The sequence below is a fragment of the Ammospiza caudacuta genome, chromosome 3 (genome assembly GCF_027887145.1).
Source record: "Ammospiza caudacuta isolate bAmmCau1 chromosome 3, bAmmCau1.pri, whole genome shotgun sequence".
NCBI lineage: Eukaryota > Metazoa > Chordata > Aves > Passeriformes > Passerellidae > Ammospiza > Ammospiza caudacuta.
The window spans coordinates 61,503,759-61,574,913 of NC_080595.1; the positions used below are offsets into that span (position 1 = coordinate 61,503,759).

General features: G+C 42.9%; 3 protein-coding genes across 4 annotated transcripts; 1 reads left to right on the plus strand and 2 right to left on the minus strand.

Moving 5' to 3' along the window:
- Positions 1-5,010: 5,010 nt before the first annotated feature.
- On the plus strand, positions 5,011-36,140 carry SLC2A12 (solute carrier family 2 member 12). The gene is made up of 5 exons (XM_058802373.1): positions 5,011-5,224; positions 12,648-13,964; positions 31,106-31,228; positions 33,415-33,547; positions 35,203-36,140. The coding sequence occupies exons 1-5, from the start codon at positions 5,110-5,112 to the stop codon at positions 35,297-35,299; spliced, it is 1,785 nt and encodes a 594-aa protein (XP_058658356.1). The 5' UTR covers positions 5,011-5,109; the 3' UTR covers positions 35,300-36,140.
- A 4,797-nt stretch (positions 36,141-40,937) lies between these two features.
- Positions 40,938-55,191, minus strand: TBPL1 (TATA-box binding protein like 1). Of its 2 annotated transcripts, none has more exons than XM_058801366.1 (7): positions 55,011-55,191; positions 49,156-49,342; positions 48,458-48,540; positions 47,491-47,554; positions 45,669-45,772; positions 45,475-45,569; positions 40,938-42,565 (listed from the first exon to the last, which is right to left on the minus strand). In XM_058801366.1, the coding sequence occupies exons 2-7, from the start codon at positions 49,288-49,290 to the stop codon at positions 42,495-42,497; spliced, it is 552 nt and encodes a 183-aa protein (XP_058657349.1). In that variant the 5' UTR covers positions 49,291-49,342; positions 55,011-55,191; the 3' UTR covers positions 40,938-42,494. The 2 variants fall into 2 exon arrangements, with proteins under 2 accessions (XP_058657349.1, XP_058657350.1); XM_058801367.1 differs by lacking the exon at positions 55,011-55,191 and adding an exon at positions 54,408-54,437.
- Positions 55,192-65,178: 9,987 nt separating this feature from the next.
- TCF21 (transcription factor 21) lies at positions 65,179-67,958 on the minus strand. The gene is made up of 2 exons (XM_058802525.1): positions 67,389-67,958; positions 65,179-65,806 (listed from the first exon to the last, which is right to left on the minus strand). Exons 1-2 carry the CDS (start codon positions 67,836-67,838, stop codon positions 65,717-65,719), a joined length of 540 nt encoding a protein of 179 aa, XP_058658508.1. The 5' UTR covers positions 67,839-67,958; the 3' UTR covers positions 65,179-65,716.
- Positions 67,959-71,155: the final 3,197 nt, after the last annotated feature.

Sequence of the window (71,155 nt, forward strand, 5' to 3'; positions counted from 1 at the left end):
GCTGCTGTTTCTATGATTCGTTAAAAAAGAAAATGTAAATATAAAATATTTGAAGCAAACAGGAAAGAACAGTGTGTGATGACAAACAGTGGGCATGTTATTCAGCAAGAAAGTACAAGTGGCCCCTTTGGATTACTCAGAAGCTAAAAGATCTTTCTTTTTACTTGTTGAAAAGGCTACACAGCCATGAATGTGAAAACCTGACCTAAAATTTATATTTTATTTTGTTTTCTCATCTCAATTCTATTTGTATTGTATTTTCCAGTCTTCAGTTCTTACCTTCAGTTTGATTTCAAGTTTCTGCCAAAACATAACTCTCAGAGTTGCTGACCAAGGGCACACTGTACTTCTAAAGAAGTACTAACAGAAAACCAAAAGATTAAATATTTGTGCCATGAGTCAGTGAGACTCTGGAGGGAGTTGTGAAGTGTGATGAGCTCTGGACTATGTCTATGTTTAAGTTTTTTAAAGCCAGATAAAAATATATTGGTATAAATCATTGCCTCTGAGTGTGACTAAGAACATAACAGAAAGAGTATGGCTTAGGAAGAAACCACACGACTTAGAGGGAAAAAACTTCTGTTTCATCTCACTATATTATTTATTTACTACCAAGTGTTATCCATTTATTGATGTGTCTGTACTTTATTCAGCTGCAAAATCACACAAATGGCATAGCCTAAACATTGTGTTATTGGAAGATACCTTACATTTATAAAAAGCATCTTTGCAAAACTGTCTGATGAATTGTAATTATTTTGCTGCACAACAGTAATAACAACTATCTTTATATTCAAAGTTCCTGAAGGATGGATCATTTCTCTTTCTTGAAGCAGCTCTCGGTTTTTGTAATCCAGCTCTCATTGCTCAGTAACTGGAATTTTGGCATATTTTCCTCCTTGTGTATGGGTATCAAAGTGTCAACACTAATGGTAAAGGCTATTCATGCTTTTCTAGATTGGTACTCTTTTTTTTTTTTTTTTTTTTAATAAGGAGTATGGTTTTCTTTTGGTTTTTCTCCATTTCTTCCTTGTCTCCTCTCCATGTCACTTCCATTCTTTCATCTTCCCAGCCTTCCTCCTGCTGTTCCAAGCCAGCCATCTCATGGACGTGTTCTGCAAATGGCAAACTATTTGTTCTGAGAACAAATCTCAACAATCAAAGATGAAGGCAAAGTAACTTAAGCTGATATGTCAAGAAAATACTCTCCATAATTTGCTGAAAAGCTTTGTTTCTACATTTAAAAATAAATTAATTAGGAGACTTCCACAATCTTCTTTTTAAGAATCATGAAATCTACAGAGAAATAAGATGACCTTCTTTACCCCAACTTTGATAAAAGTGGTCTATGAAAACTGATTCAGAAAACTCTTCAACTCTTAATTAGCTTCTATTGGCTTATCACCAACTTCCCTGTCTCTCCACAGTCCCAAATTTGAGTTATTAAATCACCAGAAATACAAATACAAACCACAACCGGAGATTTTAGAAGAAATCCCCACATCAACCTCACAGATTTTCTAGATAGAGTATTCAGCAATTGAATGTGACTATCTTATCTTCTTTTCCTAGCCTAATCATGTTTCTAGTGCTAAAGTGTTTGTCTGATTTTGAAAGCAAGGAACCGAGAAGATGGCAGAAAAGGTGACTTTTTGCCAGCTGCACGTGGATAAAACCAACAGGGGAATCTTTGCACTCATACCCCTTGCCTGTGTCCTAACCCTCTCCTGCTTTGGGCTTTGAATTCTTTCCCACTCTTGTTTCCCACTCCTGAAGTCTGTGACCTTCTGCCCACCCTCCCTCAGCACAGCTATGAAGCCAGGGCTCCTGCTCTTCAGAGCATCATTCATCTGTTGCCCATCTCAGCATTTTGGATGGGCTGCCTTCTGGCAGCATTTCCCCCTGCTCTCTGGTTCCCTTCCTGGGTAGCCATGAGAGGGGCAGAGCAGGTGCAGTCCTGTCCTAGCCTGCCCCTGCTCCGAGGGACACCTTGCTCCTGGCGCAGAGCCCAGCCAAGCCGTTGTTTGGAGCACTGTGCACAGGCAAGGCAGTAACAGGAAAACAACGGAGAACTGAAAAGCATCAAAGCACACTTCTTTTTCTTCCTCCTTATCTCAGTCCTGTCTGTTGCACCAGAGTTTTTCTTGCTTGCTTAACTGTTTATTTCTGGTAGGAAGCAGAGGGGGTTGTGGACCAGCACCCTGTGGCCACCAGCAAGGGTTTCAGTCGCTGCATTTCACACTACCCCCCTACAACTGGCTTGACTGCAGAACCAGCACAGGCTGTTTCTCTCTGTTTGCTTTCATTGGCTGCAATCAGCTGTTTTACAGCTCCTTCATTTTCTGGGTTCCCAGTTAGCACCAGTAAACGCCAGCAACATCAATGCCTCAGATTTTTGCCACAGTTGTGATAAGACCTCCTCACACTGGCTGAGTTGTGGCTTTTCACTATCAGCTGAAACTGATGACACTGCATCCCATCCCTCATAACAACACCATGCAAACAGCAGATCTCAGGCTAAAATATTTCATATTTCCACTTACTGGGAACATTTTTTTCCAAAGACCATATTACACTGACACAATATTTTCAGGCATAGGGTATACCTGAGGGAGCAAGTCAAAGCCCAGGGACCTTCCTGGAACTTCAGCAGCACCCACAGCTCAGCATGGCAAGTGTGCACTGTCCTTTGGGCAGCCCAAACACAAGCCCTCCGTATGTGTTCCTTCATATTTTCTTTGGCCATTACAGTTTGTACTGTGTCTACTGGCTGCTTTATCCTCTGTGCCAGCTAGGTACATACCTTCTGAGATTACCCTAGGGGGCAAAGTTAAACCATTGCTGTGTTGCAGCTGGCATAAGTACCATAACATAAAGGCAGAACTAGAAAGGAAAAATGGCTTATTTGACTGGATTTCTTAGTAAACAAGGAGGTAAATATTTAAGATAATTGTAGGCTCTGGCTTTTGAGGGTACTGAACTCTAGGTGCAAACACAGTTAAAAGAAATCCTACTGTTTGTCTAAAATACCTTTTTGTTCTTATTAAACAAAAAAGAAGTTCACTATTGTATTCACTTAACATTCATTTCATAAAATCTATTCATCCTAAGATTTGAGAAGTCAATGTAATGCAATGTTTTTATTATTTATTCCTGGGGGTAATGTGCTTCCTGTTCAGGAGAAGGTGCAGTTCCTGACAAGTTTTTAAATCCTCCTAAATTCTGTACGTGCCAGCAGCTGTGTATAATCAACATTTTTAGTCGGAGGACAGCATTTAGTTAGGGGTTTTTGAACAGTTGCGTTACATCTCTTCTTTCCTCCCTGTCAAGTTGCCACAGGCACCTCTGGCATTCTCTGGCACCTCCAGGACCATTACATGTGAAGGCACTTGGGATGTGGGAACAGCTGGGCACCTGTGGAGTCAGCTGAGTTTCCAGAGAGCTTGCACTGACCTGAGCTGTGGGTTATATGAGGTGTGGGTTGTTAGAGGAGGTCGATTACACACCACATTATCACAGAGGAATCTTATCACAGCTGAGTTTGATCTGTGAAAACATTTCCTTTCCTTCCCCAGGCTAAACAGCTTTTTTTTTTTTTTTTTTTTTTTCCAAAACATACAAATAATTTCTTTAAAAGTTAACATTACTTTTCACACATAAACCATGAAGAAACAACACCTCTGTGGATGTGTTAAGAAATGTTAACAGCACCACCAGCATCCTGTCAGGACTGACAGGTGGACATTTTACAAGGAAAGTATGTAACACGTGAGAGCAGAGTTAGGCTGACCCGTGTAACTACATGTAAAAGGCACTGCCAAAGCCCAAACTCCAAATGGAAGCAATGCCCCTGTGGCATCCCTGGCAGTCCAGTTTCTGAAGCTGACAGTGAGGCAGCTGTCAGATGGAGCAGTTAAAATGTCTTTTGTCACATTTTACTTGTTAAGCAAACATTGATAAAGGGCTTATTATGCCTGCTCTACGTAAGGAAAAAAATGTTTAGGAATTCTCCTGTTTGGAAATACTGCAAAGCTACTGAGTTTCTATGTCTACCTTTCCCTCCCATGCTATCTGCAGGCATTAATGTATTACAACAAAAACAAACAAGCAAGAAAGCAATCAGAGAGCTTGTTGAAAACAAACAAGAAGCCTGCAGCGCTGCCAGATTATACAACAGTGATTCCCACTGGGGGTAACTTGGACAACTTGCCTGATGGAGGCAGTGGGTCTGCTGAGAGCACTTGGAGGCTCTCCCAGGGCTGGGAGAGAGCAGGACAGGCAGCCTCTATAGGCAGCTCACCTGCACCCATGCACAAACTTTCCCTCCTGCTGCCATCCAGCCCTTGGCCACTGCTGCCACAGAAGCAAGTAAGGATAGAGTGACTCCCAGCCGCAATCAAAATCAAGTCTTTGACTCAATATAGCTGAGACAATCTCAGTTTTTCTACAAATAATTGTCATGGAAAAGAGGGTGGCTTGCTCTGCATTTGCTTGTAAAATACCACACGCATCTTTGCCATGTAAAGTCCTGGTTCCTACTCTCACAGGCTGCAAAGAGCTGTTGTTTTCCTCTCCACTACTTCTCACTAAAATTTGCTCAGAAGTTACAAGGATGCAGCAATGCCGTGTGTGTGTGCTCCATGCCTTAACTTTAGCAGACAGAGCAAACATTTCAAACCCTCCCCTTCAGTGTGCCTTCTCTGCTAAAAACCTGAGCGTATGAACATAGGGAGAGGAGGAAAAGAGAGGGAAAAAGAGAGAGAGACCCTGTAAGTGAATGGGTAAGGAATGTGCATGGAGCTGTGCATGGATAGATGTCTGATGTCCCAACTATTTGTAAAAGGCAAAAGCAATACTTCCGACAGACGGCCCTCCCCTCGCCTGCAATAGGCTCCCCAGAATAGCAACAGCCTGTGTCACCGCAAAGGGCAAAGCCTTCTGAAATAGCAACAAAGTTGTTCACGAACCACTTTGTGGTTTGCATTTGGTTTCAGCCGGCTTCGGGAACTTGTTGCCATGAGGAAAACAAGCTGCCCTTTGCTGGCCGGCCGGGCAAGGAGCGCGGCGCTGTGAAGCGCTCCCGCCCCAGCAAGGTGCGAAGGGGCAGCGATGGCACCTGGGCAGAGCCCGGAGGACCTGAGGCAGCAGAGCCGGGCCGTGGGAGCGGGGCAGGATGAGGAGCGCGGCCGGGGCTGCAGGCGCTGCCGGCTGCCGGCTGCAGCAGGTAAGGGGGCAGGAGCTGAGCGCCGGCTGTGGCTGCTGCCCGCGTCGCTAATGCTCGGCCCCACAAAGCGCAGGCACTCCGGGACGGGCCGTCTCAGCTTCTAAAAGTGCAAGAGGGGAACATGTGAGCTAGGACGGGGACTGCCAGTTTGACTTTTGAATGAATTTTGAATGAATTTTGAATGTGTGATACTTTCCCTAAAAGGCCTCGGTCCTACTGCTCGTGTAGGTGCTGTCTGTTGTGTAAATCATTTTCCTTCATGAAGATCAGCCAAATGAAAGATAGGAGAAGCTGCTGCCCTCTAACAACAGTGATCTGGTCCTTGCACACTCGGGGCAGTTCAGCCCTTTCAGCGGAGTGAGTGGAGGGAGTGAGGCAAGCACTGCACCTGTCCATGCAGGGGAACAGCTCAGGGTGGGGGGACAGGGTCTCCCTCCTGTTTTTACTTCCCTAGCATTTCAGGAAGAAACAGGGTTTCTGTGCTGACACCCTCAAAAATCAGCTGTAACATTTATTCTGCAGTAAGTTTTTAAGTGCAGAAACTGCATTTCATAGCTCTTCATCTTTGCTGTCCTACCCAGGCAGTTTTTCTCAGTTGCAGTGTGGTTTTGCATTTTCAAACACTTTCCTAGATGATAAGATGAAGGGGATACTGCCCCATAATCATGATATTTCTCAGCCACAAGGCTTATTATGCCTTATTTTAAGCTGTACCCAAACAGGACAGCATGGTCATAAGCCAGAAATGACAATGTCTCAAGGAGATTTTGTTCACTTCGAGCTGAATGAACTGATTAACGCAGGAATAATCAGAAACCATAGGCACAAATGCTTTGTTGGAGTCTAATAGTGATCTGTCAAGCAATGTCTCCTGATACTGGAATCAGAGGTTAGCCAAGAACAGAAAGTCAGTAGGTGTGCAGACACATTTAACATTGCCTTTGGGACTGAGGAGAGCAGTGCAGATGGTTATAGGATAACAATAAACAGATAGCAAAGTTTCTGCAGCACATGGGTTAAGGTTAGAAGAGTATATTGAAGTTAGAAGTGTAAATTGCATATCTGTCCTTACCCTCAAAAATTAAAGCAGTAACCTGAGGAATATGTAATTACATAGTTAGAAATTAAAAGAACTTGGTGATTCTTACTAGAAATGAACAAAACAAAACCCAAATGCCATTTCATGTAATGAGAGGATAGGCTGCCTGTTGACATAATGAAATTACATAGCAGAGCAGTAAGAGAGGACTTGGCCATGGTGGGTCTGTCTGGGATCTGCATTCCCTGTCTTTCCATCATTGTCAGGGAGCTTTTTTTCATGAAATTTGAATATTGTTTAACAAAGTACATTATGGCTTATAGTGTACAAAGTATTCAGTGCTTCCCACCACTGGAGGAGTTTAGATTAGTGGAACATTTGTTTCCTTCGACCTTCTATTTTAGTTCCATTTACAAAGTGATTGTTTTGGGTTTGCCTTTCACACTTGGGTGGGAGGATTCACATTTGTCAAATGATTGTGATCCCACATGGCCCTGACATTATTTTTGATAGGTCAGATGTATTCTAGGTAATAGGAGAAATGCACCTTCTGAGCAGCTACTGGATCTAAAGAAACCTCAGGTGTTGGAATAGAGCAACAGAGTAACATAAATCTCTTTATACCCAGCAACTGGATGAGACAGAGAAAGTGACTGTGGCAGCAAAGATCATGATAACATGAAAATGGGAAAATTACATTTTATGAGAAGCAAAACCATGATTTAATTATGCAGCAATTCCCAATATATGCCATCAAACATTTATCCTAAAAAAAAAAAAGATCCTCATGTTATACACTTCAGCAAAATATTTTTTTAATACAATTTGGGAAATTTAAATACTATATCCCTTGAAATTTTGTAAGTCAGACAGCACTCAGGTGGAAAACAAATCTGTTATTAGAGACAGCTTATTTTCAAATACCAATGCTGTAGTTTTAAAATTTATTGTAGATAAAAGTAAATATCATTCTATTGAAAAAAAAAAGATACTCCATGCTGTGGATTTATATCTAGGCAATGCATTCAACTCATTAGGGTTTTCTAACCTGTGCTTAATAACCAATGGTTGACAGAACTTGAATTCACTTCCCAAAGATCTAAATAGATCAAAGAAATTGCAAGGCTTAAAGAACTTTCCTGACAGGAAAATACTTTCCTTCCCTTCTAAACGGAGATGTTTCTCATCTCAGATTAAATCAAAGTAAACAGAAGAAAGTACCATGGTGGAAGAGATTGTCTAGTCTCCTCCTATCAAAATAGATATATTTGCACAGGTTACATAAAGTAATCTCCCTACCCCCCCAGTAGTTTTCTATATGCACCCTGAATGATCTCTTGGGAGATAGCAAAGAAAACTACGTCACAGAAATCTCGGAGTCTGGACTAACGTGGGGCTTGGTACTGCCAAACCGAGCGGGAGAGGGCTCCTTTCCCATATCTCTCCCTCCCATTAGGTAGGTGAGGAGTGCTGTTTCCCAAATCAGCCTGCTTGCAGATCTTCCCTGGCACTGATCATTTATCCATAATGCCCATAAGATACATGCACAGACCAAATCCTGTGCCTTTGGAAGGAATGTATTTTCCCAAATATGTGCTTGAAAGTGAGTAAAGGGGCACACCCTTTGTACTTGGCCCCGTCCAGCCTCATGGCCGGTACACTGTGCTGCTGTACAACTGCAGTTGGTCTCCTTTTCAGGAACCAAGCATAAACACTTCCAACAAATGTTCTTAAAGATAGGTTTGTTTGCCAAGTTGGGCTGCTTTTTGACTTGAACAACAGTTGTGAGAAACCACTTTGTTTACATGGGAAACTAGAGAATAGACTTTCCAATCACTTGTCACATACCAGCCACACACTCATTAGCCATGGTGTTAGTGGCAGACAGAAGGAGAAAATTCTCTGGTAGCTATCATTAAAATATTTTATTCCCCTGGGCTGTACACTGCCATATGCTCTGTTGGCATCCCATAAAAATAAGACAAATATATGTATAAATATATAAAGAAGCTTTTTGTAAAAAAAAAGGAATGCCTAAGAACTGCCAGCAGCATCATTCAAAGTGACACTTAAAAGGATTGTGAGTACTGCAACATTTTTTATCTGGAAATGTTAAAGCTAAACATATGCTGAAGTCAGAGGGAATTTTGCCTAGAGGAAGGTCATGAAGGGAAACTGAGCAGAGATTTCAAGGTTTAACTCAGCGGGCAGTGGTGAGCAGGCAAGTTTCGGGTACACCAGTTAAAACAAAAGCTCATGGTGATATAACAATGTTTTTCAGTGGAATAGTGCCTGTGAGGGACAAGAGACACCAAGTTAACTACTGACTTTGTTGCTGCTAATGCAGGAGGACAATGTGTTTCCCTGTGCATCACGTCAGGATCTGCTTCTCATTCGGGGGTGCTCTAGTTACAGCCCTCCACTATTTCTGTACAACTGTGGCTATGTGTCACTGGACACATGAAGAAGGATACCAGCTGACCCAGTAAAAACAAAAAAAATAAACATTAAGACATTGATCAAGTTGCTCTACTTGGAGAAGCAGTAAATACATGGGCTTGAATGCTTCCCTCTCAATTCCCAGGTTTCCATGCTCTACCTCCAGCTTGTACAGACTCTCAGACAAAAAATAAATAACCATCTCAATTTCTCTGATCTAAGGACCACAGGCTGATGTGAGCACAGTTTGGATTGTAAAGAACAGTGCTGGTGGTAGACTTTATCAAGATATTTGACATGACACTCTCATTCAGAAACTGAAACCATACAAAAATGACACTCCCAACATTTTAAGAATTAAGAACTGTGCAGGACACAGACTTCAAAGTATCAACAGAGTACACTGTCCATGCTGCTGTGTTTTGGCAGGAGAGCCTTAAACTCAGTCTTTGCCCCTCTGTTACTTACTGTTGTTAGTTTTTTGGAAGAAAATAATAACAGATTATTTAACAAGGTGATAAAGGTGATGGGTGATCAATAAATGGGACATGTCACCGGCTGAATGTAATTTGGATGCTTTGGCCTGCTGACTGCAAGTGAATGTGCTGTCTGGGCTGCCTTTCTGCTAACTTTAGACATCTGCATCTGAGCAAGCCACACAGTTTCCTTTTATAGGCAATGGAGGGAAGTAGGCATCCGCCGTAATTCAGATGTCTAGAAGTGCCTATTTTTCTCAGGTGGTTACAAGAGAAATCTAGAGATGATGTAGATATTTCACAGTTAGGTAAGTTGAACCCTAATACAGACAAATGTAAAGTGATTTGCATTCCTCATTCGCTAAAACAAGGCAGGCCATATTTAAAGACAAGGCAGTGCCTTGGAAAGAATCCAGTCAGAAAAGAAGTAGGTTTTCCTGAATGATAACCAGAAGATAAGCTTCTGTATGTGTCTGTGAGAATCCTTGGACAAGCAGAGAGTGAAGTGTCCACCAGGACTGGAAAAGTTATGTCAAGTTTCTCTTTGGCACTGTGTAATCACTGCAGGAACACTGGGTCCAGATCACAATTTACTGAAGAAGTTGGTGGTCTGAAAAAGTTCAGAGAACAGAGGTTTGAATATTTAAGGATTTGGTGAACTTGTAAAGTCTCACAGGGAAAGCAGCTAAAAAAGGAGATGTCTGTGAGATGACCCAATGGCAGGCTAGAAGTTTGTACTCAGTGAACACAGTTAAGTGTGGGGACGTGGAGAATGGGATCTGATGGCTAGAAGCTGAAGTTGCAGAAATTTGGTCTAGAAATAATTTACAGATAGCTTACAGTGAAAGCAATTAACCATTGGGATGACCTATGACTTAAAGTCCTTGGTTTTCAAACACTAGCCATTTTTAAATCAAAGCTGAATGTTTGAAAACACCTGGTTCAGAAAAAACATAATTGAAGTGTGTCTGAAGGATCATGTTGTGCTGTTTGTGAGTGTCAGAGTGGATGAACACAATGCTCTCTAGTCCATGATATATAAATTGAGGTAAAATACTACATAAAATATATTTGGCTTAATGATGTAAAATATTCAAGAGATATTCAAGAAAGCACAAACATCAGCACTGAACAGTAGTTTGGGCAGAGCACTGTGATTAGATTAGCAGTTTAGTTTCTGATATGCTCATTCCTTCAGCACAACACTCACTGTGCTGTTATCAGCTCAGATTTCCAGCCAGGATTCACTGGAAGGGTATATTGTCCAGATACAATAATATGCAGCAAGCAAGCAACTCTAAAGTATAAATGGGAAGGCAAAATTATGTTTTGCAATGATAAAACAAATACTGCATGTGTGCATTGCAGGATGCAGCACAAAGCAGCTTAGCTGTAGTCAGCAGTATTTCCACGGAAGTACTGTTCAATGGGTGAAGGAAGTACAGCAGGACCTAACCCATGCTTCTATTTAAAATCAGTGAAATGGTCTCAGATATAAAAGATACTGCAGATATAAAAGAAGAAAAAGCTTTAGAAATATTAACAGATCTGGACAACAGCAATATAAAAAAGATTGTTCTATCCCTGGAGCATTTTGCATATTTGTTTCTGTTATTTTCTTCATCTTCCATTCCCGATAAATCTACCACCCACCTCCCCCTTCTAAAAGACTTTTCACAGCAATCCCATTCCCCCTGTGTCCTTGTAGCCCATCAAGACAAAACCATGTGCTTCTCCCCTATCTCTTATCTATGTCTGGTGTGCCAGCCACACCAGCTCAGCAGCTGAGTTGAGGTGCATTTGGTGCACGCAGTATCTCAGGGCTGCTGCTGTTTGGCTCAAAGTTAGGAGAGCTAATAGGTGATACTTATCTTAATAACCTTAATGGGCTTACACACCTCCCCTGACCCCCAGGCATTGCTTATATTCATAGTTGTGCTGTGCTACCCTCCATAATAACCCATCTGCCTATAGAGCAGCTGCAGGGTGGGGTAGTGGAATTGTTTGCTTCTGGGAGTTGTTAGGAGAACACAAGGTGGCTTGGGCTGCAAATGTGCCAGGGATCCTGCCAGCAATTTAGTAGGGTATGTGGCCACATGCCAGGGTCTGGGCCTGGGCTCTGGGACTGTTTACTTTAGCAGTGCAGATGTACTGCTAGGGCTGCTCTCCTTCTCTCTATTCAAGAATTGCTTTTGAAATGTAATATCCTCTATCAAATAGGGCTGATCCTCACCAATGTGCTCAAAATTATTGGCAACGGACTCTGAGCAGTCAGTGTGATCAAAGAGCCTTAATGCCTTAGAAAAATGAACTAAAAATAAACAAACTCTGTGTATCATTTCCAATTAGACCATATACCACTCGTTTCAGGAGAATTAACTAAATACGGACTCTGTTATGCTGCAAAAGCCACCTCTCCTCTGACATGGCCCATCTCTCTAACTAATTGCAAAATCAGAAGTTGATTTACTCTTTTCCTAGTTGTGTGGCAGCCAACATCATGATGCGAGGAAAATCATGCTGGGAGGAAGAACGAGACCAACAATAACAAATTGATATATTCCTCAAGGTTTAGGGTGCAAAAGGCTTCACAGTTAGCAGAATATGATCAGTCAAATCTATCTTGTAACAATAAACAATGAATCACAATTGTATAAGATGAGTTTGTTTTAAAGTGGAGATTCAAAGGCATATGATCTGCATTGTTTTCATCATCTGTTTCTTGTTCCTGACATTATGGCCATCAAAAGCAATGCAAAATATTTGATCAAGATATTCCAAAGAATCTGAGTTTAGATGTGAGCAAAGCCCAGCAAGTTCATGTGTTTACCTCAAAGATCAGTTCCCCTAGAATATCCCAGATACCTGCATCAGCCTGATGCTCACTGACTAAGTCCCCAGTTTGGCAAAATAAAAACAATGGTACCAGCAGCCTTCATGCCGTTCTCAGGAGAAACAAAGGAAATAATAAGTGGTGAGGGAAAACTTGTTACTTATTTGAGTCAATGTTGAAACAATTTGGCTAAGAAATTTATGCTTTCCTTGCTCATGGTACTCTAGTTGGGTGGATGAGACTTTCTCAGTTTAGGAAAAACACTGAAAAATCTCAAGGTAAAAATTGCTTTCTCACCATTTCTTTTTGCAATAATATTCTGAAGCAAAAAGTTTAATTATTTAGGACCTGCTCAAAACATTATTGACTTTTGATCAGGAAGATAAGGGACACAAAGGCATTAAAACTAAAGATTTTATATTAATTACCTTGTTTTTTCTTTTCAGAAATAGCTTTTTATGAAAATAGCTTTAATGTCACCACTGCTGCTGGATGTGTATTGTACCTAACTGCTTTGCCTAAAAGTTACAGAGAGATTTTTTTTTAAACTGGTAGATCAAACAAAGTTTTTATTAATTGTCAGAATGTTGCAAAAATCACTCTTTCAAGGTTTTTCGGTTTATCCTCTTATTTCAGGTTGTGGAACATTCACTTTTCTGTCTTCTGCCATTGCTGCCATAAGTGGACTTCTGATGGGCTATGAGTTGGGCCTCATCTCCGGAGCTCTTCTTCAGATGAACAGCATTTTAACACTCTCTTGCAAAGAGCAGGAAGTCATTGTAAGTTCCCTGCTTTTTGGGGCCTTGTTTGCCTCCCTTACTGGTGGATTTCTTATAGACAGATTTGGAAGGAGACTTGCTATTATTATTGCATCATCTTTACTTGTGCTGGGGAGTCTGATTCTGCTGCCCTATGAATCATACGAGGTACTCATTGTGGGCCGGATCGCCATAGGTATTTCCATCTCACTGTCGTCAATTGCCACGTGTGTGTATATCGCTGAGATCGCCCCACAGCACAGAAGAGGCCTCCTTGTGTCATTAAATGAACTCATGATTGTGATAGGCATTCTGTTTGCCTATATTTCAAATTATGCATTTGCCAGCATATCTCACGGCTGGAAGTACATGTTTGGCCTGGTGATTCCATTGGGTGCTTTGCAGGCTGTTGCCATGTATTTCCTTCCTCCAAGCCCTCGGTTTCTTGTGATGAAAAATGACGATGAAGCGGCGAGAAAAGTACTGGAGAGGCTACGGGAAACATCAGATGCTACTAATGAGCTCACTGTGATTAAGTCTTCCCTGAAAGATGAACATCAGTATAGTTTCTTGGACCTGTTTCGTTCAAAAAACAACATGAGGGCCCGAATGCTGGTAGGACTCACTCTAGTTTTTTTTGTGCAAACAACTGGGCAACCCAACATTTTATTTTACGCATCGACTGTTTTGAAGTCAGTTGGGTTCCAGAGCAATGAAGCTGCCAGCTTGGCTTCCACTGGAGTTGGAGTGGTTAAAGTGGTCAGCACAGTCCCAGCTACATTTTTTGTGGATCAAGTTGGAAGTAAAACTTTTCTGTGTATTGGCTCTTCTGTTATGGCAATATCGTTGGTCACTATGGGCTTAGTGAACCGTAACATACATGTGAATTTAACCAAGGTCTGCAGAAGCCAGTCTCCAGAGGATTTCTCTCTCCAGAGACCAGGAAACTTCACTGTCACCAATGGGAGTCTCAAGGACCTCTTTGCTAGCAGGGCTTCAAAAGAAAGATTGTCATTTGATGTACAGAGCCCAGATGTTGCCAGGACAGGAGAACTGAACAGGACTTTCCTGGCAGAAGGCAAAAGCACAACAGGGTCTCACGTGGAAAGTGGGGAGGTCCCTGTTGTCCTGAAGTGGCTCTCACTGGCCAGCCTGCTTGTCTATGTTGCTGCATTTTCCATAGGTCTTGGACCAAGTAAGTGTTTAATTTTTCTAACTGTTTGTAACTTACATTATTAAGTGCTGGGATGAGGCAGTTCCTAAGTTGGGCAAAGCAGTACTGTCTGCCAATATGCACTGGTATTGTCACACACCATCCTGGTAGGCCTGTCATGTACTTTATAGCAAGAGGTCCTGCCCCTAAAGGCCAATGACCTGATCTCCCTTCTGTTCAGTGTAATTAACTGTTCCCTCTTCCGTCAAGAACTGCTGTTAGCTTTGTACAGCAAAATTATGGAGCCCCCGGCTATCTTTCCTCTTTCTAGTCTATTGTGCCCTTACACTGGGAAGGTTAGGATGTAGGCATTTGCTGCTGCTAGCTCCTAAACCCAAGATAATGATAAGCTCTGGACCTCTGTATGGTATGACATTGTCAAATCCACAAAATACCAACCTGAGTCCTGCTGAGGATCTGTCCCTCTGACTGTGTAATAGTCTTCAGATATGGAAAACACACTCAAGGTACCATAATTCATGGGCAAGCTGTAGTACCATTGCCACTGTTTGGGTGGAACAGCACAAGTGGGAGGACACAAAGGTGTGCTCCTGTACAGCTGACACTGTACTGCTGCACCTGCCATCACACTTGCACGGGTCTCACTCTCTCCTGAGGGAGAGCATGTCTGTCATTCCAAGGGACTAGAAATTAAATCTCTCTGTTTTCTTTTGTTTTGTTTCAATAGCACTTGCATAATGTTCTACTTTGAAGGCGTTGACTTTTTAAGTCACTCTGCAAAACCCACATGCCCAGCCCGTTATTTATTAACAGAATTTATGTGCTCTTGCACTCTGGCTCAAACTTGCATTGCAAACAAACTGTACTCTCCTGTACTATTATGATAAAAAGCTTGCCACAAGGATACAACCCAACAATTGTGCTAACAACAACTCCCCTGCAGTATTTATTTATTTTAAACATTGCTCACAGGGAGAGCAGTGTGAGATAAGCATTCATTGCCAGGGTTGCAAGCTTGACTGTGTTATTACAGCATTATTCCTTCCCTTGAAGATTGTCTTGGGGCTGGATTCTGCTTTCTGTGACATAGGTTCAAAAACAGGCATGAAGCCCTGAAAAGAAAATGTTACTTGAACTTTTATTTATTTCAAACATATATTTAATGACCCTCAGAGTGGGGTCACATGTTCAGTCTTGGCCTCCTGCTGAAATCTGCTTTCCTGATGACCTGGCTGTAAACGGGTTCTTAGTCATTTGAGTTGGCCTAATGTACAGTTAATGAGAACAGTGTCTATTTTCTTGAGGGCTACAAAAACTGATGTGTTTTCCAGGCTGATCTGAGAAGTCTCTGAGGCCAGTGCTTGTTTTTTGACCTCTTTCTTGACTTGAGAGCTCAAATGCTTTCAAACAGAAAATGGGAAAGAACAAACACCCTCTCAGCTCCATCATGGAGAAATCATGTATAAAGCCACTATGAGGCAATTTGTACTGACAGATGTGTTTTCCTAGCAAGTGAAGGCCAGATCTATTAGAGATACAGGCATTTCAAATTGCAGCTAAGTCATTTCAAGGCATTTTCCTGTCTTTGAAAGCACACTGTTCAGTTAAAAAGTATAGAAAATGCAAGAGTTAGAGAACCAAGAGATTGCTGGAATCTTCAAAGGATCTATCATGCTTGAATAGCCTGGATTGGGATGCAAGGTTATAATTTGTGTCTCATGTACAGCCTACAACATCTCCGTTTGGAGCCCTAATCCCTGAATGTGTTTGCAAAGCCTAGCTTTCTTAGCCCCAGTGAACCTTTCTTAGTGTAAAGAAAATAAATGAGGCCCTCTGCTTATGTAAAGTAAATAGTTTTAACATGTTTATGTTACTCATCTCTAAATCTGGCCTGTGCTCTGGACCAGACTGTTCTCCATTGCCTGCTGGTCAGTGGGGAGGAGGCATTGAGGCTCCACTGGCTGGCTGCTGTGTCCAGGCTGTGCCTGGGGCTCCTGGGGACAAAAGCACTGTGACACTGTGCCCCACTGTGTTTTCAGTGGGGAGCTCTCATGCTCCATGCAGTGCCTGCCCCCACGCAATGGCTGGCTAAGGTGAAGGTGGTGTTGAGAACGCCTCTCTTTGTACATCAAATTGACATCTTTTGGATGAAGAGCAGAGAAGATCTTGCTCCTTTCTTTCCACACCACAAGGCCATTTCTGGAATAAATTCACCCACTTTATTTTGATTCCATGCTGTACTATGTTCTGTGGGGATAAAGGAGACTTTATGTATGACCATTAGGAGATGCCACACTCTTCACAGGACAGATCACACAATCTGAGCTCTATCATCTTCTTTTTAAGTGCTTTGTATTTTTCCCCCCCTTTTTATTTTTTTTATGCTCATCAAAGAGAGTTACAATCCAGATTAGTGTAGCAGACATTTATAAATTATTTCTCTTTTGTTGCCAAGTTACATAAAGTAGATTGATTTTTTAAATGAACTAAGCATATGCTAAATTATATTTATTGCCCTTTATCAAAACACCCAGGCATCACAGTGATGAGAATTCAAAAATAGACAGTGAGAGATAAAAGTCATTTTTGCATTACAAAAGAATTCACAGACTAGCAAGCATCTGCTTAGTCAATTTTTTGATTCTGGGGTGCTCTGTATTTATGTTATCAGCCCTTACACAAGATAAAAGGGGTATTTCTGCTGCTGTGTTTCAGTTTAATTATGTTTGATGAACTGCAATTCAAGTGCTTGTTCACACTCAATTTCACACAATTATGAAGATGTTTTGTAGATGCAACAAATCGGTGTCGCATCACACCACAGAACAGCACGTGCCATTTCTCTAGGGGTGTTTGCAGAGATGTTTCAAGGCATTCAGTTATTAACTAAGGGGGCTTGCTTGACACCCTTGTTTGTCTTGGGTTACCCTTTGTCTGTGTGTCAGAAAGGACAAACAAGGATCAGCTGTTCTCAGGAGGGAATGATGCCTGCAGAGCCCTAAAGAAACCACTCCCAGCTCCCATGTGGAGGATGAGGGGTGTGAGAGGGCTCCTGGTTGTTTGCAGCACATGTTTGTGAAGAGAAGCGTTGGAACCTGCTGTATGTGGGCAGGGGACGGACAGGGGAGGGACAGGAGAGGTCTGAGCCTGGCAGAAGCACTGCTGTGCCTTTCACAGGGGCCAGCGAGTGCCGGCTGATGAGACGAGTGTGGTGTGGAGGTAGATCACCAGTTCATCACCCAAGCTAAAATGTGATCACTTAATGTATCCTTGGAAATTAATTTAACGTAAAGAACACACAGAAATAAGTTAGTCAGGGCTATGACCATGCATGAACACTTACTAAATTGCACAGAATTAACTGAAATAGTTTCAGGGCATCTAATTTGCCAATTGCTCTGTAAAAACCATTTGAGGGGCAAAAACTAGAGGTCCTTTCTCATAAAGAGGTGTCATTCACCACTTCCTTCATTCACCACTGTGTGTGGTGCAACATGTTGGGATGCCAGAACAAGGAAAGCCATGCTCCTGGGATGTCAGACTTATTTTCCAAGATAAGGCTGTAAGTGTAGCATTCCTGTGCTTGGATAGAGTATGTGCAAGAGAGTTCTCTTGGTTAGCAACTGTAGGGCAGCTACAGCCTCTCTGAAATAGAGTGGGTGCCCAGAGCTCTGCTGCCCTCCTCACAGACCCAGTAAACAAAATTCAGATATCAGATTGCACCCATTACCAAAGATCTGCTTTTCTGCCTTGACCATCTCCTTTTGCACCATTTATGATCAAGTACTAACTAGGGACAACTTCCCCCTATATTTCCTGCATATCCCCTGAGTGAGATGATCTCATCAGTAAATAGCTGGAAGAAATGTAGTAGCACCACACACAGGTATGCAGGATGCAATGGGGTCTAGAGGCAATGCTCTTTATCAAAAAGAAGTCAGAGTGGCTCCAAGAAGTCCTAGGCTGAGAAGCAAGTAATGCAGACTGATTCTGGACCAAACAGAGTCTCTTTTCCCAGTTTGAATTTGTTCTTGCAAATTAAAGGCAAGTGAGCAAAACAGGACTGGGGCAGTACCTCTTTGCACATATTGTGGGAGTGAAGTTCAAGGGAATCCATTAACATCTCAAGGATTTTTTGGTGTGGAATGAGGAACACCTTTAATGAGAGAGGGATGTCAAATGTATGCCTTTGGACTGCACGTCTGGCATTGGTGCCTTGCAAAAGAGCTCTTCCTCTGTGAGTCCTTTAAACACATTTCTGTGTAACTGCAAAAGCATTTAGGCACTTGGCCAGTGAACTTTGGGATAATCTGGTGGAGCAAATCACATCAGCTCTGCTGGCTTCATGGCATTTCATGCTGAGCATGCAGATGAAAATCCACAAAAACGCCTACAAGTGAGACTGAGGGGCAATTTCATGACATGAATCATCCTCAAAACTCCAACACTTAGCTGTGAAAAGTCCAAAGGTACTTATGTCTCTGCCAACCTGGGACAAAGATGTTCTATTACTTCATGTCCTAGAGCAGCTGCCAGTTTTGTGTGGCTCTTCAGAGCCAAGGGATAAACTCTGGAGCTCTTCTCTTGGAGACAAACTCCTCTTTCAGGCCACAACTTGGAGCTACAGACCTAAGCACTTCGAGCCCTCTTTACACTCAGGTTGCTGTGGCCACAACACACCCAAGGCAAGTCAGTGTCTGAAGCTGGAGAAGTGTTTCCTGGATTTCAGGATTTGGCACAAAGAAATACAGTTATCTATCCATGTATTTTTAACATACTTATGGTCAACAAGTGTATAACCAGATCTTCAAGAGGGGTTCAGAATTTACTGCAAACCCTGATTTTCCATGTCGCTGTTGCAGTCCCATTGAATCATAGCTCCCATGAGTGGGTGCTTGTAGGGTTGGTAGTACTTTGGTATTGCTAAATACCTGTTAAAGAGTGAAATTAAATATCCACACGAAGCCTTCTCAGGCTGGGATATAATGGCCTCTGCAGCCATCTGCTAGCCTCAGCCATCGGGTGAATATTTCTGATTGGAAAACTGGAAAAAAATCACATGCTCATCACTCTTTCTTCTTAGCTCCTGAAGTAATCACATTACCTACAAAACAGGAGACCTAACTGTCTGCTGGGAGCAGCACACCAGTGCCCAGGGCTGTGAGGTCCAGGCTCTCAGTGGATACAAAGTGTGTCTGCAGACCTTGTATGAGGGGAGGGCGAGCACAGGACCCACAAAATTAGGACATTGCAGTTTTGGGGACAGCACTTCCCCCCAGGATGGCTCTCTGATGGAGTCTCAGCCACTCATAGCCACCTCAGACTAATGCTCCTCCTGCTTTTGGGGATCCCTAACATCTCCCTTCTCTCCTTGTGTGGGTGCAGAGGCACTCAGAGCAGGCAGATTCAAAGTTGTTGGAGCAGGCACAAGAGAGGATAAACACAGGTGAGCAAAACAGGGACTGTAGTCACTACAGTCACTATCTTTATTCTAATGCAGGAAAGGCTGGCAGGCCAACAAGTCTGCCTTCATGTTTTACTAGTTTCACACTGGTTAAACTCCTCCACATGAAAGACCCAGGATTGTGGCTTTGTGCCCACCAGGCTGAGTTCCCCCAGGAAGGTGCAGGGACTGTGGTCTCCAGCAAGCCTTACTGTGATGCACTGTCTTGCTGCTGTGGGAGCTCTCTCTGTGGATCATCAGCCCTGGGAGGAGCAAAACCTGTGCAGAGAAGTTGGTAAAGACAAGCCCCTAGAGAGGGCACACCTTTAGAGCAAATTTTTACTGATGAAAGTGCATTTAGGATGATAGATGTCCATTTCTAGTTTAAACCTAGGCAGATTTGCCATATTGAGTATATCTGAGTTAAATTTATATCAGCTTGAATGAATACTTTAAAACTGAGATAATTTGTACCTAAAATGGAACAGATGTTTCAATGTGTTTGGGAATCCAACTGATGCAGGAGCCAGATTCCTCAGATTATCAACAAAAGCTGATATTTTCTCCACCAATGTGGGACTTTCAGACCCCTGCTCTCTTACTCAGGGCATGATGTGAATGAAACCAAGGTTGTGGGTTCAACCCTTGTTCAATCCCTGTACAGGCAACTCACTTAAAAGTTGGATTCAATCATCCTTGTGATGCATTCTGTGAAACCTGTGAAATCTGTGACCTTTCCTTGGGCACAATGCTCCCTTCTTTACTGGCTGTTAAAGGAACTTCAGGATGACTGGGAAACCAAATTAGACAGCATTCCACATGTAGTATGCTTTAACTTTTGGTAAGCCATGAAGTGGTCATGCAGTTGGACTAGGTGACCATTGTATATCCCTTTGTATGGAACTATTCTATTCTATTCTATTCTATTCTATTCTATTCTATTCTATTCTATTCTATTCTACTCCTATTCTATTCTATTCTATTCTATTCTATTCTATTCTATTCTATTCTATTCTATTCTATTCTATTCTACTCTATTCCCATGTAAAAACCCACTTGTTTTCTCTACGTCTTATTGTGAGCTGTTGGAGTAATTTAAACGCAGCTTTAAACCAGTATTGGAGAAAATTGGGAAGAAGGATCAGGCAAGAAAGATGAAAGAGGTTGGAAGAAAGCTGAAGAGTTCACAAGAAAAGTGAAATCTGTAGAGGTGAGGAAGTAAGTAAATCCATCATCAATCAATCGCTGTCTTTCTTATACAGTCTTGAGTGGTTTGTGGTGGTCTCTCTCTATGTGTTTTATTGGGTTAATCAAGGCAAGACCCAGAGCTGGAACACTGCCATAAAGCCCAGAGAACAATATAGTCCCTTTGACTTTGGTCCTGTGATTGTTAGGTTAACTGGCTACCTGAGTAGATTCACTAACACAGTTAAAGTCTGAACCTTTTATGTGTCTTTCACCTGAGTCACTAAATGCATTGTAAGAAAGCTCAGAACAGCTGGTTTGACACATGACACTGCACAGCCCAGGGACTCGATGACAGAGGTCAGACCTGCAGCCATCCTGACAATCCAGATTGCTTAGGATGCTTTTCTCCTGCCCCTTAATGCTTTTGGGCTTCATCTTGGCCACCAAATGCTTGACCTGAAACTGGAAAATCTTGTGGGAATGAGAACTGTCAGTGTGGAAATTCTGAACTTTCTATGGATTTAGTTGGCTGTTCCTGTGTTTTGAAATACTGTGAGCTTAATGGTTTTGCACTGTCTTGGAAAACCGGTAAAAAAGTCAGATCAAAACCTAGAATTCACCTCACTATCTCCTACATTAAAGCAGTATTTTAGGCTTCTAAAAGCATGTCATATTAATTTGTAGTGCACAGGAATCTGATCTTAACAGACATTCATGCTCAACATTGCCTTGCCTGACATTTGTTTACAATGTTTTATTTTTGAGTTTCTACATTTTCCCAGCAGCTGTGGCCTGACCTTAAGATTCACAGAAATTAGAAGCATAAATTTTATGATTTTTTGTGATTTACTCTGGAAAATGGGAGAGTGGCGGGGACTAAACTGAGTATTCAAAACCAATCCAGTGCTTAAATGCTATGTTGGAATTTAATGAAGATAATAAACCTTGGGAATATGCATGTTTCGCTGAGAGACAGTACAGAAAGTCCTATTTCAGATAATAAAAAAAATTATCTTGGATTCTTTGTTTTATGACAAGATTCCTAGCACTGTTTATTTGTACTGAATAGTCTTTTAATGCATGCATCCATGTGGTTTGAATATGACACTCCACGTGCTTATCTAGTTCATCATTCCTGTGCTATTCAAATGCTGCCTCACATGGCCTCTATTTCACATTGTGTCCATACTACCAAGCTGCAGTAGAAAGACAAGGCATACCAAAATGGAAAATAAAGCAAGGGTTGTAAATTGCCCACTTCTCCCTATTTCCCTGCCCCAGATAAAGTTTATCTGAAACCTCTTGTTAACACATCAAGCTATCCCATGAATAGCTTGAATAGGTTTGCCTTTTCAAAGGCTGATTAGTAGTAGTGAAGTGCAAGCCAATTTAAGATATTTTTGGATAGCTGGATATTAATTCTAGGATTTCAAATTGCAGAGAGTGCTTTCTGAAATATAAGATGAATAGGTTTGTCTTATCTCACTTGATAAAACCTACAAATTTGGGGGGCTTTTGTAAGTGTCAAAAAGGTCACAAGAAGGAAAAATTACTTTTATGATAATGAGGCACGGGAATGTCAGTGGGAGCTTCTAAATTGTTTTATTATATTATTATATTTCAACCCCTGAATTTAAACTGTACTGAAATGCATCTGAAATCAGAAACATGATTTTCACTGACATTTATGTTCCTGTTTGTAACTCTAATATGTTAATGAGGGAAAGTCTTGGTGGATCAGGCCAAAGGCTTTGCCTTCTGAGAGACAGAGCCCTGGCTACTGTGAAAAGAGGGAGAGACCACACCATGCCCCTGCCACTCTTCCTGTGTCTGCAGTGACAGTGGTTCAGTCTGCTGTTGGAAAGGTAGGTGGCTTCCTGTGGTTTGGAATATTATGCTCTACTTAAAGAGGGATTTGAGTTAGTATCCTGAGCTTGGTGCTCTGCATAGTGTAAGTACCTCTTTAATAGTTCTGTTAGTAAACCCATTGACACAAAGGCATTGTATGACAGAAATGGAGCCTGTGCTTAAAATTATGCACAGTTTTAAAGTTTAGGTCATATTGGTTTCCTTAACCATGTTCTAGGAGACAAGATCATTGTGATAATGAAATCTGTAAAATGTTTGCAGGTCATCTATCAAGCTTCATAAAATCCAGTTTCCTTTAGGAAAGAGGGCTGGGAAGAATTTTTTAGAGGCAAGCTAATCTTGGGCCAGCTTTGTGCAGAAACGAAAACTGTCAGTAGGACTTTGTGTGCAAAGTCGGTATTTTATTTCACCTGTAAAGCTCGTGAAACTGAAACAGGTATGAGAAAATAGTTATGCCAAAAAGGTAGAAATGTGTAATCAATGACATGGCTTAGTGGCTCTGCTGAGGAAGGTGAGGCTGTCAGCCAAAGCACAGAGAGCAGGGTAAGTCAGTGCATGGAGGCCGGAGACTCCCATGGCATCCAAGTTCCTGTGCCACACTGAGCTCTGGGAGTAAAGCCAGGAAGATTTTCTCAAAGGGAAAGGTCATGCAGGAGAGCACCCAGCTTCTGCTGCCTTGGAAAATCAACCCTAAGTGCAGAAAACTCTTATGGAAGAAGCAGAACTAAAAGACACTGTGGTGGTTAAACCCAGAGCCTTCACACCTTCCTCCTCACTGCCTTCCTCCAGCAGCAACCAAAGCAAAGCATGGGCAGCCATTTCCAGTGAGGAACTTAAAGAAAGCTGGATCACTACAGGCTGCTTGCTAAATAAGTCACTGCTGAAAAATGTTGCTTATCCGTTCTACTAGATGTTTTGTGAGGCATATGCATAAATAAAATCTCTGTTTTTCAAGAGCAAAGGCCTAAATTGCCCCCAGTTGCTGTATCACAACAGGTTTTTTCTGCTGTGCAACCTCTCAAGGACCACCAGCAGCCCTTAGGTACTGGAAAAACAGGTTCACTTATCCCACCCAACTGGGTAATTTCTCTTCTGCATACTTTGTAGAGGAGAAATATGTGATAAGCTGAACTAATTCACACAGAACTTCTTCATGAATTAGGGCTTCTGGCTTCTGCAGTCATTCCTCTGCAAATGCCTCAAAGGATTATCCTGGATTCAATATTCTGAACAAATAAACACCCACAAACAGGAATACATATTTCAGGTTTTAATTAAAAGGGCTTTTTTTGGATGGCAGTATGTGTTTTATTATAGTAAGCATATTCTCCCTTGAAAGCTTTTTAAAATTTTTCCTTTTTCTCTTTTTATTTTTCTTTTCTGCCACTCTGCATATTCTGTCTTGATGGGAGAATTTGAGTGTCTGCATAACAAAGGATGAGAGGAACAGTGACTGTGGTACCCAGTTGCAAAGCGAATTGTCATCTCACACATCTGTTCAAAACAACTTTTCTTAGGGTACCTGAAAAGAGGTACACACTATTACCATGTCTGTCAATAGCAAGGCTGTGATGAATTCTTCTTTTTTAACTCCAGCTGGTAATTAAGTATTTCACAGCTGGTGGCTCAATCTTTCCCCTGCCCCTTGCCCACTAGGGAGGAGAATTGGAGAAAAAAAGGTTAAACCTCATGAGTTAAGAGCAGTTTAAGAATTGAAATAAACAAAAAAAGGAATAATTCTAATTATAATAATGATTATAACAATAATATCAATAACTGTGATGAAAAGGGAAGAGGCAGAGAGGGAGAGGAATGAAAACCAAGAGAAACAAGTGATGCACAACACAATTGCTCGCCTCCCACTGACTCATGGCCAGACTTTTCCTGAGCAGTGATCAGTGGTTCCCAGCCAGCTCTTCCCAGTTTATAATCTGGGCATGATGCTCTAGAATAGAAAATATGTTCTATATATAGTGTAGAATATTCCTTTGGCCAGTTCCTTTCAACTGTCCTGGCCATGCTCCCTCGCACATTGTTGGGTGCCTGCTCACTGGGAATGGAAAACTGGGCATAGGAAATGGAAAAGTCTTTGATTTAGGGTAAGCACTACTTAGCTGCAACTGAACATCAGTGTGTTATCAGCATTGTTCTCATACTAAATCCAAAACACAGCACTGTACCAGCTACTCAGAAGAAAATGGACTCTCTACCAGCTGAAGCAGGACAATTCTACTGATAGATTTTCTGCTGAGCACTTTTCTTGGGCAGGATAGTCTACAAATCACATTAACTAAGAGAATTCTACCATTTCTAGATCCTTATATATCTATCACTTCTTGCCCAGTAATCACCTCTAAGAAATCTCACTTGTGACTGTTTTTTCCAGATAACAATGGACAGTAATTGAGGACCACTGAAAACAGATTTAAGAATATATTGAAAACCTTGCATTTAAAAGGAAAGCCCATATGATCCATAGCATTTCTTTCAAGTTCATGGAGATGAAAATTTGAATAGCAAATCAAACAAAAAAAAAATCATTAAAATGCAGCCCCACTGTTGAGAAGGTTAAGGGAGGAAGGATTGCTAGGAAAACCAGATGGGAATTGCATCTCACTGCCCTCCTTCTCGAGTGGCCAGAGCACAGATGATGGAGTTAATGCTTTGGAATCACTATCTTCCCTCAAACCCTTCCCGCTGCTCTATCATAAACTGGAGGAGGCATGAGTGATTTCAGTGGTCCACCACAAGGCTCCTTAAAAAACCACATGGGAGTGCTCAGCCTGTCTATTAGACAGTGATGCAAATAGCACAGACAGTGGGCAACAGTTTTTATGTACTCTGATACAGCCTCAGGGCAAAAAAGGATTAAGTCCTAATAATGTTACTCCAGGGAGTCAGCCTAAAGGGTTAACCATGAGAAACAGAATTGTGGTGTACCAGAAGAAAAGAAAAAGAACTTAGATTTGCTGCACCACATCCTTCTGGATCATCAGTGGCATTGGGTATCTTGCAACCAATAGTCTGCTGCTGGGAGAGAAGAACCTTGGCAGCCATAGAATTAAAGTACATATTTATATTTATAGCCTTCATCTGCAGAGATCAGGGTGCAACCAGAGGTGTAAGATTAGCTGAGGCTTCTCCTGACTCCCCCATCTCCCAGCAATACAGTAGTTCCACTCCTTTTGATGGGCACACACAGGGCAGGACTTGACCTAGTCAGACTGGCTCTCTGCTGGCAGCTTGCATGATCTCCAAAGCAATACAGCTGCACATTTGCTCTGTTTGCCAGTTATTAATTTTGAGCAGCCATTTCAGTTTCATATTATGGGGCAGAGCCAGAGAGAAAGATGTCTCCTGTTAAGCAAAGTCAGAGATTTTTAACGCCAGTCACAATTCGTTTACTTTGTCCTGCACAAAACTGTGGGGCAGAGTGTAAGTCCACTTTTTGTGTGTCACATCTCCTTTATCTGCTTTGGAAAAGGACCAACTCCCTCCCACACTCTTCTTTTTCCAGGTTAAGCATCCCTCACTTTTGCCAGCCCCCCAGATGACATTCACTGGATCTTCTGTGAAAGCCTTTGCCAGAGTTACATTCTGTGGGTGCTTGGAGCCGTGCTGGGACAGTGCTGGTGTGTGACAGCAGCACGTGTGTCCCCCAAGCCCAGCTCTGTCCCAGTGTCCTCACAGGCACACACCTCATCACCAGCACCCACTCTGAAGGCTCCTGCCATCCCCTTTGATGGCACAACGTGCCCTTTGAAATCAAGATCAGCTGAACCTGGGCTTTAGTGGGAAGTGGTTGGCCACCTGGCTCTTTCTGGTAATAGCCAGCAAAGCCAGAAGCCAGGAAAATGAAAAACCTGTTGGGTTTAAGCCTGCAATAAAAATCTGGTCTAGGCAAAGTCAGTCATTAGCCAAGCCCTGCCATCTCATGGCAGCTTTGCAGTGACTTGTTTGCATCCTTCCCTAGCTCTGATCATTTGTTACACACTCTTGGATGGTCTGTCTGTGTTACTTTATATCTTCCTTATCTTTGCTTGGACCTTGTTTTGTTAACCACCCAGTCCTCCTTTTCAAAATCTAAAGTACTTCTGCCCACTTCCCTCCTAAGCTGTAAGTCCAATTAATCACTGTCCAGAGTTTATACCTCAGAAACCTAAATTCTTTCAGGTATTGCAATGGCCATTTTCTGAATCTCACCATAAAGAATTTGATCTCACACAATGCAAGTACAGGAAAAAAAAATGCCAAGCAACAAATGAATACCAAGGGAATCTAATATTTCACTAATAAGAGTGCTGAGCAGCTTCCAATTTACTTCTACCTCCTGGCAGGAAAAGGTCAAAACAAGGACGTTTTTCATTCATGTACCTCACTTGAATGTTGAGTACCCTCAAGCTCACAGTATTTCTCAGTTATTCTCAGATTTTTCTGCTTCTCTAATGTATGTTAATTTTTCTTTTAAAAATTTATTTACTTCATAGCAGTAAAGTAAGGAAATAAGGAATAAGGAAGGAGGACATCACATGAAGTTTGAGACGTTTCTTTGCTTACAGCCCAGGTATAAAGTTCATTAGTTTGGCCATGTTGGCTCAAACAAAAAGTCCACTTAATCAGTGTGTAACCCTGCCTCCAACCATAAAACTTCCAGCCAATAAAAAGTGCTGAGAGACAATGCAGAAGAAGAGGCCCATGCAGCATGCACAGTTGGTCTTCTGCCTATTTGTAGTTTAGAAAACTTCAAGAAAAATATTGAAGAATTCTTTTTACTATTGTGAACAATAGTTCTGGATGGATTATTTTTTCACACATATGGAGAAATAATGTTTGACACCCAGCATTTAATGATTTAACTGACCAATACTTTTCACATTGGAAGTATCTTGTGATAGTGAGTTCCAGGGCTGAAATACACATTGTGTGAAAAAGCATATCCTTCTTCCTCACCTAACTGCTGTATCTGGTAATTTCACTTGGATTCTCTTAGTTTGTATCTTTTAGGATGTGACTAAGCTCACTGTTCTTCTATCCCAAACACTTCACCAAAGCTCTTTGAGACTGAAAAGCGCAGTGTCTCATTTGTGTCTAACCCCATGCTCCTTAACTCTTTCTAAATGACATGGTTTTCCTTAGGACCCTTTTTACAAGACACTGTACCCATGCCCTTTCCAGCTGATATTAGTCAGCTTTATCCTAATCCAGCTAGGAGCTCGGTACAGTCTAGCAGGGTGATCCCTTCCTGCATCCCAGGGGAGTGTTTCTTTAATCCTGGGATGTCACTGCCTCCATCCCTGGCCTCTCATCCTCTCAGCCAGCACACTCAAAACACTTGGCTGCCTGATGATGATACTGCAAGTAACATTTCAGCAGTCATACTGTGTCATACAAAGGTACTTTCCTATTTCTAACAGTTTTCTTCATTCACTAGTTTATCTGTTCTGAGCTATTTCTCATTCATTTGGATGTATGTATATTTTAAGTATTCAACCATGTAGTTTAAACATCCTCCAGAGCACCACTGAAGCCCTTACCCTGATCTTTATAGAAAGGAAGCTTATGTTAATATTTGTCTCCTTTCAAAACAAAATGTGGTAGGCTCTTGGCTTTTGCCTTTCTACAAGAATATTGAATGTTAAATGTTATAACCAGTGTAACAGAGCATCTTGCTCATGGTTGCATCTTGAACTACCCAGGCTCAGCACTGAAGCACAATTTGCCTTTTATTCTCTCATTAAATATCCAACAAAGTGCTTAAAGGAACCATCATCTCTGGTATGTAAAATGTACTCCCAGCACTGTGCTCAATTATGCATGATTTATTCAGTCTTAATGGGACTAGCTGAAATCTTCCATTACTATTCTGCTTCCTGCTTGCACAGCCCCTGTGACTTTCTTTAGAGGTGGATGTCACCATCCTGGTCATGGGGCTGTTTATTATATCTGAATCCTCTTCTCTTTCCACTTGGGCAAGGAATATCAGGCCATCTAGTTTCTGTGATATTTAATGAAACAGTTAAGCTTTCTGAGCCAATGCAGTATTTCTGTCTGCATTTGCAGTGTGTGTTCTTTCCTCTATATTGTACCATAATAAAGGACCATTAAACTGCACAATTTTTCTTAACTGCTGTCAACACACAACACACTGCAGGTCAGCAAAGGTGAGTTACTGCCTGCAGCAGCAAACCCTGCAGTTGTTGAATTGAGCACAGAGAATCGTGCTGCCCAGCTCTTGGCCTCATCTCTTACCCACATCTCACCTGGGGATCACCAGCTCTTTTCCCATCCATTCCCACCAGCTGGGGGTGCCCGGAGTGGACGCTGAAGCCTCCAGAGTGTGTGCAGCATGATTGCTGTTGCAGCATCCTTTGGGAATACTGCTGGATTGCACAGCAGATAGAGGGCTGGGGCGTGGAGGGTGGAATTTGGATCCTCTTTTGAAGGACAGGCTGATTTCCCCTGTAGAATGCTGCTGTTCAGGCTGGTGAAGGCAGAGCACAGGGGTGGCTTGGAGTGGCTTTGGGAGCGTGAAGGTTAAATGTCTGCAGTGTTGTGTGCACAGCACAGAAGGCAGCAGCAGTCATTATGAATGGGAGCCTGAGCCTGGCTGCTGGCTTCCCCAGAGCAAGTCACATCCCTGCCTCACCTACAGCAGCTGCTGCTTTTTGGCAAAGGTACAAATAGTAAACACAATCCCAGAGAGGTGTTAAAAGCAAAGAATCGATGGCTATTGCTGCTTCAGCTTGGGGAAAGGAGTAAACAGACTGTAGTGTCAGATTTCTGCAACTGCTCTTTCTCCCTGGGGAATGAACCTATCTGCTCCTTGCCAGCCGAGCAGAGGTCAAGGCCATGCCAGAGGGTGTAGCTACTACCATCAGCACACTCCAAGAACCTGGTGTTTTGGTGGCATCTGTCTAAATAAGTGGTTGCAATAAAAGCAGCTAACCACTATTACAGCTGATGCAGATCCTCAAGTGTTTTGGTTTCTTAACAGGAAAACAACACAATTCAAACCTCCAGACAAATTATCAGTTAGGCTGAAAGGGCCAGTCTGTCATTGGAAAACTGCATGGTATTGGAGTTGCTGCAGTGCCACACATTTCAGCTGCAGCATGAGCTGTCCTCCAGTGCCCAGAGGACTGCTTTGTTCCTGGAGGGTGGTTTATGCCCAGCAGAAAGTGGATTTGGATTCCTTCATTCTTTATTTTAATTCTAATGTGACAGGAAATATCCCTTTTGCCAGTTTTTGATGTGTAACTCTTTTTGCAGCCGAGCTTGTGTGCTGGCTGGCAGGCCATGCTGTGGAGATGATCTGCAGGGGCTGGGAATGCACACCTCAGAACGGCTCCATTGCCTTTTGCTTACTTGCTGCTTTGCTTTTCACATCCTCAAGTGGGCCACTTGACTATGCCCAACAGGGTTAGGCCATTATGAAGTGTGGTCTTGAGTCTTTGTAAAAAAATTATCACTCTTCTGGGTCACTCCCATGGTGGGAGTGAAGCTTTTTTAATTTTTCTTCAAAAATATAAAAATCTGGGCCAAGTCCACAAAAAAAAAAAAAAAATTAATTCAAATCTATGGTACTAAGAAATCTAGAATTTGCTCAAATCTGCTCTGTTGACTCTAAACTCAGGGGTTTTTTTCCCCATTTCAGCTTTTAGTTTCCTCCTGGAGAACCTTTTTTTTGCAACCTTTACCAGTGAAACACACTTGGACATACAGGAGTTTGGTTTTAGAATGTGTCTTTTAGGCTGCCTGGTGCAAGTGTTCTGGGTAAGCTCCTATCTGTCATTTTGCAGAAATAACAGCACAGATGAGTGATTTATAATGGCCAAGGGCCTGAAGACACAGCTCAGCCATGTACACTTGCTGCTCTTGTGCCAGTCACCTGCTAACCCACAGCCTCTCCATGCAGCAACCTCTTGCTAATGCATCTTGCTTGTCATCAAAAGGAGAGGGTAGAGCAGGTTTTTGGCTGGGTTTGTTTGTGTATGGGTTCTTGTTCATTTGTTTTCTGATAATCAGGAACAGTACAAAAATGTGTCTTTTTTTTTTTTTTCTCTTGCTATCAAGGTGATTACACAGCCAGCTCTTCATGTCTGAATTTGCTTTGGGAGCTAGCAGCACCAGCATTTAGATCACCTGTGGTGTGGTGTGACGTGATATGAAGGAGTCAAAAATCAGTCCCTCTCTCTTCATTTGTACCTCAGCAATCTCATTTATGTGCAGCAGAGAGCTGGAATAGCAAGCATAGTTCAGTGTGGCAGGTTGATTTATAAGGTGGCATAAACACACAGTGCCCCTCTGAGGCTGAAGATTGCTTTGGTTTGCTGCCCCACTTCCATTAGTGTTGTGTCACTCGAGAGTTATTTAGTCAGAACTTGCTTTCATACCCAGATGTGCAGTCAGAGCTCACCTCCCCAGTGCAGTGCCACCTGTCACTGCCTCAGGCTCCCACTGGGCAGGGATGAAGGGATGGTGACCCCAGGTGATGCTGATTGCTGCACATGCTGCCTGCAGAGCGTGGGTCCTCACAAACCTAAACCCCTGAAAATCAACTTATTCTTTCAGATGGCCTCGCCTGAATCCATGGACTACCTAGACTTATAGCAAGGAGAGTCATCCTTCCAAAGAAACATTTTTATTTTTCCTTGTATTTCAGTGTCCTGGTTGGTCCTGAGTGAAATTTTCCCTGGTGGGATCAGAGGACGGGCCATGGCTTTGACATCCAGCATGAACTGGGGTATAAACCTGCTCATCTCCTTGACGTTTTTGACTGTAACTGGTAAGATTTCTCTGTGTCCTTTCCAGTTGATATTCTCCTAGTGGGCAAAATAAATCTCTCTTATACAAAAGCATTGCCAAAATTGCAGCTGTGAAAGCCCAGGAGACAAGGTCTCTCTTTAGGTGTTGGTGTAACTTCAGCATTCCCACCACATCTTTGTTTGTGCCAGTAACTTCAGCCCCACACTGCTGCTGTCAGACCTTGCACATCCACTCCACGGGCTGGGAAACTCAGGTCTTAAAAACACCATTGCCTTGGTAGGCTGAAAATACATAATGTTTAGGATTAAGTCTTGCATCTTCTGAAATCAATGCAAGTTCTGTTCTAGATCAGACTAAGCTTTTCTGATCAGACATTTTTAAACACAATCCTTACTTAATTCCTTTTCACAGGAATGTTTCAGCTTTCAGAAAATTGTCTTTAAAAAAAATGTCTTTGTGAGGTTAAAATTTGAATTTGAATGTAAAAATGTGGAAGACTACCATGTATGACTTCTAATTTGATAATAATCAAATGGGAAGGTTAAATGCTGAAATTTATTGATTAGCAAATTTATTTTTCTAATTTTATATTATATGAGGCTTTGCAAATTTTAGTTTTCAGTCTTGTTGTGACAAAAATGCATGCTGAAAATCAAAATATATAAGAGAGTAGAAATTCCAGGTTTCCCTTAAGTCTACATTGCTCTCCACCAGAGGCAATCAACTCACAAGAAATCAAGGTAGTTTTCACCCTGTTAGATGTTTTTAGGGACAGATTTGAAAATGAGTGTGATCTGTTACTATACTGAGTTTCACGTTTGGATTTTCTTTCCAAAAAAAAAAAAAAAGAAAGCAAGAGAGAGAGAAAGAAAAAACCCACATCCTCCATCCTGAGTACTATCTTGATTAAAACTAGTAAAACTAGGAAAAATGTGACAGGTAAAGTTCACTGCATTCACACTCTCACTTTAATTGGATCAAGGGTCTTCTTCAAAAGGAAACCATCCAGTTACTCCCACTCACTGCCCATCAGTTTGCATCACAGAACTGCAATCCTGAACTGCACAAGCCTTTGGACAAAACCAAACAAGAAAATGCATATTGTAGGCAGTCCAGCTGCCAGCACTTGCTCAGTCCTTGGACCAGACCTGATTTAATTTTAAGGAAATGTCTCCAAAACCACCTGGTAGACCTCAGGTGCTCAGTGTCAGCTGTTTCACCTGGATGTTCCCTCTTGTCATGCAGCATTACTTGTTAATGTACATCTCTCTGTTATCCTGGTCTCAGTTTCACAGACTGTAAAGCCCCAGTAACTCCCTTGGCTTAACTGGGTCTAATCCGGATTTATGAAACTGTAAGTACAGGAAAACATGCATTCCTCGTCTATGGCAGAAAGGCAGGATTGGGAATTCTATTGTCAGATGAACACACATGGAGGTCACAGTGGCCAGCAGCATCCGCACATGGCTGCTGATGCAGAGGTACCAGCTGGATCAGAAGCTTCAGCTGCAATTTTCAGCTCATGACACAACTGACAGATGTCTCAATGCCCAGGTTTATCTGGCAAATGTCTCAGCTGCCCAGGGGGGCTGCAGCACACTGTTGGGTTTGTACACACTTTACTTTCCAGGGGCTGCAGAGTGCATCCCTAGGCCCGAGGATCTACCTGGCCCTGGACTGTAGGCTCAGAAAACCACCAGTTCTTGGATGGCCCCACCAAGAGTTCACTCTTGGATCACTTTCTGGCACAGCACCCGTGACTCTCAGTGGAAATGCTGGGCACTGGCAGGTGGGGAGGATTAGCTGGAGACAACTGTAATAGTGTGAAAAATGCTTGGAATTACTCCAAGAAAGAATGTGCACCAAAACCAGACCCAGGCAAAAATCCAAGGCACTCATGATCCTCACTGCCTTCCCACAAACCAGCAACAATGGCTACTCACTGTTTTCATCCAGATTGCAAATAAAATAAACCTATAGGTTCATGCTAAGTCGACCAATATGAACACGTTAATTTTCTTTCATAAGGAGTATTAGAAAAAGCAAAGCCACTCTTCTTTCTCAATATATCTGAGCTGAGAATAGCAGCCTGGCTTCTTTCTAACTTCTCCTGTGTATTAGGGCCTGTATCCTATAAAACACAGCAACAGGAAGAAAAATTGCAGTATTTGAAAATTAAAAAATATATGTTTTCTTCCTTTGTAGAGCTCATTGGCTTGTCCTGGGTGTGCTTCATTTACACAATAATGAGTCTAGCATCACTGGCTTTTGTTATCATGTTTATACCAGAGACAAAAGGATGCTCTTTGGAGCAAATATCCATGGAACTAGCTAAACAGTAAGTACCAAGCATGTGACTGCATCCCCCAAGTATCAGAGGGACAAAGCCTTTCAGCGCCACATATTGAAAAAAAAATTAAACTATTGAAAGAAAGGAAACTATTGGGGAAAAAATTGAAACTAAAGTAAAATTCTGATTCTCTCAAGGCTTGAGCTCGCACATGTTGATCTCAGCTGCCAATCAAACATTTTGTTGGTGCTGAAGGACTGGCCCTAAAGGCAAGGTGGGTTTTGGGCACCCCTTTGAGGACCTGCAGCCAAGCCTGGCTCGTCAGCACTTTTGCTGTCTGGCATTCCTGGATGGGAGGGTGACTCTGATCTTGCATTTTGGACTGTGTGTTTTGGGTTGTATAAAATGTTTGCAGAAAATGGGAGGGAGAGGTCCTGTATTTCAGATTGGCTTGTTCTGATGTCGCTTCAAGGCTCCACGTGGATTTTGATAGCTGTTGTAGATGAGCTTTTCTTGTGTCTTTACTAAATGCTGTAGACAGGTGAGGGTCAGTCTCTTCTCCCAAGCAACAAGTGACAGAACAAGAAGAAACACTTTCAAATTGCATCAGGGGAGGCTTAAATTGGATGTTAGGAAAAAACTCTTTACTGAAAGGGTGGGTAAGGTGTTGGAAGAGGCTTCCCTGGGAAGTGGTGGAATCACCACCCCTGGAGATGTTCAAAACTTATCTAGACTGGTATCTGGGGACATGGTGCCATGGTGAAGATAGCAGTGTTCAGTTAACAGCTGGACTTGACGATTTCAGAGGCCTTTTTTTGACCTAAACTAACCTACGAGTCTAGATACTTAATTATATGTTAACAACTTAGTATCATCCTGTATTTGTACTTTTTAGCTTACGGGAGGATATTTGCAACTCAGCCAGGCATGAAGGAGCTTGTTTATAGACTAATTAGCTTACGGACCGACCACTGTGCTGCCGCTGGCGCTCGGGCTGTCCCTTCCCCTCCCCTTCGGGAAAGGCACCCATCCCTGCCGGAGCGGGAGCGGGAGCGGGAGCGGGCGCTGCGGGGAGAGCGTGCGGCGGGGCCGCCCCCGCGCGGGCAGCCGGGGCAGCGCCGCAGCATCCCGGGGCATCCATCCCGGGCATCCATCCTGGCATATCCATCCCAGGGCATCCATCCCAGGCCATCCATCCCAGGCCATCCATCCCAGGGCATCCCGGGGCATCCATCCCGGGCATCCATCCTGGCATATCCATCCCAGGGCATCCATCTCAGGCCATCCATCCCAGGGCATCCCGGGGCAGCCATCCCGGGGCATCCATCCCAGGATATCCATCCCAGGGTATCCATCTCAGGCCATCCATCCCAGGGCATCCCGGGGCAGCCATCCCGGGGCATCCATCCCAGGATATCCATCCCAGGGTATCCATCCCGGGCATCCATCCCGGAGCATCCATCCCGGGGTATCCATCCCGGGGTATCCATCCCGGGGTATCCCAGGCATCCATCCCAGGGTATCCATCCCGGGGTTTCCATCCCAGAGCATCCATCCTGGAGCATCCCGGGGCATCCATCCCAGGGTATCCATCCCAGGCATCCATCCCGGGGCACCCCGGGCACTGGGGTGGCTCTCCGGGGTGCGCTCTGCCATCAGCTGCCCGCAGTGTCCAACGCATGCGGGGTTTTGTCCTTCTGCAGGAAATACGTGAGGACGCCCTTGTGCGGGGTGAGCCAGCGCAGAGAGAAACTGGTGCCTGTGGAACTTGCCAAGAGAGAGAAAGAGCAGCTCTACTAGACATGGGGCAAGCAAAGCAGCTTTCACCAAAAGACTGATTAAATAAAAGGAAAATGCTCTGTGATGCTCACACTCTTATGGGACATGTGGTATTGTTATTATACATAAGATATTCTCTCTTTTATTTCTTGGTAGAACTTCTTTCAGTGGCAGTTTACAGCCAACATTAAAGGTTGTTATAGTTTACAAGTAACTGGAAATCTGGACTCTGTTTCAAACCAGGACCCCTTGGATCCCCTGAGATTATGTCTTGCATACAGGAGGTGAATGGAAATTGGAATATTGCACACAATTCTCCTATTCACATTCAATGACACTTCAGTCTGGAAGAAGTGCAAAGAAGAATCAGAGTGCCAGGGAGAAGAAGGAGTCTCAACAGGAGGAGTCTACCAAAGACAGGTCTGTTTAGGCTAGCGAAAATGGATCTGAAAAGAGTGAACAATTCTCTGTCGGTAAGTCAGGGAAAACAAAGCGATGGAAAAAATACTATGTCCAAAAAATGGACAACTATGGAACGCAAAGAGTGACATTAGTGCAGAACTACTGGTATAAACTTCTTATAAATTAATTTAGGATTCAGCTTAACAAGATTTGAAAAATGATCTTGTTCAACTGAACTTATTTGCAATGCAGAGTACAGTCACCTTGCAAGAGGAATTTTGCATACATTTTCTCAGTAGGGCCAGGATTCAGTGACCTAGGAAATAGTCCTCAGCAAACATTGTCAGATTGTTTAATGTGGGACATTAAATGCATCACTCTGTACAACTATCTGAAAAGACATTGTAGCCAGGTGGGGGTAGGCCTGTTCTCCCAGGCAGTCAGTGACAGGTTGAGAGGAAATGGCCTCAAGTTGCACCAGGGAAGGCTCAGACTGGCTATCTGGAAGAATTTTTTCACTGAAAGGGCAGTTAAGCATTGGAATGGGCTGCCCAGGGAAGTGGTGGAGTCATCATCTCTGGAAGTGTTCAAGAAATGACTGGATGTGGCACTTAGTGCTGTGGTTTAGTCAAAGACTGAACTTGATGATATTGGAGCTCATTTCTACCCTTGTTGATTCTATGATTTGCATAATAAATTAATCTAAACTGACAATAACCTTACAGAAAAGGAGAGAGGATTTCTATGGTCTCATTTCCAGGAAAGTTGGAAACTGAAGGTACCAGAGTTGATGTCAAAATAATTGTATTTCTTAACACAGGTCACACTTTGGCTTTTGGACTCAGAAAGTGAGAATTGTATGGTACATGGCAGCTCACAGGGAGTTCAGGAAGGAACCATAATCACTGCAGATCATAAATTACGTCCAATTCTTGGTTACTGCTTAGCAAGTGTATCCTGAAATACTCAACAAGTCTCTACAAAGGGTTGTCCAGATGGCTCCCATAAAAGAACATTGGTATTTTTTATTTAGTGGGTTAATAGATGTTGTTAGAGTGATCAGTAGATAAATATATATTAGCAGATAAATAAATGATTCTTTGCTTAAAGAAAAAAAAAACCCAAAACATGCTTTAAAAGCATGTTGGCTGTCTCTGTGGCCACTAAGTGGCATTTCTTCCAGCACTTCATTGAGGCAGCTGGAAGACTGACAGAGTCAGCTGGAGTGCAGATACTAGTTTGAACTAAGCACATGATCCCACTTTATATGCTGTCTCATAACATTAAAACCACCTGACTGTGTTCTGCACTGAGGGAAAAGTGACTTACTAACACAAATAAAGTTTTACTTCTGAGCAAAGCAGATCAGTTCTGATCAGATTCTCACATGGTCACACTTCTAGATACTGACATCACAAATTTATATGCACAAGTCTAGTCAAGACAGTGAGCTCATGTTCAAAACCTGAAAAAAACTATTGAAGCCAAGGCCATTATTTGCCTGAAGTCACTGAAAATCTAGCTACCTCAGGATGAGAGCCTTAACTTTATAGCACTGATGTCTATGAAAATCTCTTTACCTGCTTCATGTTTATGCTGGGGATGGTTATCAGTATCATGCATTCAGCTTCAGAATGAGAAATATTAAGGTGACTGGGTAGTCTTCCAGATATGCTGCCAACATAATACTTATCCTAACAACTACCTGGGATTAAATCCAGTAATATTTAGTATTACTGTATTTTAAGACTATATTGCAGGAAATTAATCTATCTCCTGATCCTGGACTTTACCAGGTAGTGGACTATTTGCATTTCCTTTTGCATCCCCATTTGCTCTGGCTGGTACTGTTTTCTGATAGCTGCCTCCAGGTAGCAGATGTTTGCACACACAGTCCAAGCCTGTACTGGCTTTAAATTCTATTACATTGTATTTAGTGAAAGGGGCTTCTGCGAAATCTTTCTCAGCATTGCAGCTTCCCAGACAAACCTCTGCTGTAATAAATTTTCTGAATGTTCTTACAAAACCAAATTTAACTCAGAACATACCATAGAAATTGTCTCCCCATTTTACAGGTTTTGGGATCATTGCAAACTCTTCTAAACTTTTCCTATCCACACCTATTTAGTGCAGAAACAAAAAAGTAAAAATGCCATATTTCTGAAGAAGGGATAGTTTCAATACTGCTTTTACTGATGAGACAGTGATAGACCTTCAGATAACTCCTACAAGTGATGATGCTGTAGTCAAGGGTTTTTAAAATCATTATAGCTACAGTCTCAATTGTAGTCCTACAGACTTAGCCTTATATAACTTATAAATGAAGCCATAATTGTACAGTCTTTTATAACAAAGCCTGCACATCTGATGACACAGAGCTGGCACTCACCATCTCATCAACTATGAAAATACAAGGGGAAAAAAAGGACACATTTAAAAAATCACATCCCTGGATCTCTGAAGCACTCCACAAAGAAATTTGTCCCAGATCTAAAATTATTCAGTATCTTCACCAATGGACTGGGTTACACAACAGAATATACTTATTAAATATGCAGGCAACACTAGGCTGGGAAAGACTGGGTAGGAATTCAAAATTTTGCAAATCTGTGAAAAAAGCAGCATACAATTCTGAAAATGAAAGCACAAATTTCTCTGGTAATGCTAACTGCAAGTCAGAGAATGAGAAAATGGTGCTAGAAATGGCAGGAAAAGTGCCAGTAGCTGTGACAACCCACAAACCAGCAATGAGTCAGAGTTATCAATCTACTGCCCTTAGTGGGGTGTAAAAATAGAACCAACCCTTCTCTCTAAAGGATGTGAAATGAACTTTTTATGGCACTGCCAGTGCTACAGCTGAGCACTTTGGGGAGTTTTGCATGGGATCCACATGGAGAAACCAGGGACAGATGAGCAGTGCTCTAGGAAACATGGTCACTGAGGAAGAGGTGGTTGATTGACAGGTAAGTATATCCAAAGCACTGCTCCCCACACTGGAGGTGAGAGCCATCCCACTGGGACACACTGCCTGGCCTGGATCTCCTATTGAGCATGGTAGCCAGAGCCTGGGTGGAGGCACCACAACACAGCAAGGGAGCAAATGCCAACTGGTGCTGATGGGGAAGAGGGGCTGTGTGCACACACAGGAGAAAGCATCAGCAGCAAGGCCTGTTCCAAACTGAGGTGGGGACCTACCTATTCAGAGCAGTAGGAAAAGGAGTGATATCCCTGAAAATAAGCATTCACCAGCAGATGCCCTTCATCATCAGAGGTTTTAAAATGTAGTTTTCACAGTTGGAGGCTCCCTTAGAACTAGAAGGACAGGTGGGCACACATTTCAAGGGACCTTTTATTTCCTATTATTCTCTTCAATACTACCCTGCAAGTTTGGTAGTGTGCTTTTTGGCTCTGTTATGAATTGTTACAAAGGCTTCAAACTGCTAGCATGGATCTAGGCAGCACTTCAAAAGAACCTGTGCCCATTTTAATACATTGCAGCTCATTATTAGCTTTCATTTTTGTTCTAAGAGACAGATTTCACACTACGTGACAGTACTAACAAAGCAAAATGTTCTTCTTTCTCCACAGATAAATTTAGGAGACACATATGCTTCATAAAAGCTCCAGATATTCACTGGTAGCACTCAAGAGCTTTGTAATTTGATTCGAAGAGGCAAGCCTAATCTACAACAGCTATTGTAGTTGTAATGGCCAAATCTTCATTCATCAGTTTGGGACTACACTTTGTCCCTCAAAACCTATTACAATTTTGTTCATTGTTCAAATATCTTCTGCTTTTTCCTTTTAATAATTGTAATCATAATAACTAGTGTTCCCTAATGGTGGTTTGTTCATTGCTCTTTGACTATGCACAAAATCCTTATTTATGTCAGGAGTGCCAAGGTCCACATTATTTGATGCAAACTGGAAAACTTAGGTGTAGCAAGCTTTGCTACACATAGCATGCTAGATTGAATTCCCTGACTGTTGAACTCAACCTCATAATTTCATGGTTATAAGCCCTCTAAGAAGTTCAAGAAGTGGGCCCATGCAAATCTCATGTGCTTTAGCAAGGGGTTTAACAAGGTGCTGCACCTGGGTCTGGGCAACCCCTGGGATCAGCACAGGCTGGGAATGAACAGACCGGGAGCAGCCCTGCCCAGAGGGACTTGGGGGGCTCTGGTGGGTGAGAGGCTGGACATGACCCAGCAATGTGCACTTGGATCCCAGAGAGCCAATTGTATCCTGGGCTGCATCCAAAGCAGTGTGGCCAGCAGGGCCAGGGAGGGGATTCTGCGCCTCTGCTCTGCTGAGAGCCCACCTGCAGTGCTGCATCCAGCTCTGGGGTCCCAGCACAGGAAGGACATGGACCTGCTTGAATGAGTCCAGAGGAGGCCTCCAAGATGATGAGAGGGATAGAATATAGGTCCTATGAGAAAAGGCTGAGAGAATTGGAATTGTTCATCTGGAAAAGAGAAGACCTAACTGGGACTTGCCACTACCCAAAGGTAACCTCTAAGAAAGATGGAGAGGGACTTTTTACAAGGCCATGTGGAGACAGGACAAGGAGGAGCAGCTTTAAACCAAAAGAGGGTAAGTTTACCTTAGGTATAAGGAAGAAATTCTTTACTGTGAGGATGGTGAGGCACTGGAACAGATTGCCCGGAGTTGTGGATGCCCCATCCTTGGATGTGTTCAAGGCCGGGCTGGATGGGGCTTTGAGCAACCTGGTCTAGTGGAAGGAGTCCCTGCCTCATGGCAGGGGGCTGGAACAAGATGATCTTGAAGGTGCCTTCTAACCCAAACTATTCTCTGACACCTACACAGAGTTCCAAAAGGCCTTTATGAACATACTACTTACAACTTATGGCAAAGTTTTGTTTCTTTTTGCTCTGAGGGGATTTGGCGAAGCATCTCCCATACTACTCCTTCCTTTACATACTTTCTGCACAAAGTCACTATGGACAGCCCCAAGTTCTACATCACCCCATCAGGCAGATGAAACCCGTCATGCCAGGCATTTGCTTCCTCCAGCTGTTCTTCCACCTTTTCCTCCGAAGCTGTGATTTCTGGTACAGTAACAGCTCAGTTTACTATTTTTAGCACCCCCTAGGATGGAACATTACCTGCAGTATGCAAGAGCAGTGTTACATTTCTCTTCGGTGAGATAGGGAAAAAAGACATAAGTACATTTATACATATTTATTGTATCTTTTTAAAAGTAGCATTTGCAGTTACTTTTAAGCATTCACCTCTCTTCTGCTTCAAATGTGCACTTACTGAGAGAAACATCTACTGGCTTTCAAGTCCAAGATTAATACTAATAATAATACAGGCCAGAATCAAGCTTCACTGCTTGTTGGCAGCTCCTGTCATCAAAACAGTATACAGTAAGAAGAGTGTAGAAAAGGTCTGTGTTAATCATTCAGCAATAGGCTGGGGCTGGATTAGAGTGACCACAACATCTTCTCCAGTTGAAGCACAACAATTTTCCTGAAGTTCACATTTAAAATTTTTCTTTTGCATTGAGTAGGTGGACAAGGCAGTTTTTTTTTCTACAGTAGCTTCATAAGTTGATAACGTAATTAAGCTATCAGACAGTGTCCAAGGGCAGGCCACAAGGATGGTGAAGGGTCTGGAGGGGAAGCCTTATGAAGGGCTGAGGTCACTTGGTTTGTTCAGCTTGGAGAAGAGGAGACTGAGGAGAGACCTCATTGTGGTCTTCAGCATCCTCACGAGGGGAAGCAGAAGGGCAGGTACCGATCTCTTCGCTCTCGTGGCCAGTGAGAGGACTTGAGGAAACAGCGTGAAGCTGAGTCAGAGGAGGGTTAGGACAGGTATCAGGAAAAAGTTTTTCACCCAGAGGGTGGTTGGGCACTGGAACAGGCTCCCCAGGGAAGTGGTGACAGCACCAGCCTGACAGAGTTCAAGAAGCATTTGGACACTGCTCTCAGGCACAGGGTGTGACTCTTGGGGTGTCATGCACAGGGCCAGGAGTTGGACTCGGTGATCCTGATGGCTCCCTTCCAACTCAGCATATTCTGTGGTTCATCTACAGGAAAACACTTGCTGTAGACCTTTATATTTAGAAATTTCTTCTCTTCATGTAACAACAAGAAAATACTTAAAGTCTGGCATGTAGTTAAGAGAACTGGGAACAAACCAAATTTCATCCTCAGATAAACATACGTCACTACTATAGATTTCAATCTAGCCCAAGCACAAAGTTTTACACATACCACAAACAGAAACAGAAGGTATCAGCAAAAGACTATTCTTACATTGTTTCAAATTAATTTGCAACTATACAATTTTAATTGTAATATAAAAAGGGAAGGAATATAACAGAACAGGTATGAAGAGAAATATTTTCCAAACTTTTATTTGTGCACATTCATCAGGTGAAAAAGATAACTTTTACAGCTTCTTTGGTGCCCAATATTCAGCATACAAAAATGTAAAAGACTATTCACAAATAAAACACAAGCTCAAGCTAAAAAAAAATGTCTTAAAGGTAGTGCACATCGTGACAGCTTTGCTTATGAATACACAGAAATTACTGCAAAAATAAATAGAATGTCTTTTTAAAAGCAGCAATTTCATATCTTGTAAACTTCCGTTTTTACAATACAGCACTGTTAAGAGTAAAATCCAAAAGAACTGGAGTCTATACTGTGGCCATGAGCAAGTAAAAGAGTCTGTATTCCTCTGCTATGGTTGGTCCAGTTTTCCTTTTTGCTTTTAGTCCAATGTGCAGCAGTCTTTGAAGGTGCTCAGTTAGGGAACCTAACCATCAAGTGGTGAATTACAAAATTTATTTCCTGCTTTCAAACACGAATGGATAAATCTGTTCCACAGCACTGGCAACAGCCTTTACGTTTGGCCCTAAGACACAGTTTAAAAAAAAAGAAAAAAGGCAGTAGGAAGAGAAAATTCAGGGAATCAGAAATTAAAATAACAACAGTACCTTTAAAAAAAACCTTAATATTATTAGCAATCACAACTTCATACCACAGACAATAACAAGTTCTCCCCCATTTCTCCTAACTTAACAGATTTTCTCTGATTGCTTTTCATGTGAAAGTCTTTTCTTGTAAATCTGCAAGATGTTCTACATTTGCCAATGGATAATTACAATTAAATAATACTGTCATTTAATTTCATAACAACTTGGCTGATTTTCAATTTACTGGCTTAAACAGCCCAGAGAAGAGGCTGAGTGGCAGAGGTAAATTAGTTCTTTTACTTATGTCAATCTTCTAAGAATTCGTATTTCTTCAAGCCTAGCCACTCTTCGCTCTTACTTTAAAAACCTACCAACAAGAGCTACTGTTAAATAATGCTGGATTTAACTGAAGTACATTTCAAGCAAGGTTATTATAGGTTTGAAAATTATAAACTATTACTTTCTATCCCAGGTTTTGCAAATAGCTTCATCACTGATCTCACGACAAAACCTGCAAGCCAGGGAATAGTTTTATCATCTCAGGATGAAGCATATGAAGGTTATCTAACATGATCTGTGAGTATCCAGGCAAAGTAAATGAAAAATGACCTAGCAATGCTTGCTAGTAGTACCAGACCACTTTAGCCAATGAAAAACTAAGGTTTCAAATAAGTGAGCAGTAACATCATGGAAGGTATTAATTCTGAATAGAAGCTTGGTGATGCAGGTAAAGGAGAACAGCAACTTCTCATATGCTTTGATGAGTAGGAATGCAGGGTTTTTGTCATCCCACTTTAGACTTCAAAAGTTTCTTCCAAGTATAGAGAACTGTTCAAAATTACTCCCAAAAACAACAACTTAAGCATAAGTTACTTAAGTAATTATTGTTTTACATGCTTAGTCAGAAAGCAAATGGACAAGAATAGGATTCTTCCTGTATTTTCAAACTGGTTGAGTGAAGCATCCAGATAAAACAAGCCTAGTGAAAGATACCTGTCTTCTGGGTAGATACTGCACCCTCCTTAAATTTGTCTGCTATTAGAAAAGAGAGTTCTCAGGAAAGGAGAAGACTTCAAATAGTGAGAATATGAGTAGGCAAATAGTTCCAGCAAAAAAAATACTACTCTCTCTAAGGCTGAAGAGGTATAAAAACTGGATCATCATTCTATGGCATATAAGAGAAGGAAAGAACAAACCAAAACAACACAATCCCCATAAACAACCCCTCATTTATCATTTTGGAGTCAAAGAAACAATACTTCTTTTTGTTACTTTCATGAAAGATGGTAAAAATCACATGCTAGTGATTTTTACTATCTTTCATGAAAATAACAAAATCTTTTTAATTCTTGTCTCAGGAAAAGAACTCACCTGCCTGGGTTTTTTGTAACATTTCTAATTATGTACCTCAAAATTCTCTGAGGCAGAGGTATTACAAGTACTAGTACTACAGAAACATGAATCTTTAGAGGAAACTTCATCTGAGCACACTTGAGAAAGAGTGTACTATGGCTGAAAAGTAATTTAAATCATTTTTAGAATAAGAAACATAAGACTCAGAACATTTTTTTCCTCTAGAAGAGGCAAAGCAGAAGCCTAGAAAATCAACAGAGGTCTGAGTTAATTTTTCAAACTCACTGCAACAACTAAACTAGAAGGATGCAAAACTTCTATGTTTACCATATTTACCTTCCTATTTGAAAAGAAAATTTCTCAAAATATGGAAGTGATTCTGTAAGCAATGAAGTAATGAGAATCTTATAGAGAAGCCGAATCTCATTAGGAGGCTGACAAGACATGCTGAGAGCTTTTTATTACTGCAGTGATACTGCTTCTTATTTATTTTAAATTTAGTTTCTAGTTTTGGCTAGACCAATTGCACTGTTCCCAACATATACTGCAATCTTGAAGTATTTTTTAGTCCTTCATTTTTAGATTACTGAATCTGATGGAAGTTTGTCTTCTTTAGAAAACACTGCTTCCAATATCTTGTGGGAAATGTTCTGCATAGACATAGGCATTTGAATTAAGATGTGAAAATAAAAGAAATCCTTACTCAGCTTCTGAACCAGCAGCTGAGCTCTAACAACTGCAAGACATAATTCCTGCAAACGTGATACGAAATGTTTTCTTTTGTTTTGGATCATTTTAACATGTATTGTCTGAAAAAATGACTTCTTGTACCTGGACACTGGTGGTGGATATCTCACAAGCAAACAGAAAAGAGAATGAAAAATGAAAATGATGAAGAGAGAAGAAAAAATTGCAAGCCTCTCCAAGACCCAGAACAACCATGTCTCGATTACATGGGAAAAATCACTGATGTCTGTGATTCAGTGGTTGTTCTCTTAGCTGAGCTTTAAAAGAAGAGAGCAGAGGTCTGAAGAACTGTAAATTATTGGTCAGCTTCATTTATGCTATGCTATACAAAGTGCTATACTATCCTATAAGTTTCCATAAATCTGCAGTTTGGAAATATATATTTATGAAGGGGATGTTAATGCTAAATGCAGTGTAGTTAACATCACTACAAACGGAAGAAAAAAGGAAGAAAATTCAAATATTTAAATAAACAATAATTACCTGCATTCTTAAGTGCTACCTTACTTTTGGTTTCATTAAAAAAACATTCAGTCTAACTAATTTTTTGAACCTACCAATAATAATACTTTCTCTACAACTCTTCTGGCACTTTCACTCAAAAACAAACAAGGTGCTAGCACAGGGAAACTAAATTCTTTCAACACAATTGTTTGACTGTTTTAAAAATCTTGTTTTCCCAAACCTACTGGCTCTAAAGTTAAATATTCCCAACAAGTTAAATATTTATTTTTTAACATTAAAATACCTGTAACTGTGATACTGCCTGTGGAAAAAATCTGTAAGGTAGCTCTGAGAGATTTTATTCTGTAACACACGGCAGGATGAAGTTCTGGTTCATAACTAGAAAACAAAATGAAAAGTAAAAAAGAGAGATCTAGAACTGAAAAATAAAAGATTAAAAAGTAGTCCAGGACTAAAATTCTTTAAAATCCTACATACCTCGCATGAGGTCTGTTATTCTTCGTAAATTCTGGCAATCTTATCTCAAAGGGCATGTTGCACACTGCTAAAACATTCACAACTTTAAAATCTGTGAAAATTACCTTTTCAAAAGAGACAGGAAAAAAAGACATTAGAATTTACAGCAAGTCAGATGCATGGGTTGCAAAAAAAAAAAAAAAAAAAGACAAGGCTACTACTGAGAATATTTTGATGGGTCAAAATTAGAATCTTCAGACTGATGCTTTTCTAATATGCATCTAAAGAGCATTTAATGGACTCAGAACATTTACATTATCCTTCCGTGGTGGAGTAACTGCTGAACTAGATACCTCACAGTTGTATCATGGTCACTACAGCAGTATGGTTAGAACAGTTTAAGGATGAGACACAGAAAGAACTCAAACTGATGTACTAAACACCTCCCCACTGAAAATAAACTAAATTTAACAGCTCATGGAACATCAAAGTAAGCAGAGGAAAAGCTTAATTATTGCAAACTTCTTTAATGCCTTGTTGCTATATACCATTTGTATTAAAGCTAAGAATAAGAAAAAAGGTGACAATTTTTGCTTTAATGTCCAGTGGCAAGTAGAGCAAACTGGTTTTCTATTCTGTAACTTTCTGAAACCCAACCCAAACTATTTGAATAACTTTCAGTTATTCTCTACCACAGACCCTTTAGATGACAACAAAATAGCCAACAGACAACTGCTATACAAAAAACTGCACTGCTGACAGGTCAGTGTTGGCAATGTCACTGGGGAAACTTTCACTCATTTTCTGAGGTTGCCTAAACATTAAATGGCCATTCTTCTTCAATCTACACTTAGAAATATAGTTGGAAAGATAGTTAGAAAGAAGCAACTTAGCCTTAAATCAACTTAATCTTCAAAATACAAACTGCTCACTTTATGACAAAACTTGGTGTATCCACCCTGGAAGTACTTACTGTGCACCTCACTGACTTAACATTCCATTCCAACTTTAAAGAGTTAGGTTCAAAGTACACATTTGTGACAGTAGGAATGTCACACTTTTGCTGGGGTCTGATGTAGCATTACCAGCATAGGCTGCCACCACTGCCTTTATGTACTATAATCAAAAGTAGTCTTTCCCTGAAAATGACAGCTGCTGTGTTCATTTAATTGTCTGTCCCTAAACTGAATCTGTGTTTAAACAGCACAACAGACTTTCAGGAAGTTTTAGAGCACCAAGTCGTGTAATTTTAAGTGGTTCATGTTGCTGTTTTTCAAACCTTACTATGAAATGCAAGTGGTGTTTCTGACTGGCAATGTTAATCCAAACCCAGATAAAAGAGAGTGTTTCCTGTCCTAAGTATTTTATTTGGCATATTTCCAGCTGTGCAACATGACAGTGCAGGAGCACTTTTCTCCCTTCCTCTTTAATTTAAGAAGCTCAAACTTGCCCTTATTCAGATGGGAATGTATCTGCTATTCCATTAGAAATGAGTGAAAATTATGTTCAAATTACAGTAAAGTTTCAGCATTTTCCAAATAAATCTTTTGAGACATTGTAAATTCTATCTAAGACACATCTGTTCATATATTAAACAAATTTTATCGTTCATTATCCAGTGAAGAAGCACCGCTCTGAGCTGCCAAACAAAACTCAAATCCACAAAACAAAACAGCTTCTCTTTAAGCACCATCTGGAAAATGTATTCCTACACAAAAGGGCCATTTGAGTGAAAACACGTTAACTGCTAAATCATTATGCTCCCTCTTCTTTGTTTCTTTCTAAAAAAAAACAAACTACCAGCATTGCTTGAGTCATGCAAGTCCTTTTTCATCAGAATTACCTGAAAACCTAGTTTCTGTAGACTACGAGCTAGTCGTCTGGCACCAAATTTAGCTTCTTCTTCACTATAAAGGAGAAAGAAAAGGATCTAGTGTTAGCAGAAATAGAGTATATAGTTGTGCACACACACACACCACAATAGCTACTCAGATTACAAGATGAACCATTATATAATGTAGCACATCAACTGTGATCTCATGGACAGCCTTCACTTCATCCTACTGTAAGTATTACATTTTAACTAGATAGACATTCCAATGGAGTCCTTCATGCCCTATTTGCAGAGTATCTTGGCACTTGGCTCAAGCTGAAGTGAGAGACATGTTTTAATCACACATGGTTTTAAGTACTCTTAACAGATAAATAAGATCATGGGTAGTCTGGAGTTAACAGCCAGAACAATCCTCTTTAATTTTGGAACAGAGATCATACACAGAAAGTATGCAAATTTACTCTTTTACCTTAACTAATCCTTACTTTGAAATGCAGACATATAGTAAAGGAATTCAGCTCTTAAGAGTTTAGTGAATGTCAGATGTCTATGAACTGAGAATCTACTTTTGCTTCTTTTCAGTCCCTCAACATAGTAAAACTTGATTAAATTCAGGTGGGTTTTTAAAAAAAAAAATAAAGAGATATCCTCGGGAAAGGTCATCCCTTCCCAAGTCTCAACTTCTATCTAAACACACAGAATTCTTAAAGGCTTCTCAAATCTCCTTAGGATTTTCTTAACAAGGCAGTTTTCCCTGCTGTTCTCCCAAGGTGGCTAAACTGATGTTGTTTAAGATTTCAACACTATCTGACACAAACACTTCACATAGAAAACTTCCTCCCAAATCTAGGATCTACATGTGATGCAGTGTGAGCCAATTTAAGCAGCAGCCAGTACCACCTCTTCTTCATTTATAATGTTGTATTTTAAAATACACTAGGATTTAGAGGTAGGGAAAGAATCTTCATGAACTCACCTTGTGGCTCCTGTGCAAATAACTTTTCCTGAGGACCAAATTGTGGCCGTAATCCTAGGTTTCCTAAGCTTCATTAAAACCTTCTAAAAAAGAAAAGTAGAAAAATTGGAAATTAGCAGCAATTAAATTTCATACCAGAAAAAAAAAAACTGTTACCCAAATCAACTAAAGTTACACTAAAACTCCCTTTAGTTTTGATAGGCTTGAACTGCTCCTTCATCTCTTTCAGTACTTAAAAAGTCTAGCTACTGAGAAGAGCAAAATAAGCATGAAATAGCCAATGATTCAGTGTACACAGAATAGATTAAATGAAGGCATTTTTCAGTGAATAAAAAGCTGAAAACTACAAGCACCATGCTGATCTTTTTCTAATTATAATGATTTGACATTGCTGACTCTGTATCAAGATATATTTTCTTGACACAGCCATCAAATTTTGGGAGGCAAAATGGATCCTGATGTCTAAGATGTCTCATCACATACCTTGTACCCAATATTCACCTCACCAAGTGCTGTCTCCTGAGACAGCATTTCATAACTCCCATTTCTGTACAAGGAACTAAATACCTACAGCAAGCAAAATAGAGAAAGAAAATACTGCTTTTCTCTATCCACCATACACAGGTATTAGGCAGAAGAATGTTTAGCTTAAGAAACATTTCTAAAAACAGAAAATTAAGGTATGCTGAATCTCTTACCCCAACATCACGCTTGTATATCACATTTGCTCCCTCTAATGCAATCTTCCTCAAGTTTAAATGACATCTTGTTCTAAAAACACACACTACATTTGTGATTAAAATGTCCAGTGCAACATCACTGTCTGCATCCATTGGGGTGATTTACAACTCAATTTTCCCACCAGCTCACCACGAAGATCACATCCTGAGAAGGAAAAATGATAAAATTAAATATACCAATAGAAAATTGCCTGTTAATGCCATTGTATACATTTGCCCCTTAAAAGAGACAAGAAGCAGAAGACACGACATTCTGACCCATTTAACAATGTGAGGGGAGGGGAAGGTCTGCATCCTTCGTGCTCGAAAATAGGAGGTAACTTGTTCAAAGCCATGTTGCCAGACTTAACAGAAATGAAGTGCATAGACACATATATATAAAAGAGTATTTTCAACTGCCACTTAAATATGTTACAATTCTTACTAAGTATATTAAGACACTGTAAAGATTACTGAAACTTCTTCCATAGCTCCAGTGGATAATCTTTCCTCAGCTCATTTGAGGATGTCATTAGACACCTCAGGAAAATACACTTCTCTGACTGCTGAAGTTGATAATTCTGAACAGTTTGACATTTGTGTTGGAATGGATGAGCCTATGAATAACTTTGAACTAACACCGGTTACACAAACTGCAGTCTGCAGACAGCCTGCTACCACAGCTTTCCCATCTTCACCCAGCACTCCTGGCCTATCTCTCCCAATAATAGCTCAAAGCAAATTGCACAAAATGTCCTGGTGGCAGCAGCAGCCTGGGCTGACTGTCTGCACTGCCCACAGGAAGGCACTGTACAGGCAGAGTGAGATGGAATGCTCCTGAGGAAAAGCACAGGTAACTGTGAAGGCATGGGATGGCCGCCCAGTGCATGCACTGCAAACCTAAGGCACCCAGGAAGCATCCATGCTCAAAGACAACACTGCTCACACACACACCTTGCTGGGAAAGAGAATCCTAATTCCAGCAGGTGGGCTACCACTCATCCCAGCCCAAGAACACACGACATCTCTTATGGAACCATACAAAGCCAAGACAGCAAGCATCTCAAATAGATCTCAGGTGAAGAAATGAGAGGGAACAAGAGCAAGATCATTGGTATACAGTGAAAAGGACCTACATAAATATTTTAGCAGTATTTCATCCAAAATAAATAAAAAGGAAAGCAAAGAAAAAAAAACCCGAAAATCTGTCACCTATGTGAAATGCTCCACATGGTCACTGCCATGGAAGAAGCAGGACACTGTGTATCAAGAACAATAACATACCTAACAGACTGTGATGTATTTATATCACTTTAAATGTTTTGGCCTTATGTTCTATATTAAAAATCTTCAAGATACAACATTAATGCTATTATCAGTATTTTAATCTGAATTTGCCTTCCTAAACATCATGACATAGTCTGTAATGGAGAACTCAAGGTGTACCTTCAACTAGCGCTCACTGACAACACAGAAGTAACAAACTACACAGCAGATGTGCACAACGAACTGCGTCAACTGCTCTGGTGGTTCCTGCTTACACTCTGCAGCTTGTTCCCTGCTGAAAGAATTATTCTGTAATTGTTGGCTTGTCCAATATAAGAAAAGGCAAGATGGATGATAATACAGAAAAGAGATGAAGAAACAGCAAGAGGAAAACATAAAAACCAAAGGTTATGTGTGGGGGTGGAGGGAATGCAGGCAAAGAAGAGAACAAACAGTAACTAATTAGTACTCCCAGATCCCTTTATTAATCTTTTTTTATTGAACCAAAAATTACATGAATCCTCAAAGTTAGAAATTACTTATCCCATCTGGCTTTGATGGACGACTACGGATTGGGAAAGTAATTTACAGCACCAGATCCAAAGATAGCACATGTGCAGATTTTGAATGGCATGCAGGCAGGGCCAGCACGGAGCTGGAACCCGTGGCATCTTCAGAGCGGCATTTGTTTTCCACCCTGGCTCCAACTCCTGGCTCTTACTGGAACCCAGGAAAGATTGTCAACAAGATACCTCCAATCAGCAGCATCTCCCAATTATCAGCAAGGATCTGCTGGCACACTCAGCCTCCATCTACATTCTGAAAGAACATCAGAGTTGTGCATAACACCACCAAAAGGTTGCTAACATCTAAGCAAACCATAGTATTGTATGATAATGTCCCCATAAAACATGGCTTGTCTTAAAAAGATCCAGGGAGAAAAGTCACATGCTCATTCAGAACAAAGGAGAAAGTGATTGCAAAGAGAGGAAAATTACAATTTAAAAGGAAAAGATCTATTATTAAGGCAAAAAGGTGGCTGTGGAGCTGTCAGCAAGGATGTTTTCAGCAATTACAATGTATCTTGGTTAGAAGTACAATCTACTTGCACAGATATTAAGATGAGAAAAATTACACAGATTACAGTGGTGTGCCTCCATTTTAATTAGCCATGTTCTGAAAGCTCGAGACAACCGATACTAGGGGAAAGGCTTTTTAATTTCAACTTCTATATATTATGTTAATGATTTTGAACACACCCATTCCTAGTAAGCATACAAATACAATGTTAAAACTCTTCCAAGGCATGGTTTGGAAAGATTGGTAAATCAAAATGTTTCTAGGCTTGGATACTTGTGATCAAGCAGTAAGTAAGCATTAACATATCACAGTCTTTGATTTAAGCATTCTTAATGCCTCACACCTTACTTACAAAAAGGGAAAAGAAATCTACAGAGAAGATCTGTTACCTTTCTTTCAGAAGCCTTAAATAACTTTAAATTCAGAGGAACCATGAGAACAAAAGCAACTTAAACTTTTCTAAAAAATACAAATACATGGACTACATAAAAAAAAACAAACAACTGAAGAACATATTTGCTAAAAAGGTCTAACAACATCCAAGAAAGAAATATCTTGCTCTTATTACACATATCTCCAGCAAGCATGACCAGCTGGAACATTCTGATCCTTCTCTTTCCCAGCTGTCTCTTGTATTCTCTGCTATTCATACACACCACTGTAGCACTGACTGTTATTTCCCAAAACCCGAATTTCTGCATTTCCATATCTTTTTTGCAAAATGGGGAAAATAGTGTTCCTTACTTATAAACCTATTTATATCCCATACTTATGCAGTTACACTTGAGAGGCTGAGTAGAAACCAAACATCAGGTTCTTTCCAGTTCTGGATTTTTAAGTACTTAAGTTGAGCTCAGCTTAGATTTTGTTGATTAATTTTGCCCTTTGAAGGTTCTCTCATCTGAACTGTAGAATTTTGGCAGTCTAAATCTCATTTCTAAAATTATGTTTTGCCAGCTAATGCTAATTTAATAACAGGCTAAATTTGAAAATAATTTGTCTACATGTACAGCATTTCTTTCAGATTATGTACTTCATTTGACTTTCTCCAACACAAGAAACTAGCTGACTTTGATTTCAAATTGTTTTGCACGAGTTTAACACAATTATCCCGACAGAGGGAACAAGCTGAAATACCTCTCTGCAGAAGTTTGCATTATTTTATCAGAGAAATAGATTAGAGGATTGTTCTTTCTTTTCAACATAGATTTCAGGGATATATCTGAAAAATTACCTTAAGAGGAAAAAAAAAAAAGAAGGAAAAAAAAGCAGCTAGATTAATAATGATAACACATAAATAAAAACAACAACAGAAGCTAATGCAAGGATATTTGACACTGTAATGTATCCTACTCTGAAACTAGAGAAACTCCACAGAATAAGAAATACTTTGGAGGGAGGAATGAACACTCAAGTTCTTAAAGCATTACCTCTACATCCACTGTTAGAATCATAGACATACTATTTTAGATACTCTATAAACACATGTGAAGACAAAACACCTTGCACGGAAATCTTACAATCTTAAAAAAGCCAGCAGTCTGTCTTCAGAAAGTTCCAAACCAACCACAGCACCATCATCAAAGAAAAAGGAAAGGCACTTGGGATGGGGTATATAAACAAAGTATTATTTTAAGCTCTTGACTACCTTTGATCCAAGAAACTCAGATGTAAAGGTAGATGGGGGATATCTAACAATGGTTATGTTAATGTCAGAACAGTTTAATAAACACCTTTTCCACCATCAGCCTAAGTATAAGCAACTTTTACTGGTTATTTTTAACCTTTCTCCAAAGCAGTTCACAAACTGACCAACTCCACAAAGAATTCCAACAGCCCAGCTGAAGGGACATTGGTCACTACTGTGTCAGTAGGCATTTGTCAAACTCATGCCTGGAAGGCATCTTTGAAGAAGCTAACATGAACCTCTACAGGAGTGGAGAATAAATAAAGCCTGCCAGGAATGGAGAGAGATGATTACATCCTTCCACTGAAGATGTACTTTTAAAGATTTGTGTTCAGTCCCTCAGGAAACAGGTCCATATGGGACGCTGGAGGTGACACAACTCTGAAATCTGCTGGAATTCTTAGGCACACTAAGATCACAGTGGCTGGTGAATGACTCCCTGAAAACAAGAGCAACATAGTTACTATTGTCTGTGCAGAACATCCTCTGCTCCAAACAACTTTCTTAGCTCCAGCCACTGAGCTAGTGGTGCATGCTTTTACTTTCTGCCACAATGGCAAATTAAACTGTGCCTAAAGCAAAAGGCCATCTTGAAGTGATTATTCTCACCTTTCAGGATCTGCAGAGTCATGGCTATTTATATTTTGAGGGAGAAAATTTTCAAATACGTGCAAAGCCAGTATCTAAGCAAGGATTTGTTCAATTAGATCCACGCACAGAGTGATAATACCAGCTATATCAAAAGCAAGTAGGACATCAATCCTGCTCTCAGATGAGCCCACTGCATCTCCGTAGGGTTGTCCAACAGAAATCCATTTGCAAGAATAAAACCAAAGAATATATAGAGCAAGACAAGAAAGAGTATTTTAAATACTTCATTACACGCCATTTTCCTCAAATCTTTTTCTCATCAAAAGGTCCATTCATATTCAAACCAAGATGCATTTGAAGTCAAGTTTGTGCCATCTTTCCCTTAAAACATCCAGGTGTACTTGACTGCTAAGTATCAAGAAGAATCCTTTTGGTCTTTATAGTATGTGGAAAATCATCCTAAGTCCGACAGAAGTCTGAACCAACAAGTTCGGTGGCCCTTCCAACACAATTAAACGTCGTAAGAAAAGTAAAATTGTTTAGCAGTAACAAAATATTTTAAGGCAACGGGTAAGCCTCTCACCCCCTCCCAGTCAAACATTTTTACCATTTGCGCGTCCCAGCTGAAGAAGCACGAGTACCCTGCCTATTCCCGCTGCTGCGAATCCCACTCAAAGCCCTACATGCGCCAGCGTCACAACGCTCTGGTCAACAACTATTCCTTCTCCCCCCTCAACCCCAGCCCGAAACTTCTGCGGCCAGCACGGCACAAACAAAGCGCAGGCAGCAGGGCGGCCTGGCCGCGCCGAGCTCCGCCGCTCGGCAGCGCCGGCTGTGCGGGCATCGGCCGCCGCAGGGCACGGGGCCGCCACAAAGCCCTCGGGGCCGGGCGGGCCGGCCGGGAACGGGCCATTCCCCCGCAGGATGCCCTGCCCCTTCCTCCTCTCCCTGCCCCGGCGGCCCCGGCCACGCACGGCCCGCTGCCCCGGGCGCGATCGGCACCGCGGCGGGAGGCACCGGCAGGGCCGCGGCGAGGCGGGGGAGGCCCCGCGCCGCCTCCCTCACCTCGGCCGGGCAGGGGCGGCGGCGGAGAGGGACAGGACGCGGGGCTCAACGGCGGCGGCGGCGGCTGCGGCCGGGCCCGCGGACCCGAGACGGCGGCGAGGGGGAGGAGGCGGAGCGCGGCCCGTCGGCGGGCGGCGGCCGTTACCGTGCGGGCGGGCGGCGGTCGGGGCGGGGCGGGGCAGGGCAGGGCGCAGCGCGGTGCCGGTCAGTGGGTGCCGGTCGCCCGGCGGCGTTCCGGGTGCTGGGCCGACTCCCCGCGACAATAAACATCCCCCAGCGCCGCGGGCATAGACGCGGCGCGGCTAGAGCGGCCGCCGGAAGTGGCGGCGGCGGGAGGGAGGGAGGGAGGAGGGGACGGAGGGGGCCGCGCTTGCAGCGCTTCCGCTGTCGTCCGCCGCCCCCGGAGCCGCCGTGCGCCCCGGGACGGGCCCGCCGTGCGCGCTCCGCAGGAACCGCAGAGCGGGACACGACTGACGGGACCACAGCGGGTCTTCTGGTCCGAACTCCCTGCTCAAGCAGGATCGTCCAGAGCACATGGCACAGAATTGGGTCCGCACGGTTCTTGAGTATCTCCGGTGAGGGAGACTCCACAACGTCTCTGGACAATCTGTTCCAGTGCGCGATCAGCCGCACAGTAAAGAAGTTCTTCCTCATGTTCAGCTGGAACTTCCTGTGCATCACTTTCTGCCATTGTCTCGTGTCCTAAAGCTTGCAGAACTGATAACAGGCTTCGGCTCGGCCAGTCCGAGGCAGCGCCTTTGCCGGCGGAGCCGCCGGAGAGCAGATGCACGTTCCAGCTCACACGCTGTGAGCACTCGTGGCACGCACCCGGCCTTTCTGTGGGGCGCTGGCATTGGCACCCTTCAGCTTGCTGCAGCCCCCTTGCTCTCTGGCCTGGCCGCTGCACACACATTCCGAGCGGTCAGCCCTGCTCTGACAGGAGCCAGCAGGCAGCAGGGCTCCTGCAACAGCCCGCTGCCAGTGTTGCTGCTCCACACGTGCATGTAACACTGCAGCAGCGCTCTGGTCACTGCATGGTGCACGCTTAGAGGGCAGGCAGAATGGGACATGCGGACACAGTGTGGGTGCCTGCATGGCACTGGTTCTCCATGTGCGGGATGGTCCTCTAAATCTGTCACTGAGCTGTCTGTAGGGAGTAGAGTGTGTCATGAACTACCTTTCAGCTACACTTATATTTTCTCCTGGAAAAGCTGTTGTGCTTCACATGGGAGCCCATGTGGCCCATTAAGGACTCACCACCCAGACTGAATGAAACAGATGTCAAACTGACTTTCAAATTTAGAAAAGAATATTGGTCTCTATAGGAAAATTATATAATTGTATATTTATATGGGTGTACTGCGGAGTATTCACTGAATTGGAAATTTTCTGAAACTGAGGTTCTGTAATTATGTACTTTGGTTATGTGATGTGGTAGCAAAATAGCTTTAATTAGGATAGAAGGAAATTTATGTATGAAATTTAAATTTTGAATTCTTTAGAGTTGGCGTGTTTTCTTCTGCTAGATTCAGTTTAATCCTTGAAATGCATGACTAGGTTCGCTTGCCAAAAATAAGTCTTTCAAATTCTCTCTTCAAATGAGCTGTGAGGACCTGGTTTGGCTCTCGTGTTCCCAGGCTGGTCGCACTCCGGCGTGGGGCAGCGCTGCCACCCTGTGGCTTCCCACAGACACGGATCCCCCGCCTGCGGGTGAACACAGGCAAGCGAGGCCTGGTTTTGGGAACCAGGGCTCTGAATTTACCATAGTTCAGTAACTCTGCACGGTATCTCCAAAATTTTTAGAGTGCCTTAAGGCTGGTTTTCTTCTTTATGGGCTTCAGGCTCTGAGTCATTGCAATTACACAGCCAAAGTGGGGTAGAGTGCTGTGATGTCTTCATTCTGACAGTTCTTGCAGGTTCTGGATGGCTGTATCACAACAGATGCTGATTTGTTTTTTTCTGAATAGCTGATCACATCGGCAAGTTCTGAAGAAAATCTTTATAAACCCTGATTTTGCTTGAATTTTGATTAAGCATATGTTTTTTTCAGCATAACCTTAAAGGTCTACAGAAATTCAAAACAAAGTGTCTGCAAGCACACACTACCACTGTCTGTCTCCACATGCTTGCTCTCTTCAGGGTATAACTTTTTCTAGCACATATTCCTCAGAATAGTGCAGTCGTTCCTGATGTTAGGAATATTATTTTTGCTGATGAAGAGATGAACCCTCATCATTTAATAGTTTTGACTGCTTTGTCAGCCTGAGCTTTTCCTGTTTAGACTAGGACATGTTTTGAAGATTGCATCTTTAGATATATATTTGGAAAATGTGCAAATATAAGCAAGTAGCTATGATCACATAAATGTGGAATGCAAATAAAGGTGATTTGGCACCTACCTAATTTGACTTTTTAGTCAAGTTTATCAGTTGTGCTGCAATTTTATTCTATACCTATATAGTTTACAAAACTGGTTGTCCTCTCCTTGCCTTCTCCTCTTCCTGGTCTCCATTCCTCCATGCAACTCTAACTTGGCTGCATGGCTTCCTCCACTAGCATGACGGAGATGCCAAGGATCTGGATCTTCATGAGGCTCTAACTTACCAGAAGCTGTATGACATCAGACAGAGAAGGCACAGAGGCCATTTCTGATACTGTCACTTCCTTACTACATGATTTCATTCCCCTATGCCTTTATTTTGCAATCCCTTGTTTGGGAAATAAAGAGGAGATGGAGATGTGGGGAGAGTGTTTTCCTGTGCTTGGACATTCTGCAGCATGGAATCGTGGGCTGCTTGGGACTATCAGTAAGCATGCAGTAAAAACAAGATAACTGAACTTCAGGACACTGCACATGTTTTTTGTTCAGTAATTACAGCAGTGAGACTGAATGAAGATGCAATTTCATTATGTTGTTATTCAGCTGTAGCTTCAGGTTTCTGTAAAAGGAAATCACTCTTCAGACTGAAGCAAATGCTTTGTTATCTGAATTTTTCTGTTTTTACAGGATTAACTTTCAATCAGATAAGATCCTGTGCAAGGTAGACTATGGGAAAGTGTAGGGAGGAGAGAAGAAAGCTGGATGGCTCCCTGAGGCAGCCCTAGAGAGTTTTATGCAACTGTGTTGGAAATACTGTGGTGTCTGAGTGGAAGACTGCATTAAAGTATCCGTGTTTGAAGAGGAAGTAACCAGGAGCAACCGGTGTCGTGGATGTTCCGTGGAAATGACTTTGTGTGAAATGGTCCTCAGCTGCCAACATAATGCTGCAGGTTAACTATGAGACATCTCCCAGGCTGGCAGCCATTAGGGAATGAGCAAGAAGTCAGTCAGGGAGGGAATCCTTTGCTTCAGGGCTTAGTTAATCAAGTGAAACAGTAAACTCAGCTGTGACTTCTCATACTCTCTGATGATGTACAGTATGATGATAACTCTTGCCAGTTCTGTTGAACAGCTACCTCCCTGCTGTAAGTGGCAGCTCTACAATATTCAAATATTGTTTAATTTTACAATATGTATTATTTTATATGTTTGTTTATAGAAGAGATAAATATAGTTACTATATAGTATGTAAATATTTATGTCACATTTTTATATAGTTTATATATATATTGCATAGTGAGTATATCTGTATATTGCATAATTGCATATTGCTAGGTATGCTTTTAAATATAAAATAAGCATATTAAGAAAATGGCAGTAAAGTACCTCAATATAAAAGTCAAACTTTCAGAATGAGACTTCTCTTTAGCAAACTTTGCAATAATTTAAAGCATATCTGTAGTTTCAGCCTCTGTGACTGAGTGGTATTTACAGATTATGCATGCTGACTTCTGTTGGCAGTAAGAGAGAAGCATGGCCAAAGCAGAATCAGAAGACTGAGTGTGAGGGAAATGAGGAAGAAAAATGTGTGGGAAGATAGTAACATTGGTTCCTCAGCAGCTTCCCTGCAGTGCTGTGTCTGTCTGTAGCCAAACTGAGGGTGCTGGCCTCTGCTCCCCCTGTCCAGCTTGCTTCCTACCCCAGCAGAATGGTGTTAAGCATGTGCAGACAGCACCTACTGCTGTCTGAATTCTTCCCATGGATTTAAGTAAAGGAATATCTCAATTCCAGATCTTGGAATGAGGTTAACTTGATACTAATTGGGAATGGTGAGAAAGAGATACTATGAGGGCATATATTCAAATGTTGATGTCAGGCAACTCCCAACTCAGGTAGAAAAGGTACCGCAGTTAGGTAACAAATGAACAGAAGTTTTCAATGTCTTAATTTAGGGTATAATATTGTTTAAATCTCATGTTATGTTTGTTCTTGAACTTGGCCTCTAGTGACCTTTAGTCTTCATATATATATTAGTTTTGAGATACAAATAGCAAAGAGGGTCCCCACAAAGAATTTTTGGCCCATAAAAGAAGAAAGCAGTTTGATCTAGAAAACAAGTGAGAAGAGCATGAGACTGAGGTGAGACAAAGGCATCAAGTATCTCAATTACTGTAGTTTCTAAGGCTGCAGTGACACTGATAAATAAAACAAGGCTGAGGCTTATCTTTCTTTGTGCTTGGGTTTTAGCAAGGTCCTTGCTATACCTTTGGCCTGTCTGACTTTTTCCCAGAAAGTATCCAAGCATGGTATTAGGGTAGCATATGCCAGAGACTGTTCTTAACCTTTGGTGAGTAGAATAAAACCCAGGTCTGCGTGGATGTGTCCCCCGGCACAGCACTGACGGAGGCAGAGCATGGTCCATTGCCTGGTTTATCTATTCTAGTAAGTGATATAGATATCCAGCCTGAGAAGTTCACTCCCCACACCTTACTGATTCCTATCTTTGTACTGAGTTCAAAGTGCAAACATTCCTGCTGATTTCAGTGTGCCTAGGAGAACAGCCCACAGGTTTGTGCACCAGAAAAGCTGGTGCAAGTCTATTCCAAACTTCAGTGTGAGCCTTCAGCCAGTCATTTGTCATCTCTTTTTCTTCCCATCTCTATAACGATAGCAGCAGCCTCCTGTAGAAAATCATTTGGTCATAAGGGGACAGCCAAATGTTGCAAGATGACTCTTGTCTTCTGTGTACTTTGTGTATGCACTCTGAGATGCCAGGAGTGTAAAAGTCCCTATGTAAGAAAAAGACATGTTATCAGCGAGGAAGAGCTGTTCCCATTCTGGTCACCTCGGCCATCAAAAAGCATCACAGGAAACAGGATGCTGCAGCAAGAGGCCGTGCTGACACTTCGATTGCTTGTCCCACACCATGGTCTTTGCCTCTTCCCTGACAGGGGAGGGAAGTACTGCTGCAGCAGCCTGGGAAACCATCCAGGGACAGTTATCTGTGTGAGCACATCCCTGGGAACGCTCTCTGCCTGTGCCCACTCCTCCTCCCCTGCTGCTGCTGTGCAGGCTTTCACAGATGTTCCTCCCAAGAAAAGGCAGCTGCAGCTCTCAGCCTCCTGGTTTCCATCTCCCCGGTGGTCTGGCTCCACCCGTCTGTGATGGAGCTGCTGATAGTTCCTCCCTTCCTGAACCCATCGTGCTGCAAGGACTGAGCTGTAGTGATCAGAGGAAGAGGAATTATTCTATGCATTTTTCTCCCTTTCTTCGTGTTTCCTGGCTGTGTAGCTATACCCTTGCTTTCTTTCCCTAGTGTTTCTGATCCTTGTTTCTTAAACAATTTGTAAACAACCAAGAGAAAACTCAAGACTGTAGATAATCTATATTTACAGTTGGTTATGGTCTAATAGTTTACACAACAGCCTGAGGTCTAAATAAGGATTGGGGTTTTTTCTTTGCTCAAAGAGAAGGACCTCTTAAAATTTAAAGTGAAGGAAGGATTTGCACTGGTTTTTATTTTCTTGCTTTTGTTATGATCTTTTTTTTTCCTCACAAGGAGGCTTTGAGGATGGTGTAACTGAGTGCACGCATGCGCGTTGGCTTAAAAACACGTTTCATCTGTTTACAAGTTTCAGTTTAAGGGCAAAACCCTAAGGCAAGAAAATGCGTCATCCCTGGACTGTTGTGACCCTAGGGTATGTCCGTGCCGCACTTGGGAAACAGGACGACTTTCCTGCCTGGACCTACTCACAGTCAGTTTTACACTCGGAGACACCAGTGTCTGAAGTGAAACCGGTTACTTGCAGAGCTTTGCTGGTTTTCGCAGTCTGCTGGCAACAGTCCTCCCAAAGGTAACACATGGATTTTCCCCATCCTTCTTGGAGCATAACTTTTAGTCAGACCTATGGCATCTCAGAATTGTAGAAATTCCCCAAGTCATCATTAGCTCTGCAGCCCTAGTGACAGAAAAGTGCCATTATTACTGGTTCTGCCACTTCCCCTCCATTGAGCTATGCTGGGCTGAAGAGCATGAAACAATCTGTGGCTGAATAGTGAGCACAAGATGGTATTTACCCTATGGGCCTGCATTTGGTAGTGCAGCCTTAATATGGGAATAGTCAGCACTACATGGGCCAGAAATGAACACAAACAATTTGAATCTGACTGTTGGGAGAAATTCTATGTATGGAGGATTTTCCAGGTGTATTTATACATGGCAATTACAGAATGCTTGCTTGTTTGCTGCTACAAATTTCAATTTCATTGAAATAAAAATTTGTGTCAATGTAATTGAATTTTCTTTGTAATCCTGTCCCTTTTGGGAGACTGTGAGTGCTAATCTGCATTCAGATATCCAGACAAAAATTAAAATATCCATCAATTTTATCAGATTGTACCCCACTTGTACACCAGATATGTGTAAGTTTTGTTCTCTTTTAGAAAGTTTATAACCTGCAATTAGCAAATATTTTTTGAATATTTAATTTTTTTTTTACTACAAATTATAATGAAAGTAAATGACAAGAGGGTTTTGGCAAAAATTGCCTTTTGAAAAATATATATGATTTTTTAAAAGGGGGCAAGTTTTTTTCAGGCATACGCAACTGAGGGGTTACAAATACGTCAAGCAAAACTGTGCTTGTGATCTTATCATTATGTCCAGGATTCAAACCATCTTCCCTACAGAAGAGACCACAAAGATTTTCTGTGCCTTTTATTTTCTGAGGCAGGCTGGGAATTTTGACCTTGGAGTCCCTTTAAAGAATAGGCTATCTCACACATGTTCTCCTTGTGCACCTTGACGTTTGAGGGCATGACCAGCACCGTGGCCTCGCTGCCCCGTCACAGCCCAGAGCAGCATAGCATTTTGCAGGTGTCTGCAGAGTGGGTTTCTCGCTATGCCGATGCTTCAGGCTGGCAGATTTCCATCCCAGTGAGAGAGTAAGATAAGCCTCAAAGGTATTTTCTGTAAGACTTTACAGACTGTGAAAGTTTCTGCAAAGGAGCACAATGTCAGTACCAAACCCCGGATCCTGAGCACTGAGCCAGCACTACAAATAAAGGATTTGCTAGTCTCTAGCTGAATTGAAAAATGTAGCTGGGTTGAAACTGGTTTCTTTACAAAGAAACAAACAAACAAACAAACAAATACTAGTATTAAAATCAAATGGAACTAAGCGGCTTTTATAGAGTTCTTATCTTAAAACATTTAAGTCCATAAGCAAGTTTTCTATGAACTTGTATCCTGTGACTGAAGCAGCATTTGGAGCTTCTTCTACAGCTGATACTCTGCTCTATATATGTTTTTGTATCCAGTAAAGGCTGAGCTCATGCTGAAACCCTTCTTGCAGTTGCAAAATTTATAGACTTTTTCTTTACTCAGCTGTCTGTTTTCACACACACACAGAAATATTAAAAATTATAGTAACTTAGTTATCTTTGAGACCTCTGTCAAATCTAGCTGAAATCAGGCAATGAGTTCAAACATTACTAGGAGGGAATGTATACAGACACTCACACAGCTGCATCTACATCCCTGTAGATACAAAAAGATAAACCAAGTCAACTTTTTTTCCACATGAAAAAGGGGTATAAGTATATTTCAGTAAATAATAAAATGCATCACTTTGTACAGAAAAGCAAGAAAGCAAACAAAATATTTTCTTTAAATCATTGACATCAATATTTAAACCAGTTCCCTCTTTTCATTAGCACATTTGCGAGTTCCTTTCAAAAGTGTAAATTGCTTCAGTCAGACTAAACATACATTTTCTGTTTGCAAATATTTTGCGGTAAAATTGCACTCAGCAGCAGGGTAGAATAATTTCATTCATTGTTCTCTTGAAGTGCATAGTAGAACTCTTAATTCATCTAAGAAACTTGGGCTGTTGAAGCCAGCTGCCAGCACTGTGCCATCACTGTTGTGTCTGTGCCCTTAACACAAGAGGTCAGCAGACCAGGAGTTCCCAGCCACCTAAATGCCTCTGGAAAATATGTTCATTGTCTTCAAAATAAAGATAAAGAGATAGAGATAAAGCCACTAATTATTTTACAGTCAGAGCAAAGTCATTATTTACCTTTCTGTGTACCGCTGGTTGCATTTGTTCATTTCTTGTTGCTTTTTGTTTCCTTGTTGCTGAACTGCTGCTCAGAGGCAAGGGCTGAGGAAGGTGCAGGATGCTCAAGGAATAGTTTAGTCCCCAAGACAGTTGCAGTGTAGACTGCTAGATAAAGCGAACAGCAGTACGAGAAACAGCGGTGTCTGCTGCTGGTATAGTGTATACAGTAAGCATCTTCAGCACTTACTGTTTCTGCAGCTTTTGGCATATGGTTGCAGCTGTGTTCCTCACTTTTCACGGGGTGCCATTATATTCCTCCCTTCCCTTTCTTCAGTGTTGTATTTCAGGTGGCGAATGAACACTGCGCGTGGTTAATTAGCTGGGAAGGTGCTGAGTGCAGTTAGCAAGAATTGCAAGACAGGGTGGTAAAGAAGCGTGTGTTAGAATATTCAGAATTTAATTCAATTTTTTGCATAGCTCAGATGCGTATCAATTTCTGCTTTTTAGAAGGAAATCAGCACCTTGCTATGAGTCTTGACCAGGCATTAGTTAGCATGGACTTAAGTTGAAATTTTGAGTGGTTAAATCCAATGGTTCAGTGAGTCAATTTAGAGGTTAAAATGTGCGTTTGTTCTATCAGTCACCTGCACTCAGCGTGAGGCTGGGGGCTCTATTCTGTCTCCCTTTAATAAACCAGCAATTCCCACTGAATTTCCCAGTGCCTGTGGCAAAGAAATCAGCAAATCAGCCTGTTCAGCCGTGGTTACCAACGTTGCTCATCTCCTGAGCAGAAGCTGCGGCTGTTCAGGATCTGTGTGTGGCCACAAAGTCGGTCAAGGCCCTGTGTGTAAGCGCTCATCTCACCTGGCTCAGTCCTGTCCACAACAGTGAGGTTGTGCACGGTTAGGCCTGGCACTAAGAGAGGTCTGCTCTTAATTGTATGGCAAGGGGATAAAGCTGCACAAAAGTGAAATTAAACAGCTCTCCCTTCCACAACCATTAGGATGATACAGCATGTCCTGGCCCTTTTCATAATGAGGGCTGAGATGTTTGCACAGCCCTCGGTTCACAGCGAGTTGCTTTAATTAAAGCTAACCTAGCCCACGCATGAACCCGACTGGTGAATTTGGGTCGCCTGGAGGACGCGCCACCTCGTCCAGTTATCTCGGGGGAAAGTGGGGGATGAGAATTAACACAATCCAGGCTGCACGGACGCCCGAGGCAGCTCAACACCGGCCTGCGGGGGATACCCAGGGGAGGGAGCCCCCGGGAGGGTCTGTGGCCCCCTCGCTGCCTGTGACCGCTCCCCGGGCCCTGCCGCCCCCCGCAACCAGCGGGGACGGAGGGCTTGGTCCGGGGGACGGCCCTGCAGCCCCTGCCGCCCCTCTACTGCTTTCGGCAAGAAAGTACCCAGGTATCAAACGGAGCCGAGGGTTGGTATTGAAAGAGCAAGTGAGGCGGAAATTTAAAGCCCCTGTGCTAATAATAACACTATAAATAACCGAAGACATCTTGTAAACAGTGCGGTCATAACCCTGAAACATTAAACAGCGCGGTGGGATCTGGCGCATCAGCTGCCGGCGGCCGCTGCCGGTGCAGGGGGAGCGCCCCGCACTCCTGTTTATCTCAGCCTCATCTCCCACGGGTGCGCTGATCGATAGAGAGGAGATGTTTAAGTTAAAAATTCCCGGCGCTGAGGACCGACTGTACTTCATCAATAGCTCCCCGTTCCTGTCCCCGCGGAGCGGAGCGGCCGCAGCGGCGGGGGCGGCTCCCGCAGCGCCCGGGCGCCGGGCTGCGGAGCCGGGCCGGGCTCCCGCGGCGAGCTGCGGACCCAGTCTCCCCCTCCCCCAGGGTGTGCTCCAGGTCCTTATCTCCGGGGAAGCAGACCTCCTGTGGCCGGGGCGGAGAGGCGGGATCCCCGCAGCGCGGCCACTTCGTGGAGCGGCGGAGCCGGCGGAGGCTCAGTCCTTCCCCCGCCGAGCCCGAGAGTCTCAAACGAACACTTAACACCGCTCCGTGTTCAGTAGAAAGGGAGGTTTATTCACAGAAATAGAGCAGAATCTGCTTGAAGAAAATATATCTATATATCTTTAGGGTGAATTAGTTCATAGAGATGACTGTCAAAGTCAGTTTTTCTAGGCATCTACATATTTCACAGGTCTCAGACAAAAGATACACGCGGGGTAGGTTTTGTTTGATCTCTGTCTTTTCTCTAGTAGCTCTTGAACCAGCAAGGCTGTGGTTGCAGGACACTCGACTGTACACGCATTTAATAAAGTTAAATAGAGTCAGGATCTCTCGGGGTGGATGGAGTCTTTGCTAGGGCATGTTTGGTCTCCTCTGCGCCGGGAGAGCGGCTCTCCCCGTGGCTCTGCCCGGGGCCCGGGACAGCGGCGGGTCCCTGCTCGCCCCGCCGCCCGCTGCACGGCCGCGCCGGGACGGACGCTGCTGGCCCGGCCGCGGGGCTCAGGATGCCGTCGGGCCGCACAAGCGGTTTGTGTTCACCACTTCTTTCAGGTCACTCTCGGGTTTGCCGGCTACCATAAAAGGCCAAGTCTGTAGCCAGGAAAAGACACGAGTGGGAAGGGGGTTACTCATGGAGAAATGCACATTGCAACGCTCATATCGCCAGCGGGTCCGGCTCGGGAGCGTCCGGGGAGACCGAGCCCGGCGTTCCCCACCTGAGTCCACTTCGGGCAGCGCTCAGCGGGGCTCAGGTCGGGGCAGTAGCCGCTGGCGCCGGCAAGGACCCTTTTGCCTTTCCCCGGCGGCTGATGCCGCTTTGCCTCACAGCCCCGGCGTTCCCCACCGGGCGTCCTCGGGGCGGCGAAGCCCGTCTGATACGCGGCAGAAGGGAGGGAGAAAGGAGCAGCCTGGCTCCCGCACATTGGCATGACCCCGGCATAATCGCCGCGGGCATAATCGCCGCGGGCACCCTCGCCTTTGGTCGAGAGCGGCGTGGGGGCTCCGGCCCGCAAGAGCCTCCTCACGCCCCGCCGCGCTACCCCGGGCGCAGGAGCTCTTGGGGCCCCGGCCGCTCTCCCTGGCCTCCCACGTCTCGGGGAGCATGTTTTGGTGTGCCTCTGTGGGGTGCGGAAGAGGAGGGAGGTTATATCTATACTGGGTGCTGGTTTGGTTTTATTTTTTTTTCCTATGTTGTTGTGCTGAGGATTTTGTTTTTAATCGAAAATCATCTCCCAGGCCCTTAGCAGCTGACACAGCGGGTAATGTAATTTCCCCCAGAGTCCAGAGCTCAAAAGGCAGAGCCTGACCTCAGTGAAACGTCCCCCAGCTCCCCTCTGTGATCCATTTATGGGTCAGGGTCTGCACATGTGGGAAGTGTAAAGGCTGTATGTCTAAAAAGAGCCCAGGCAGATCTTGCTTACCCCTGGTTTACACACTTTGTATATATTTTTAGAGCTGGACACTGGATATTTCTGGTGGCCGGGTATGGTCGGGAGATCCAGGGCTGCTCAGGAAAACTTTATGTGGTGGGAGCAGCAGGGGGGACACCACACAGCCCAGGGAGAGGCATTGTGGAGTGTGCCTGGGGCAGACACCTCCTCTGGGGAGTCTGCCTTGGTATTTATTTCTCCTGTGCCAGTTTACAGGTATAGGAAAAATTTCCTGAACTCAGCAAACCTGAGCGGTTGAGCACAGAACCCCAAGAGTAATGTCTTTAAAAAGCTAGGGCTTGGGGACAGTATTGTGTCAGGAAACACTGGCGTAGAGACACAGGATATGAATAAATCCTGCGTCCTTCCTCAAGCACACCCTTTTCTACCCAAATTCCTGTACCTGCCCACTTGCAGGTAGAAAGCCTCTGTGGTTTCTCAATCATTTCTGGGGCAGTAAAGTGTAAAGCCTGCCCCTGCTTATTGGTGGTCAGCGTGGCTGCCTGTCTCTGGGAAGGGATTGCTAGGAGCAGCAGAGGGGGCCTGGGAAGCTTGGTGCTCAGGGCACAGGGCAGCAGGCAGCCTGTCCCCCTGTACAGTACCGCTTTCCATCCCAGCGGCACCAGGCTCTCTGTGAGAAGCGCAGCAAAGTTTTGTCCCCGCACATGCCCCATGCCAGCTGCTTGCCCACCTCTCCCCATGCACACGCACGGAGTGCCCATACTCGGCGGACTCTGACTTACCAAGTTGACTGGGTGGATGTAGCCGTTCTCATACTTGTCATTGGCCAGGATCTGCCTCAGGTGAGCAATGTAGCTGGAGGCCAGCCTCAAGGTGTCCAGTTTGGAAAGTTTGGTGTCTGGGGGCACCCAGGGTAGGGTGGTCTTAAGCCTGGAGAAGGCTTTGCTAAGGACCCTCATCCTCGCCCTCTCCCTGGCGTTGGCAGCATTTCTCTGTACCTGCTTTCCCTCCTGGCTCACTCCATTTAAAGGGCTCTTCTTGGGGGGAGCTTTTTTCCTCTTGCCCGAGGCCCCTCTCCCCTTCTGAGGGGAGCCATTCTCGCCATTGGATCCCTCCTCGTTGCTCTCGGTGGACGCCCCAAACTCTTTGTTAGTATCCATTTTCAGGCCATCGCACTCCAGCATCTCCACCTCCTGCAGATCTTCCACATCACTGAGGGACCCAGTGGACATGGTCTGGAAGATGCCAAACGGCCAGCAGGAAAGGGGGGAGGGGGGGAAGAAGGGCAGCTCCTCAAATCTATTTCAAGGCGGCGTAGGAGAGAAGGGGCTCCAGTATTTTCCTCCCCTTCCCTCCCCGCCCAAGACTAAGGCACAATACCAGTCCAGAGAGGATCCCCGCCCTCCCGCCCCCCAACCCTGCTTTGCCTGTGTTTGAGGGAGGGAGTGAGTTTGTGTGAGAGAGGGAGAGAGAGAGGGAGAGAGAAAGCCGAGGAATTTAGTGAGGACACTAGTAATTTATCTGGGGGATAGGAGAGGCGGATCCAGCCCAGGGGAGGGGCCCTGCCCACTGAGCACACCACATCCCCAATCACAGAACTTTGCACAGGACGGGGAATGAAGTATCCCAGCAAGCCTTTGCCGAGAGCTCGGAACTGGGATTCAAATCTTCACAACTGGACTAAAACAACTTACTCTCTCTCCCTGTGCTCTGTCTTTCTATCCTCCCCCTTCCTCCTCCTCCTTCTCCTTCTCCTCCTTCCCTTTTCCTTCCCCACTTCCCTTTACAGCCCAGGGTTGCTCTCCCCCTCTCTGCCTCCCAGATGACCCAGGCAGCTGGTGTCACGATTCTTGATGAAAGCCAAAATGGGTCATGAGCAGAGAGAGCAACAGATCCACCAGCCAAACCTTCCTTTGTAATGCGTGCCGTCGAAATGCTGTCCTGTAACCTAATCTGGGGGAGATTTGTGGATGATTATATTTGCGAACGCATCCTGTCCAGCCAGTTGCATATTCCAGGAAGGGAGTGCTCCGCTGCCTGGCCAGCAGCGTGGACCTTGCCGTCACAGCCCAGGGGCTGGAGGCAGGAGGATCTGACTTCTTCCAGCCTTCCGGGGTGACGTCCGACAAGTCCCGGTCCCTGTCGGTCTGTGAGTCCTCCCAGCTGTGAATGTGGCGGAGGCTTCCTGGCCCACAGGTGTGCCAAGTGGCCAAGATCCCAGCACTGTGTGAGCCCCACTGAGCCGAGGGAGCGTGTTGTTCTGCTGGGGAGGGTCTTTGTGGCTGTGGCTAGGGTGGCAAGGGTGTGCATGAAATGAAGGAAACGGGGTGAGGGGGGGTTTATTGGATGGTAGAGTTCCCACAGAACAGAAACCTTTACTTGGTGTGCAGAGCAATGTCAGCGGTTCATTCCTCCATACCCGGGGAGTGTTTTGTCTGCTGATTCATGCATGCTCAAAAGTCAGGGGTGTTGCCTGAATGAAGAAGCAAGATAAGGGATAAGGCCCTCCTGTGGGACTGAGGGCATTAGGCCGGGCTCTGCAACCCCTGAAGCCAAACATTCCCAGTGATTTTGCCACACGTGGGTGAGTGGGTTGCTGTGTAGTTTGAACTAATACACTTATGCTGCTGTTACAAACTTATGCATTGTGTGTTCAGCCTCAGCAGAGCAGGCTTTTGAAAGCAGTTAACTTTGTGCTATCACTTTTTCCCCTCCATGTAAACTAGTCTCCTAAATCCACATTTGGAGCCCAAAGAGGCCAATGAATCAGGAACTTGCTCCTGTTGCTTCTTCCCTGCTCACACACTTTCTGAAACCCCACAGGTTGCCCTGCAGTCTGGGCTTTGAACACAAGGGACTAAAGAACTGCACACAGGGACTGCTTTTATTGCAGGAGAAATGTCACTTATTCAGCTGCTTATCTGAGGATTCACATAGCTCCAGGAAAAAATGTGCAGCCTCAGATGTCACCAGTGGCTTCACAGTTAATCCAAAGTCACTGGAGCCACAGGAAAAGTTTCTTGCTGATCTGTGTAAGCATCACGTAGGGTTTTCTGAATGCACTAAAAAACCCAACAAAAACTGTGGAGGGCCAAGCTGGTATGTCTGCCCAGTGCTGTGTACTGTCTGCAAATTACATTTTCAGTAGGAGACCGAGTGTCATTTTTGATAGCCAGCAAGGAAGTCTTGCCTATCTCTTGATCCATCTTTCTTCCTTGGCTCATGAAAGCCAGAAGAAAAAACACCTTTTTATCATTTGTCTGGAAGATAACACCTTCCCCCTCACAATAGGATAAGTACATTAAGATATCATATCTCCAAGCCCTGGGCTCTTGGGAATTCAGTAATTTCTAAATTCATGTTGTGTTAACTGTGCCTTGTTTGTGTTTTCTCTGTATATAAACTAAATTGAATAGATTGTCAGCATATCAGTCCTAATTAATGAATTACTTTTTTGTTTTTTTAATAACATTGCTGTTGCAAATCCAAAATATCAATAATCACCAGTGTGGAGATTTATGAGTCTCCTTATTTTCTAGGCCTGATTGTTGTTTGTGCAGGTGGAGATTTAAATGGCCATATCCATTGCAGAGATTTATAGTCCAAGTGATTGATGTCACAATTGAGCTAAGACTCTTACTGGAGCAAGGATGACAGAAAACCAAGTTGAAGTTGCTTGTGTATCTAAGCATGAGTGACCAGAGAGGGAAAATTTCCAGCATCAGAAATTCCCAGAAGACAAAACAACTAAAACAATATATACTTATAGTCTTTCCATTTTTTTTTTAGTACTTTCTCAACTTTTGTTGTAAAAAGCAGAAGAAACGAACTGGCTCTTTAAAAATGCCTTTAGTATGCTGCTACATATGCATTCTGAATATCAAGATATGCATACATGTGTGCCATGAGCCTTTAGAATTTTCACACATTTGTAGATTTTACTTCTTAATATTTTTAAATACTCAGGGTCGTTAAAATTGACCTAATAAAGGCCACACACATTTGAAGAGACAGAGGGCACATTTTTTGTATTAATTTTGTAGAGATTACTGCATGTATGTGATGTATACTCACATACATGTTATACATATATGTGTATGTTATACATATAGTATAATATACTTTGAGTTCTTTATGCATACAAACTATTATACACTCTTAACACATTTACCCATTATTCCCTCTCCAAGGGGGGGCAGCATGGGCAGGCTTAAAAAAACAACATATCTTCTAATCTGCTTCCTTATTTGTTTGTTACATGACTTGAACCTGTGCTTTTCCAGCCCTCCTGCTTCTTATGTCTCACCTGGCAAGCCCGGGCCTTGTACCCCTAATCTGACTCCACTTCAATCCTTTTCCCTCACCTTTAGCCCAGTCCTCCTGACTTCCTGAACATCACCTGACCTGGAATAGGGGCTGGCAGGGTGGAAACCAACCCAGCCCTGTGGGAAGGGTAAAACTGGGGGGGCTGCAGCCATGGTGGAATGGTGGAATCCCTTGCTTCTCCAGTTAGATGGCTGCGACTACAGACTACTAACCTGGCCACTGG

Bases quoted from the DNA above. Each gene is read 5' to 3' on its own strand.
- TBPL1 (XM_058801366.1), bottom strand. From the start codon at position 49,290: ATGGATGCAGACAGTGATGTTGCACTGGACATTTTAATCACAAATGTA. The intron at 47,555-48,457 runs GTGAGTTCATGA...TCTCCTTTATAG, and splicing joins ATTTGCACAGGAGCCACAAG to TGAAGAAGAAGCTAAATTTG. The intron at 45,773-47,490 runs GTAATTCTGATG...TCTTTTGAAAAG, and splicing joins TACAGAAACTAGGTTTTCAG to GTAATTTTCACAGATTTTAA.
- TCF21 (XM_058802525.1), bottom strand. From the start codon at position 67,838: ATGTCCACTGGGTCCCTCAGTGATGTGGAAGATCTGCAGGAGGTGGAG. The intron at 65,807-67,388 runs GTAAGTCAGAGT...TCCTGGCTACAG, and splicing joins ACATCCACCCAGTCAACTTG to ACTTGGCCTTTTATGGTAGC.
- SLC2A12 (XM_058802373.1), top strand. From the start codon at position 5,110: ATGGCACCTGGGCAGAGCCCGGAGGACCTGAGGCAGCAGAGCCGGGCC. The intron at 13,965-31,105 runs GTAAGTGTTTAA...CTTGTATTTCAG, and splicing joins TTCCATAGGTCTTGGACCAA to TGTCCTGGTTGGTCCTGAGT. The intron at 31,229-33,414 runs GTAAGATTTCTC...CTTCCTTTGTAG, and splicing joins GACGTTTTTGACTGTAACTG to AGCTCATTGGCTTGTCCTGG.